Source organism: Prorops nasuta, unplaced genomic scaffold (assembly GCF_024137725.1).
Source record: "Prorops nasuta isolate Cenicafe-Biocafe unplaced genomic scaffold, Cenicafe_Pnas_1.2 PNAS00006, whole genome shotgun sequence".
Classification (NCBI taxonomy): Eukaryota; Metazoa; Arthropoda; class Insecta; order Hymenoptera; family Bethylidae; genus Prorops; species Prorops nasuta.
Genome location: NW_027116803.1, coordinates 8,356,644 through 8,418,450, shown reverse-complemented (window position 1 = coordinate 8,418,450; position 61,807 = coordinate 8,356,644). Strand labels below are relative to the sequence as shown.

At 30.8% G+C, this 61,807-nt stretch overlaps 6 protein-coding genes and 2 long non-coding RNA genes across 18 annotated transcripts; 4 read left to right on the top strand and 4 right to left on the bottom strand.

The window, feature by feature from the left end:
* Window positions 1-8,731: 8,731 nt before the first annotated feature.
* Window positions 8,732-9,479, bottom strand: LOC136774498 (uncharacterized). Its single transcript, XR_010822818.1, has 3 exons — window positions 9,419-9,479; window positions 9,191-9,232; window positions 8,732-8,997 (listed from the first exon to the last, which is right to left on the bottom strand). It is a non-coding gene; the product is annotated as an uncharacterized lncRNA (long non-coding RNA).
* A 9,932-nt stretch (window positions 9,480-19,411) lies between these two features.
* Window positions 19,412-21,466, top strand: LOC136774345 (uncharacterized). The gene is made up of 2 exons (XR_010822788.1): window positions 19,412-19,829; window positions 21,042-21,466. It is a non-coding gene; the product is annotated as an uncharacterized lncRNA (long non-coding RNA).
* Window positions 19,823-21,466, top strand: LOC136774342 (putative transferase CAF17 homolog, mitochondrial). 3 transcript variants are annotated; one of them, XM_066728575.1, is made up of 2 exons: window positions 19,823-20,026; window positions 20,129-21,466. In XM_066728575.1, the coding sequence occupies exons 1-2, from the start codon at window positions 19,864-19,866 to the stop codon at window positions 20,938-20,940; spliced, it is 975 nt and encodes a 324-aa protein (XP_066584672.1). In that variant the 5' UTR covers window positions 19,823-19,863; the 3' UTR covers window positions 20,941-21,466. The 3 variants fall into 3 exon arrangements, with proteins under 3 accessions (XP_066584672.1, XP_066584673.1, XP_066584671.1); XM_066728576.1 differs by having other exon boundaries at window positions 19,823-20,715; window positions 20,813-21,466; XM_066728574.1 differs by having other exon boundaries at window positions 19,823-21,466.
* Window positions 21,467-24,372: 2,906 nt separating this feature from the next.
* Window positions 24,373-29,819, top strand: LOC136774341 (uncharacterized). Of its 6 annotated transcripts, XM_066728572.1 has the most exons (13): window positions 24,373-24,523; window positions 24,849-24,984; window positions 25,092-25,474; window positions 25,956-26,068; window positions 26,128-27,769; window positions 27,836-27,966; window positions 28,586-28,675; window positions 28,731-28,841; window positions 28,900-28,997; window positions 29,168-29,335; window positions 29,399-29,437; window positions 29,514-29,614; window positions 29,678-29,819. In XM_066728572.1, exons 2-13 carry the CDS (start codon window positions 24,925-24,927, stop codon window positions 29,694-29,696), a joined length of 2,955 nt encoding a protein of 984 aa, XP_066584669.1. In that variant the 5' UTR covers window positions 24,373-24,523; window positions 24,849-24,924; the 3' UTR covers window positions 29,697-29,819. The 6 variants fall into 6 exon arrangements, 4 of the variants coding, with proteins under 4 accessions (XP_066584669.1, XP_066584668.1, XP_066584667.1 ...); XM_066728571.1 differs by having other exon boundaries at window positions 24,849-25,474; window positions 28,731-28,805; XM_066728570.1 differs by having other exon boundaries at window positions 24,849-25,474.
* On the bottom strand, window positions 29,752-31,487 carry LOC136774343 (uncharacterized). The gene is made up of 3 exons (XM_066728577.1): window positions 31,175-31,487; window positions 30,843-31,043; window positions 29,752-30,757 (listed from the first exon to the last, which is right to left on the bottom strand). The coding sequence occupies exons 1-3, from the start codon at window positions 31,234-31,236 to the stop codon at window positions 30,703-30,705; spliced, it is 318 nt and encodes a 105-aa protein (XP_066584674.1). The 5' UTR covers window positions 31,237-31,487; the 3' UTR covers window positions 29,752-30,702.
* A 7,732-nt stretch (window positions 31,488-39,219) lies between these two features.
* On the top strand, window positions 39,220-41,527 carry LOC136774653 (uncharacterized). The gene is made up of 2 exons (XM_066729069.1): window positions 39,220-39,325; window positions 40,986-41,527. The coding sequence occupies exons 1-2, from the start codon at window positions 39,220-39,222 to the stop codon at window positions 41,525-41,527; spliced, it is 648 nt and encodes a 215-aa protein (XP_066585166.1).
* Window positions 41,528-43,214: 1,687 nt separating this feature from the next.
* Window positions 43,215-44,647, bottom strand: LOC136774652 (uncharacterized). The gene is made up of 3 exons (XM_066729068.1): window positions 44,512-44,647; window positions 44,169-44,325; window positions 43,215-44,010 (listed from the first exon to the last, which is right to left on the bottom strand). The coding sequence occupies exons 1-3, from the start codon at window positions 44,645-44,647 to the stop codon at window positions 43,215-43,217; spliced, it is 1,089 nt and encodes a 362-aa protein (XP_066585165.1).
* Window positions 44,648-54,879: 10,232 nt separating this feature from the next.
* Window positions 54,880-57,934, bottom strand: CkIIbeta (casein kinase II subunit beta). Of its 4 annotated transcripts, none has more exons than XM_066728596.1 (6): window positions 57,876-57,934; window positions 57,653-57,777; window positions 56,909-56,984; window positions 56,683-56,785; window positions 56,228-56,609; window positions 54,880-56,136 (listed from the first exon to the last, which is right to left on the bottom strand). In XM_066728596.1, the coding sequence occupies exons 3-6, from the start codon at window positions 56,978-56,980 to the stop codon at window positions 56,028-56,030; spliced, it is 666 nt and encodes a 221-aa protein (XP_066584693.1). In that variant the 5' UTR covers window positions 56,981-56,984; window positions 57,653-57,777; window positions 57,876-57,934; the 3' UTR covers window positions 54,880-56,027. The 4 variants fall into 4 exon arrangements, with proteins under 4 accessions (XP_066584693.1, XP_066584694.1, XP_066584695.1 ...); XM_066728597.1 differs by having other exon boundaries at window positions 57,653-57,772; window positions 57,876-57,911; XM_066728598.1 differs by lacking the exons at window positions 57,653-57,777; window positions 57,876-57,934 and adding an exon at window positions 57,180-57,399.
* Between the last annotated feature and the right edge of the window lie 3,873 nt (window positions 57,935-61,807).

Sequence of the window (61,807 nt, the reverse complement as noted above, 5' to 3'; positions counted from 1 at the left end):
TCCTATAGTTATTAGAAGATATCATCCGATCAACTTTCCAACAACAATACTTATTTTATTATTCCTATTTGTTCATGAGACTTATCTGTCCTAAAACCTTAATTTATCCAGTCGCCTTGTGTATATCCTATCATTTTCAGATGATTGATATATCTTTTTCTCAATCCTGACAACATTATAATAAGAGTAAGGAAATAAGAGTATTCTATATTCAAAATGTATATTCAAACACGTTGCTGGAAAACTACTTGAAGCTAAACAATAAGATGAAATCAGTATTATACACAACTTTTAAGGGGATGCATTGAGCGACTCAAACACTCATTCAAGTTTATTTTCCAAACTATTAGGAATATGAACTTTTTTGTAGGGATTAAATTTACTCTTCTAACTGTACTGAAGCGTGCTACAAACTCTGTTTCTCAAAATTATAAAAAAAAATTTTCATAAAAATTATAAATACTTGTAATTATGTTGGTCATAATAATATTGAAAATTAGGCCTTGTAGCGCGATAAAGAAAAGTTCTATGTCTAATTTGAGACCAAGAAGAAACAAATATACCTAAAAATGTGGAAGATTTTTTTGAAAAACTAAATTAGCTATTGAAAGACAAGTTTTACACTGTTTTACCGACGGAGGAGTTTCACAGTGCGTTAGACAAGGACAGGCCTATTAGCTTCTCGCTTTAGAAAGAGTACCCAACTACCCACTGTCTCCCCACCATTCCCCGCTAAACAAACCAACTCTCCTACACACAGCAAAACGACTTGCTAACGTTGCTTATCGGTGTGATTCCGTAGCGCAATGCAAGAATAAATCATTATTTCTAGGTTTTAGGGTTAGGTTTTCGCAAAACCGACCTTAGTAGTGGTAGCTAGGCGGTTCCTGTGACACGTGGGTGAGGGGAGTGCGGGTATGCGCCGCGGGGGGAAGTGTCTCAAGAGCTGGGGTATATTGGTGGACGAGGGGGTGTGCGGGTGTGCGGGTACCCGGCCCTAGGTCCTATAAAATTTGGTAACCGGACATTTCGTCGAAAAAATTTGTAGCATGGAGTATACTTTCTACATATCGCATGAATATGACTAAAGTTTGCGCATCCCTACAGCTGGTAGAGGGTAAAGTGCCATAATATTTTCCTATAGCAAATTTAAGGAACTTTGGGTGAGTAGTTTATATTATGCAGCACATGCCTTCTACCGTCTCATCAACTATAAAATAATATGATATAGTAATGTTCATCCTTCCTTAAACATTTATGTACTGTATGAGGTTAATTTGGAGATTATGAAATCATATATTTTTTCTTTCAGTTACAAAATGTTGACTGTATAATAGTTTTGAAATGCAAACTATTCTTATTTTTTATTGAAATTAAATAAAACTTATTCAGAAAACATACAAACACATTTTGATTATGCATGTCTACACAATTTAGTGGATACATTGACGTGTTTAATATTATCCTTTACTAAGGAGCGAACTCATAAATAGGTAAAACTTGTATGCATGTTTAAACAAATATTTGTATTCCTTTTTTAGTGTTTCTTCGTCTTCAATAAAATAATTTTTTTTTCATAAATTACGTAATGCTTTACTATTATTTTTTATGATACCATATAATCGTTTACAAATTCCCCTTTTCATATTACACAATTTTAATGTTTTCTACACTAAAGCTGAAGATATTTTTGATGAAGAATAATAGTTATAGCCTTTCTAAACACTCGCCTTTGAGAACCTTATAATTTCAGCATCACTTATCTACACCCAGATTTTAACAGTCTAATCTCACTAGTGTTATAGCTGTTACTTATTGTATTTTAAAGTTGCTTTTTATATTCCTCTTTTTTATAATATGAAAAGTAATTAATACACTTTATTTTAATAAATATTTACACAGACGTGCCAAATCTCATTTTCCTCATTTTTAAAAATGGTCGGAGACGATTCTTGTAGATCTTATTGTGTTGTAAACGAACCTGATTTTGAAATTACTCCAGTACATCAGATTTTTTTTTAATTTTTAGCTTAAATAGTACAAAATGGCTTTTTTCGCCATTTCCATTATTTTACTTCAGAGAACGAATTTTGTTTAAATTCCACAATTAAACCATATAGTATTATTCGTTAGCTTTAAAATCCATTTTCAAAACTTATTATACTAGCAGGATGCGATGCAATAGTGGTAATTTACAAAAAGAAAATTTGTTCTCTAAAATAAAAATCATAAACTGAGGAAAACAGCCGTTTTTCAGCCATTTAACTGATATTTCAAAACACCTGATGTGATAGAGAAATTTCAAAGCCACATTCATATTCAGTAAAAAAAATGGAAGAATTGCCCCTCCCCCCCCCCCCCTCCTTCCCGTCCATTCTTGAAACTGAGAAAATTGAATTTTCCAGGTCTGTGTTATTGTTGAAGATATAAAGTCGTAGCAAACTATACATATTACAATAATAGCATAGATACCACACATGCTACCATAGGAGTTGTTGAATTGTTCTCATCTTTTCACACCGTTCAGAAAATACTTGTAAAATTTCCTTTATGGCTGCTGGTAAAAATTCCTCCATTTCCTTATCTCATTCTTGTATGACAATTCCAAATATTTTCTTCTTTTATATATAAGTTGAACTTCCTGTAATCATTAAACACGGTATGAGGATCTTAATTGCAGCTTCGAAACTCGACATATAATAATAATATGAAAAATACATTAGAATATTACAAATAATATCAAATCAACAGACCTATTAAAGACACTATCTCAACTAGACCTAAGACTGTATGATGAAATTTTTCTAATTAAATAGTCAAGAGTACTTTCGATATGTAAAGTATTAGTGTTAATCAAGCATATAAACACAATATATAACATGCTATTGTTAGACAATATGTCAAAAATTACTAAGTTGATCTTTCACTCTTTGTCGAAGGGTATGGAAATTATTCTGTGGGAGATTTCCATTCTATGTAAACTTTAGATCAATAAAAAATTGAAGATGGCTTACAATAAATAAATGATTAAATCTGTAAAATAAACAAAATACATCCACAAAGCATACAAAAGATTTATTCTTGAATATGCACTTATTATATACAAAAGATATACTTATCTAAAAGTATTTTTGTTATATTCTTTGTGCATATGCCATATGGCATCAATATGTATAGTGAATGACAGGCCATTTCTCTTTGGTTTTCTTACAGAGATGGTTATTATACTTTTAATTCTTTTATGCCTCAAACTTTCTATATTACTTATTATAATCTTTTAATTTCAGCTGTAAGTATCAATGCACACACATTTACATGAAAACATTTTTGGATTACTTGTGTTCGTAAGTTTCTTCTACTCGCACGCATGCGCACAAAATACATTATAATATAGTCTACTCATCGAAAGCTCCATCCCTAGAAAGTAACTATAAAATTTTATGGCACTTTACCCTCTACCCCTACAGCTCACCTAGCGGAGAAAGTTGGCGAAACTTCCCCTAGGCAGTTGACACTTGACAGATTGGTTATTATTTGTATTATTGGTTAATGTCAGATAAATAATATTTGAATAAGTTAATTTTGAATTTTTTATTATAAAAGCATAAGATGTTTCATGAAAAATGTATTGCAGTTTGTTGTTAAATGGACGCCGAATTTATATAGTTATTGTAAAGATGATTGAAAAAAAGGAGCATATAATTAGCTTTTATACACTACTTTGAATAAGGTTGGTCGTTGCCTCTATGATAAGTTTGCGAAGAAATATTTTTGGTTGCAGAGATAAGCAATATACGCATACACTTCATGTGATCCAAATGGTTTTACTGGTATCGACACTGACAATAATAAACTTGAATAAAATGTTTATTGTGTCGTTATTGAGAATTAAGCAGTCTGGATTGAGATTATTATTAATATTAATCAGTCAACATATTAGATAAGTATAATAATGATTTTTATCATTTAAAATGTAATATAGTTTGTGGTGCTTTGTGTGGTTTCTTTTTCAGATAAAACTTCAATAACATATTTATTGAGTAATTGCTGAGGATCAATTTGTCTGGATTCGGATGGATATTAATTAAGTAGCCATTGATGTATCGTGTAATCATAATTAACATTCATGAGTTATTATCATATTTTCTAGAATGCAGTGTTAACATGGTAAATATAAAAATTCATCAATATTGGAAGCTAATAGTTTAGTATCTTATAGAGATTCACATAGTATTTTGTAATGAATCTTTCAGTATACAATATCGAAAGGAAGAAACATATAGTTAAAGCTTGAACGAGGAATAAGCAGAATAAAAAATTGATATTGACACCAACACTGTAAATCAAATTGGAAAAATGGATAAATTTGAAGCAAAATGCCTTAGATTCAGAGCCTTGCAGGTGATTTTCCATAGAAATCTTGGAAATAATCGAATAATATTTCATGTGAAAGATGTCAAAATCCTACATATGTCTAATGCTGAGATGATTCTTCGAATACAGTACTCGCATAATAAATCTAAAGATTTTATGAATATTTATAATTGAAGTCTAATTCTCCAAGTTGCAGAGACTTTCATGGCAATCTATTATGAATTTACTCGCATAGAATACTTAAAAGATGATAAAACAAGGCTAGGCTTGAAAGAGAAACAGGGAGAATGAAAAGTTAACATTGGAGCCAGTTAACCCTAATCCATAATGATACTGCATTTAGTAGCTTGTGCATTCTTACTGTAACTATAAAATTTAGCTTATTTGTAATTATATTTCTCATGAAAACTGAAAACAATAATTTATTCAATAGGTTTCATTCAAAATTTATTTATTTGTACAGATTAATGTGTATAAAATAACTTTTACTTAATTGATGTAATGGAAAAGTTTCCAGTACTTGGTATACTATATAGAAGTTGACCTTCCAAACATTACAATTGATAAAAATTATAATGAAGAAATTATAAGTAAATTAATTTCATTGAAAAACAAATATTTGCAAACTCATGAAAAAATTACTTTTACGCTTGTTAATAATGTGCAATAGTAATTTTGTACTTCACCATTAAAATATAAGCTATATTTTAACGTATCATGTCTACACTTTTTTTTATTGGTAGAACTTTGCTTCATATTTCTATCCTATTTTGATTATAATTACTTGAAAACTAGTAAAATCTTTTTTTCGTCTGTCATAATATATAAGTTGATTAATCATAACTTGTTAAAACTGAGTGAGTCTACATTACACATGAAACTGATTTAAAAACTAAATATATTTAAAAATTCATGCGTATAGTCATTTTATGGCAGGGAAATTAAATCCACTTTCCATCTAAATAGGTCATTTAGTAAAAATTTAAGCCAATTAAATGCATGCGTAGCCTGTCAATTAATGCTGCTCTCAGAAATTATTAAATGCTGCTATAATTAAAGGAACCTAATCAAATGGCTGTGTGTGTGAAATGTTTTTCTTCTTTCCATAAAATTATACAATTTTTGTGTGCTTATATCCTTAGTGTGGAAATTCTAAATTAATCTTTCTTCTATTTTCAAGAAGGAAGAACAGTATTTTCTGTAATTAGTTGAGAAAAATGAAATTGATTAATAGATAATTTTAGTAATTATAATAGATTTATATAAGATGTGAAAATTAGAAACAACGATACCTGCTTTATGGTGGCAACGTCAGCTATATGTCAAATTTGAATCTACCCAGGTTGTGTTTGAATGTTTAATTTATTTATTATTAAAATAATAAATACCATAAATGAACACTTCGTAATGGAGCTCGTATTGCTACATGATTAGTATGTAGTACGCAGTACGCAGTTGTGGCCACGCTTGTCAATAATTTTCATCAATCTATAAAAAGCAAGAAAGATTTTACAAAGCATTTGTTACTTAAATTATTAATATAAAATACTCTATAAATTCAGCTTATCTGATAAGTTTGTAGATCCACTTTGAAGTATGTAATAAAGTTATGTCCACTCTTGTAAAAATTTGCCCTGCAAGTTGGCAGAAAAGTTCTTATTACTTTCCTTTGCGGGAATTCAACCTACATAAATAAAAACAGTAATTATTTCATACATTGTTTTTAGATAGGAGAATTTGAAAAAATGTTATCATGCAACGAATGTTCACTAAATGAAAGTTTCAGTTAGATGAGTTTTTAATTGGGTCTAGATTGCTAAAATGAGTTATTGTGCGTTTTTATATTTGAATACTTATATGGATAACGTCTATTAGAAACATATATTTAACTTTTATATTTCACGAAATTGTGGTAATGACATATATTTGATTTTAATCATTTAATGTCAATTCACGTCTTTTTGACAGTTTGAAATAAACATTTCACACACACGCTTAAAAACAGTTAGTAATAACCAGTTCTTCCTACAGATGGTGCTTGCAAATCTATAGAGTATAGCTGTTGCCAACTCTAGAAATGAATATCACAATTTTTTTTCGGAAAATTGTCGCCGTCCGTTAGTATACTGAAAAATAAAGTGTAAATAAAGAAATAAGGAGTAGTGACAGCTTTGATCTATCTGACAGCTGAAGTACTTATGGTATAAGTGAATGAATTAAATAAAAACGCTTTTCCTAAATTGATTTTTAAATTTTATAAAATGGTCAAATGTAGCCATTAATTAATTAGATTTGGTAATAAATACAAAAAATGCGTTTTATTATAACAAATGAGTTGAGGTAAAATAAACTCAATGTTTTTATATTAATCTGTTAACAAATGCACTTTTTTTATTTATTATTGAGTCCAATAAGTTAATGGTTATTAAAAAAAAAATTCCTTGTAATGAAAAAAAAAATGAAAATATTTTAAACTTCACCAAGACTCGAACCCGAGGCCACCGCATGACAAACGGCAACCTTACCGCCTGCGCTACAGCGCTCACTTGATGTACCAAGAGCAAAACAGCCTTTTAAAGACTGAATACAATTCTTTCATTAACTCGTCATAAACGATCAAGAATTGGCTATAATAATAAATACATTTATCTACACAGCATTATTGTACCAAATTTATTGTTTTTAATTTGAAGCATACATTTTGCATGAAGATATGATAATTTAAGGGTAACCATTCAGTACTCTAAATACATTAAACTATTCATATGCTCATCTATCATAAATTATGCCATTACACGTGTAACATATATTATAATATTATTTAATTAATTTATGACAATGGAGCATATGAACAGATTAATGTATTTAGAGTACTGAATGGTTACCCTTAAACTATTGTATCTGCATGCAAAATGTATGCTTCAAATTAAAAATATAATAAATTTAGTGCAATAATGCTGTGTATATAAATGTATTTATTATTACAGCCAATTCTTGATCGTTTATGACGAGTTAATGAAAGAATTGTATTCAGTCTTTAAAAGGCTGTTTTGCTCTTGGTATAGCAAGCGAGCGCTGTAGCGCAGGCAGTAAGGTTGCCGTTTGTCATGCTGTGGGCTCAGGTTCGAGTCTTGGTGAAGTTTAAAATTTTTTCATATTCTGGTTTCATTACAAGGAATTTTTTTTTTAATAACCATTAACTTATTGGACCCAATAATAAATAAAAAATGCATTTGTTAACAGATTAATATAAAAACATTGAGTTTATTTTACCTCAACTCATTTGTTATAATAAAACGCATTTTCTGTATTTATTACCAAATCTAATTAATTAATGGCTACATTTGACCATTTTATCAAAATTACAAATCAATTTAAGAAAAGCATTTTTATTTGCTTTGAGTTATTAGGTAAACGCAGCACCACTTCACACGGATGACACGTAAAAATGTCACGGTTAGCGGTAGTCGCTCTTCTTCTAAAGCCAATGTTGCCTGAAGTCCAAATCACACCTATGCTGACCAGGCATAGCTGTGTTTGTACCGTTTCCCTTCAAATTTTCTATACTGCTGCTGGCTAGCGCTTATCTTCATTTTTGTTGCTAAAAGCTTGATTTTGGCATCACTGCCTTGTAAAACTATTAGTTTGCTAATAATAGCAGAGGCTTAATTTTAAGAAATTACAACATATAGTAATTAATATAGATACAATTGTAAAAAGAAAAAAAAAATTTATTTTACATTTATTAACTTTAAATAAAATCCCACAAATTACTGTAAAATATCTTACATTTTATATTATATATCTAATCTGTCAGCTTCTTTATTTTAATATTCATTTCAATTATCACAGTTTGATCCTCAGCGATGACACAGTAACCATAATATGGTGAATCTATTCCTTTCATTTTAATGTTCAATCCACATAGCTCCATCCTCAGTAGTGACATAGTAAACACATTACTATAATTTAATCTGAAATAAAATCCCAGAAAGTACTATAAAATATCTTACATTTTATATTATATATCTAATTTGTCAGCTTCTTTATTTATTATTGTATTTACCCAGGTTTTTGACTCGTTTATTTTATTATCCGTCTCAACTAACATAGTCTGAATCTTAACGATGACACTATAACCACATTATGTTTAGTCCATTTCTTTATTTTAATTTTGAAAACCCGCATAGCTCCATCCTCAGCACAGTGACATAGGATGTTTACGTTCAGTGATCTGATCCGGGTTAGGGTTTACTACAGTCGCAGTAATACCTTTAGAAAAAAACCCTAGATTAACCCGGATTTGGTGAGGAGGCTTCCGCGTGTGGATCTGATCGGGTCTGGGTTAAAGGGGTTAAGGTAGGACGTATTCCGACGTGATTGAAGTGTCAAAAACGGACAAGTGACCAATAGCAATAGGTTTTACCAACAAGTTAAAGGATTTCCATTTATTTGAACACTGCTTGCCATTAACTAAATATCCTTTTTTACCTAATTCTGCAGCAATTACCTCCCATAATTTTTTTTGACCAATATTTTTATTTTGTATTATATTTTTATTTTTCCTTATATGTTCCAACAACAATTTTGTGCTTCCAATTGTCCAGGAATATTTATTCAGATCTGTCAAAAAAAAGAAAGTATTAATTAAAATATTTCCTTTTAATAAAGTCTAATGAAATTAAGATTTAATAATTAATGCAAATACACTTTTTTCACTCCAATGTTTTGGGTTGTGCAGGAATTTAAAGTATAATTAATAAAACTGAATACTTTACTATTTTAGTATTCTGTACTACATTTAAACTTTACATACCTACATATCTATTGTGAGCGTAGTATTGATCCATCTTTATTTCTGAAAAAATTTAGTAATTAATTGCAAATATACAGAAAATTTATTGCCATTTAAATACAATAAAAATAAGATTAAGGTTATCATTTTAAATATAATTTAATTCTTCTTAATTTTTTATTTTTACCTGATGAAATTAAAAAACTACGTGATAAAATGTTAATAATAAAAGTTTATAACTAAGTTTACCTTTATTTGCTTATTGAAATTTTACCAATGCTGTTTTGAATTTCGATCACGTCTGAGTACGTCCTACCTTAATCCCCTTTAACCCGGATCCGATTAGATCCACTCGCGGAAGCCTCCTCACTAGACTCGGATCCATCTAGAGTTTTTTCGAAAGTTGCAGCTCTGAAACTGGGTCTAACCCTAACCCGCATCAGATCACTGAACGTAAGCATCCATAGTAAAAACATACCTATAATGTAATCTGAAATAAAATCCCACAAAGTATCACAAAATATATATATCTTACATTTTATATTATAAAATTTATTGTTACACTTATCTAAAATGTTAAGTCCTTTATATATTTTTAAAAATTAATTTTATGTACATTTTACAAATTTCGTCACTTTATTTATTCACTTATACCATCAGTATATCAGCTGTCAGTAAGATTAAAACTGTCACTTTACTCTTTATTTCTTTACAATATTTTATAACTTGTGGTATGTATGTACTACGATACAATAATTCTAACATTTGTCTTGGCTCACGGACCACGCATTATGGGTGCGTTCACGCCCGCAATAGATATTTCTAATTACTAATTTCAAAATACATAGAGTGCGTTCACGGAGACGCTACCCTAACAGCACATTTAACTAAAAGTTGACTGAAAGTCGCCTTTTATTAGTCAACCTCAAGTCAACTTGTAATTGTCGACTGTAAGTCGACTCTTCTAGTAAAATTCTATGTCAACTATTAAAAGTTGACTTGAGATTGGCATTTACCAGTTGACTTCAAGTCAACTTGTAAATACCGCCTGCAAGTCAATTTTCGCTGTACAATATACTATACAGGGTGTAACGAAACGACCGCATTTTCTCGTAACTGGAGGTTCGGGGTGACAAACTGAGTGCACGTGTAAAATTTCGTTCGAATCGTTCAAGAGGTTTAAAAGTTATTTACATTTAAAAATCACCCTTTTTCGGTCCTTTTCGAACGACTTTTATTGCACAATGGAAAGTGAAAAATCAATTGATGAACACCCCAATTATAATGTAAAAGTTATCGATCGCACGCGATAATACTTTTGCTATTTATTCCATTAATCTGGCTATCAGATTAATTTTAAAAATAGCAAAATCCTTTTTTTCACATTTCCAATTCAATTCAGTACAATTATCATTGACTGAATTTATGGAAAGAGCGAGTAGACGCAATGAAAAGGAAAGTATCAAAAACTAAGATGTCGCGCGAACGCACTGATAATTTAATAGGAAACGCATGAGGGCATTCTCTTTCTACTAACGAAGCTAAAGAGAATGATTCAAAATCAATACATTGATGATAGAGAAAACTAAACTTACCCATTTAATGTTCTCCAAGTTCTTTTACATCGAAGTTTTCGAAAAAGCTTCAAACTGGCTCTTCGATGATTTCCAGAAAGCACACTATCACTGTTTTTGCATTTAAGCATTCGTGAATTTAAACAAATTAGGTATTAACCTACGTTTCTTCAAAACACTGGTTAATTTGACACTTTTGAACTGTTTGAAGTAGGCTGATTAAGAGTAGTCGAAACGAATTACTTATTATTTCTCCTCTCTGTGTCTCTCTCTTTCTCTTCAGCATACTTCAAACAGTTCAAAAGTGTCAAATTAACCAGTGTTTTGAAGAAACGTAGGTTAATACCTAATTTGTTTAAATTCACGAATGCTTAAATGCAAAAACAGTGATAGTGTGCTTTCTGGAAATCATCGAAGAGCCAGTTTGAAGCTTTTTCGAAAACTTCGATGTAAAAGAACTTGGAGAACATTAAATGGGTAAGTTTAGTTTTCTCTATCATCAATGTATTGATTTTGAATCATTCTCTTTAGCTTCGTTAGTAGAAAGAGAATGCCCTCATGCGTTTCCTATTAAATTATCAGTGCGTTCGCGCGACATCTTAGTTTTTGATACTTTCCTTTTCATTGCGTCTACTCGCTCTTTCCATAAATTCAGTCAATGATAATTGTACTGAATTGAATTGGAAATGTGAAAAAAAGGATTTTGCTATTTTTAAAATTAATCTGATAGCCAGATTAATGGAATAAATAGCAAAAGTATTATCGCGTGCGATCGATAACTTTTACATTCTAATTGGGGTGTTCATCAATTGTTTTTTCACTTTCCATTGTGCAATCAAAGTCGTTCGAAAAGGACCGAAAAAGGGTGATTTTTAAATGTAAATAACTTTTAAACCCCTTGAACGATTCGAACGAAATTTTACACGTGCACTCAGTTTGTCACCCCGAACCTCTAGTTACGAGGAAATGCGGTCGTTTCGTTACACCCTGTATATATATATGTTTCTGTTACCAAATTCAGTTAATAATTCTTGTGTTTATAATATATAATATATAATGAAAATAAATTTAAATTTATAATAATATAGTAATCAGTTTAAATTTAATATATTATAAAATTCACTGGCAGTACTATTAGTACTATAATATCTATAAGATGCTAGACAGAAAATGTATAAATTTCAGTATCTGTAGTACTGGCAGTGAATTTTGAAATACGGCACATGATAACCTAAAAATTCAACTGTCATAAGTAACCTTAGGGGCGACTAGTATAAGTCGACTTAAAGTCAGCTATCACAAATCGTCTTAAAGTCAACTTTCATAAGTCGGCTTACAGTCAGACATTGTTAACTTATAGTCGACTTAAAGTCAACTTATAGATGACTTTCAGTCAGCTTCATCAGCTAGTCAACTTTTCAAACGTCGGCATATAGTCAACTATAAGCCGACTTTTTGCTGTTAGGGTATCAACGCTACTGCGCACATATAATAGGCAATTTTCTCTGCGCAGTAGCACAAATAGCATCTCCGTGAACTATTGCGGCCCCTGCCCTCTACAGTCTCTAGTGTCTCTACCCTCTGACGTATTTCCGCCGACCAGTAGTATCAGCAGCGACTATAGCGTAGTACCTAAAATATAGTACTACGCTATAGGATATGTCGCTTTTTGGAGTCGGCGACATTTTCCCACCCGCTTATAGTAATTTTTATAATATACAGTTGGCAACTCTGAACTCATGAATCATAAAATATCAGATTAAAACTTAAGGCGTAATATTGGCCGGAAGTTTTGGTTTTTGACAGCTTTGAAAGGTACAATTGTGTATTTGATATGAAGTATGATTTCAAATATTTCAATGCACAAATATTATTTTTTGAGTGAAAGTGCTAAACACAATATAAATAAAAATGAAGATAATTAAGCACGCTAGCTATAATATGCAAAATGAAAATAATATTTCTGCTATATTTTATTTAATGTAAAGTAGTGGGGATTAACTGTCTTAAATATATAATAAAACTTTACTAATATTAACTGAAAATAAAAAGTAATGATTTCTTTTTTAGGTTGGAGAAAAGCAACTTAATGTGGAAATGGTTATAATGTGCAAGATAAGAAATACCACTGAAGCTATAGCATATATCAGATAAGTTACAAATTATTTGCCTTTATATTATCAACTTTTACACAAAGAAAATGAATAAGTGTTACTTTGTGAAAATTTTAATTCCTTCCGCAGGCTGTACAATTAACTCTCATTCATCCTGCAAATGTTATCGACAAGAGTAACTTGGATGTTGGACTTCAAAGTAATGTCCCCTCGACAATTTATTGGTATACATATGATAGGAGCAATAATGTTGGTTTACTTTGTGCTGCTAGAGGAATATACAAATAAAGCGACAAATAAAACCATTGCATATATGTAAACATTTCCAGGTAAAAATACAATTTTCAACTATTTAACTGTGGTTGATATCTAAACAGTAATATATTCCCTTTTTTATTTTAATAAGACGGTTGCCTTAGATGGTCTAAATATTTTTAATAAGACAAATTAATTTTAGGTGAAAATAGAGTAATAATTTCTTATTTAGATCATAAATGTTTTATTTCAATGTGGAAGCAGTTATAATATACATAATCAGAGATACCATCAGTTGTAGTATCGTATAGCAATTTTATAAGTGGAACAAAACATTATCATGGTTTTATTAGATTGATCCCAATTAACTTTCAATATAATGCTTAACTCGTCTATATTTCAATTAATTACAACACTAAAGTTCAAGCTTAGTTCGGTATATAAATTTGGTCCAAAATAATTGTAAATTGTTTCTATCCATATTATCAATTCTTACAATAAGAAAATGTAATAGGTCTGTGTGTTTGTGTGGGTATAGAAATTTTAATTTCTTTGTAGGTCTTAATTATTTCTTTTTGCTGGCAATGTTATTGATATATGTAGAATAACAGGACTTTCGAATTGTAACAAAAAGTTCTATTTGGTTATTGATTTACAAGAGCAATAAAAGATAGTTTCAATTACTAATCTATCAAAGATACATTCAAATTAATAATATTGCAAAGATAAGCAAGTAAGCAGTTAAATATCTATTTAACAATTAAACTAACATATTTATTTAATTATTTCTATTTATTATTTCAAAGATAAATACATCTTCATCCATCTTCCAATATCGATTCTTTAATAATATTAACTGATCTACAAAGTTATCGTATGAATCGTTATCTATTTCAATTTGTGGAATTAAGTTTTGTTTATATATAATGTTATCAATTTGTTTTAATTTAATATTTTGTAATTGAAGAATCATATTTTCCTTTTCTTTGTTTCTCAATTGCTGCACTTCTTCTAGGTTGTCAAATAAGTTTGTAATTTCCTCATAATTTTTTTCTTGCATTATTTTTTCAATTTGTTCAAAAAAATGGAGAATTTCAACATTTTTACGACACCTTTTTTTTCTCTGGATTTAAATGTGGTGTTTTTAAACATTTCAATAGTATTTAAATATTCAGTGACAAAACATTTCAAAGTATCTGCAATATAAAAATGGGAAAATTATTTAAAGTAAGTATTTTTTACATAAATATAAATCAGATTACAATATATTCTGAGATAGATTAACGTTAATATCAACCACAGTTAAATAGTTGAAAATTGTATTTTTACCTGGAAATGTTTACATATATGCAATGGTTTTATTTGTCGCTTTATTTGTATATTCCTCTAGCAGCACAAAGTAAACCAACATTATTGCTCCTATCATATGTATACCAATAAATTGTCGAGGGGACATTACTTTGAAGTCCAACATCCAGGTTACTCTTGTCGATAACATTTGCAGGATGAATGAGAGTTAATTGTACAGCCTGCGGAAGGAATTAAAATTTTCTCAAAGTAACACTTATTCATTTTCTTTGTGTAAAAGTTGATAATATAAAGGCAAATAATTTGTAACTTATCTGATATATGCTATAGCTTCAGTGGTATTTCTTATCTTGCACATTATAACCATTTCCACATTAAGTTGCTTTTCTCCAACCTAAAAAAGAAATCATTACTTTTTATTTTCAGTTAATATTAGTAAAGTTTTATTATATATTTAAGACAGTTAATCCCCACTACTTTAAATTAAATAAAATATAGCAGAAATATTATTTTCCTTTTGCATATTATAGCTAGCGTGCTTAATTATCTTCATTTTTATTTATATTGTGTTTAGCACTTTCATTCAAAAAATAATATTTGTGCATTGAAATCATACTTCACATCAAATACACAATACCTTTTAACGGGATCCCTCACGCATGCTTTACCGACAGTACAAGTCAATAAACAATTCGTTTAATAAAAGTCAAATGCGAAGCAAATTGCAAAAACGGGCTTCTTTATGACAAGGTGCCAATTCTAACGGATCAATCGAGCTTAAAAAAACTCAAATCGGATGAAGAATAACGCTGTACCACTGTCCCGCGTTATTGAAGTGGAACTAACCAAAACTAACCTCTCTTCGAGAACACGGCACAATGCTACAGCGTTATTTTTCAACTAATTTGAGTGTTTTTAAGTGCGTTTAACTCGTTAGGACTGGCACATTGTCCAACAAACGCCCGATTGTTCAATTTGCTTCGCATTTGAATTTTATTAAACTAATTGTTTATTCACTTTAACTGTCGATAAAGTAGGCGTGAGGGATCCCGTTAAAGCTGTCAAAAACCAAAACTTCCGGCCAATATTACGCCTTAAGTTTTAATCTGATATTTTATGATTCATGAGTTCAGAGTTGCCAACTGTATATTATAAAAATTACTATAAGCGGGTGGGAAAATGTCGCCGACTCGCTTTTTGTGGTATAGTTCGGTTCAATAATCTTGCACCAGGCGAGTGGAAGCAGAAATCAGGGGGGCGAGGGGATATCTAGGGAGTTTGTCCGTAGCTGTCAAATGGCGCGATTAACGGGATCCCTCAAGCCCTCTGTAGCCAACATTACGGAACGAAAAACGAGAGAGAATTGTCCAGCGCTATTTTTCGACCGATTTCAATGTTTTTTGGCTTGTTGGAATTGTTAGGACTCGCACCGTGTCATAAATAAAGCCGTATTTTCCAAAAAACGTAAAAAAAATAAAATTGTTTAAAAATTTGCATTAATAATATTTAAACGCAAAACAAATTGAAAAATCGAGCTTCTTTATGACGAGGTGCCAAACCTAACGATTCCAACGAGCCCAAAAACATTGAAATCGGTTGAGAAATAGAGCCGTACCATTGTCCCGCGTTTCTGAGGTGGACGAAAAGCAAAAATTTTTAGGAAGGAAGCTAGGCTTCCTCCCCTCTCGCGGCTCACGCTAACGTGTTCCCCCACTCCAGCATCGAAACTTACTGCAAAGCTTTCCTCATATTTACGCTATTCTCCTATCTGTAGCTATACATATATAAATACTGCTAAAATAATGTTGAGAACATTTCATCTTTCCGATATAATGAAATTGCTAAAAATGCAATTATTAATTTGTAATAAAATTGTAGAAAAGGAGATTTCGTAATGCTTGAAATATAGGGCATACGGCGAAACGCGGGACAATGGTAAAGTCGTATTTTTCAACATAATTTGATGAAACTAGTAATAATTAAATCCATTCTTCATGTAGATTGTCCTAAAGAGCTCGCATTTTCGGTAAAGCTTATAGTTTTTCAGCTATGAACGATTGAAGTTGCACGGCGCACAAATACATATTTCCTCTCCCGCTTAGATCAGCTGTTGCGCACGTCCATCCTCAATCGCTCATAACTGGAAAACTATAAGCTTTATCGAAAATGCGAGCTCTTTAGGACAATCTACATGAAGAATGGCTTTAGTTATGACTAGTCTCATGAAATTCTATTGAGAAATACGCATGTACCATTGTCCCGCGTTTCGCCGTATGCCTTATATTTCAAGCATTACGAAATCTCCTTTTCTACAATTTTATTTCAAAATGATAATTGCATTTTTAGCAATTTCATTATATCGGCGAAATGAAATGTTCTCAACATTATTTTAGCGGTATTTATATGTGTATAGCTACAGATAGGGGAATAGCGTAAATATGAGGAAAGCTTTGCAGTAAGTTTCGATGCTGGAGTGGGGGAACACGTTAGCGTGAGCCGCGAGAGGGGAGGAAGCCTAGCTTTCTTTCTAAAAATTTTTGGTTTTCGTCCACCTCAAAAACGCGGGACAATGGTACGACTCTATTTCTCAACCGATTTCAATGTTTTTGGGCTTGTTGGAATCGTTTGGTCTGGCACCTCGTCATAAAGAAGCCCGATTTTTCGATTTGTTTTGCGTTTAAATATTATTAATGCGATTTTTTAATCAATTTTATTTTTTTACGTTTTTTGGAAAATACGGCTTTATTTATGACACGGTGCGAGTCCTAACGACTCCAACAAGTCCAAAAACATTGAAATCGGTTGAAAAATAGCGCTGGACACTTCTCCTTCGTTTTTTGTTCCGTAATGTTGGCTACAGAGGGCTTGAGGGATCCCGTTAACCCTCAATTTTGGATCGTAAACAAAAATAATATTTTCGGAAAACGATTGCGGAAAAGAAGGAAGGATTTAATACATAACAGAGAAGACAAAATATATCAGATGAGTATAAATTAATAACAAAAAATGAAAATTATTATGAATTTATAAGGATATATACTTTGTGGTTATTTTATTTTTGTTACAGGCTAAATCCTACTCTTTATGAGTTTAAATCGCAGGAAAGAAATACTTAAAGACCAATGAATGAAAAAGGACTGCTTTATAAAGCATTTCTGTGAGTCCCAGTCATTTCTATAATTGTGACATAATATGTTGTAATAGTGAATGTGTAAGCGATTACTATGTATACAAAGAAATTTTATTATAAAATAATAATAATGTATGATAATGTTTTGATTCCTATTATTATAAATTAAAGCTAGTTCAAATAAAATTTATTATTTTAATTTCTTCCTTTACCATACACAAATTCTATACATACATTGTAATTACATATTCTTGTAGAATCTATCTTTAAGCTACCCTAACAAAATTGTAACTATTTTAAATCTACATGTCATAACTATTTGCTTCAATGATTTTTATTATTCAACGTGAGACAAATTGCGTAGAGGTTCTGCAAATTTCTTATGAGTCTGTCACATCCTTCGCCATATTACCTTGTATGACATTTATTTGCCTTGATTGTTCCTTCTTCTAGTTTTCAGCACATATACCAATAATTCTCTAGATATTTTCAAATATGCTCAGATATGTTTATTCTGCTGTCTAATTGTTTCTATAATAATTAGGATGATTGGTAAACTATTGGTGTATTAAATTTGGAAAATGGACACTGGACTGATTGTCCTTGAATATGTTTGGCACCTCATCCACATGATATCTTTTACTTCCATTTGAGAGGATATTGTCGACCAATACGTTTATGTATACTGCTGAGTTCATCTTGTTTTCATCTTCAAATTATATTTTCCAGCTACATATTTGGATATCCATTCCCAATATGCAATACTTATTTTATTATTCCTGTTTGTTCATGAAACTTATCTGTTATAAAACCTTAATTTATCCAGTCGCCATGTCTATATCCTATCATTTTCAGATGATTGACATATCTTTCTATCAATCCTGACAACATTCTAATAAGAGTAAGGAAATAAGTGTATTCTATATTCAAAATGTATATTCAAACACGTTGCTGGAAAACTACTTGAAGCTAAAAAATAAGATGAACTCAGTATTATACACATAACTTTTAAGGAACTTTATCTATCTAAGTATTATGAGAACATATCTCACAGAAGAGAGGCCTAATTTAAATAGCATCATTCAAATGCCCATTTTCCAAATTTAATAAGACAATGGTTTAACAATCATTCCTATATATATTTATGAAATTAATTATAAATAGCATAATCATCTTATCTGCGTGTATTTAAAAATGATTATAAACTTATTGTTATATGTTATAGACTAGAATAAAATAGTGCAAAGGAGGCATATAAATATCATTCAAGGTAATAAGTCGAAGGATGTGACAGACTCATAAGAAATTTGCAGAACCTCTATGCAATTTGTCTCACATTGAATAATAAAAATCATTAAAGTAAATAGTTATGACCTGCAGATTTAAAATAGTTGCAATTTAGTTAGAGTAGCTCAAAGATAGGTTCTACAAGAATATATAAATGTACGTATAGAATTTGAGTGTGGTTAAGTTAGAAATTAAAATAATACATTTTATTTGAACTAGCTTTAATTTATAATAATAGGAATCAAAACATTATCATACATTATTATTATTTTGTAATAAAATTTCTTTGTATACACAGCAATCGCTTACATATTCACTATTATAACATTATGTCACAATTATAGAAATTTCTGGGCCACACAGAAATGCTTTATAAATCAGTCCTTTTTCATTCATTGGTCTTTAAGTATTTCTTTCCTGCGATTTAAACTCATAAAGAATAGGGTTTAGCCTGTAACAGAAATAAAACAACCACAAAGTATATTTCCTTATAAATTCACAATAATTTTCATTTTTTGTTATTAATTTATACTCATCTGATATATTTTGTCTTCTCTGTTATGTATTAAATCCTTCCTTCTTTTCCGCAATCGTTTTCCGAAAATATTATTTTTGTTTACGATCCAAAATTGAGGGTTAATCGCGCCATTTGACAGCTACGGACAAACTCCCTAGATATCCCCTCGCCCCCCTGATTTCTGCTTCCCCTCACCTTTTGCAAGATTATTGAACCGAACACATGCAGTAATAGCTGTGTTTTATTTAGCTACACTTTTAACATTTTTCTACCCTTTCCGTATTTCTGTCTTTGTCCATTGTATAAGTTGATACCTTAAAAAGTGCACAAAGTGTAAAAAGTGTAGCAGCTTTTTGCTAAATAAAACACAGCTAATAACGGAACGCAGCTTTTGTGTGCTTGCCCTCCCTGTTCAATTGTTTCTGTTGCAAGAAAGCCCATTTCTGGCAACTCTGTGTCAACCCCCTGGTATCCGGTAAAACAAAGTTTGTTTTATTTTAAACTAAAAAATGGTATTTATTAACAGGCCTGTTCCTATAGCAAAAAAGAGTATACACATTTTGTGCTTCAATAGAAGTAGATGTCCTCAAATGAGTACGCTAAGGTTTTTTATGTATCAAAAATCGAAGCACCTTGAATGTCTTTTAAATAAAAGTGTATTACGGTTAAGAGGTAAGGAAAGTGCAGAATTCTTACAAGGTCTTACAACTAACGACATGTCGATTTTTAAAAATGGTGCTACAAACATTTATTCTTTATTTTTGAATACCAAAGGGAAACTATTGTTTGATACATTTATTTATAAAACTCCAGAGACAAATACATTTTACATAGAATGTGACTCAAATATATCTGAGCAGTTGCAGGAACACTTAAAAATTTATAAAGTTAGAAGAAAAATAGATATTGAGCAAATTGATAATAAAGTAAAAATATGGACACTTTATGATATGTTTGAGGATACTGTTAATCACATAAGTCCAAGTGAACAAGTTGAGACTATTTCCAATGGATTATTTTTTCCTTGCAATATGTTAAATAGTGAAGCTAGTAAACATATTGAAAATATAATATACACAGACCCAAGATTACCAGAATTAGGATTTAGAATTTTATGCAACTCTAAATTTCAAAAGAATGACATTCAAAAATTTTTAAATTGTAACATTTATAATTTAACAACTCCATATGACTATAATGTATTTCGTTATAAGCATGGTATTGGAGAAGGTATTAATGATTTTCCTCCTAAAGAAGCCTTTCCATTAGAAAGCAATTGTGATTATTTACATGGAATTAGCTTCCATAAAGGCTGTTACATTGGACAAGAACTTACTGCTCGCATATATCACACAGGAGTTGTAAGGAAAAGGATAATGCCTATAATTTTTAATGAAATACCAAAGAAACCTATTTTACACAATGAAAGTATAATTGATGAAACTGGTAAAATTGTAGGTAAATTTCGAGGAAGCAGTGATAGATATGGCATAGGATTAATGCGTATTTCTGAAACTTTAAATGCACAATCGCTTAGCATATTAGGAATGGTAATCAAAGTGATAAAGCCTTTTTGGTGGCCATAGGAATGTTAGGAGCAAAAAGGGGAAAAAATAAAATCAAGAAAATCATTAAATTCCTAATAAGCGTATAGTTGCTGTTTATTTTCATTTCCTTTTGTTTCTAGAATGGCTACTGTACCAAGTACATCGAAAACTAATGCTGACAATGTTAAAGATCTTAAGCGTAATGAAAATCTTGAAAAGAAGAAACATACTAGTGGAATGTTTAAATGTTTCTATTGTTGTCTAAAAGAATGCTATGTCTACAAGGGAATAAAGCCAACACTCGCAGGAAAAATTTACTTAGAGGAGTGTTATGCTATAGAAAATTCATTCAGTTCAATAAAGGAAAGAAAAATTTTAATAATAGGAGCTCATTGCAGTATATGTGGTAAAACAGTATGTTTAGACTGCAGCACTTTTTATGGAAAGAGATTTTGCAAATACTGCTTATCAAAAAATATTATTTTACCAGCTCCATTAAAACATAAATTAAAGATAGATATTTAGAATTGTAATTTTACTTTAAATAAATATTCTTAGTAAATTATACCAGAAAATATTTATTTAGTGCTATGACATATTGAAAGCAGAAATTTGAAAGATTCAGTAAAGTCGAATTGTAGAGGTGATCATGGAAATTTGTAACTTCAATATAATATAAAATTGTTTACATAAACAAATCAAACGCTTTCACCAATTAAAAATTCCAATAATTACTGTAGATAGAATTTACTGCTCTCAAAATATTTAAATTATAACTAATTAATTTTTATTCTTCAGGAATATAGTTTAAAAATGTCGAAGTATTAAAATATCACAATTTGCCCCGATCTCCCCCAATCACCCCTAATTTTTAAGCCTGCGACAGTGCGACACACACTGAAAATAAAAAGTGGTATTCTACTCGAATGTCGAGCAATAAATACTTGATGAGCCTAGTAGAGGCGCTCAAGTTGCTTTTACTTTCCAGACTCGAGTTGTTTTTACTATTAGGCTCGAGCGGTAGCATTTTAATTGGTCTCATTTGATGAGAATGGTACCGATTGCTCAATAATCTTGTGACTGGCGAGGGGCAGTGGGAATAAGAGAGGCAAGGGGTTATCTAGGGAATTCTAGTGGACACCGTCAAATTTGAAATCGGCTATCCCTTTGACGTCAAAAGAGCTGTCAAAACCTAAATTAACCTGTATTTTGAAGAAATACAAAAGAATAAATATATTTAAAAAACAATTAAGAGGAAAGAAAGAATGGATTTTAATAAATATATGAACAAAAAATATCAGATGAGTATTAGTTAATAGGAAATGTTGAATTAATTGTAAATTATTAAGAAAATATACTTTGTGGTTTTTTTATTTCTGTTACAGGTTAAATGCTGTTTCCGATGAGCTTACATTACAGAAAAGAAATATATATAGACCAATAAATAAAAAAGGACTAATTTATAAAGCATTTCTATGTGGACCAGTCATTTCAATAATTTTGATGTAATATTTAAATAGTTAATTGTGTAAGCGTTTGATGTATATACACAAAGAAATTTTATTATAAATTAATAATTATATATAATAATGTTTTGATTCCTATTACACAATAAATTAAAGCTATATAGTTCTATTAAAATATTCTTTGTCTTTACACCTTATCCAAATTCTGTACATACATAGTAATTACTGATTCTCGTAGAATCTATCTTTTAAACTAATTAAATTGCAACTATTTGAAATGTGCAAGTCATAACTATTTGCTTCAATGATATTTATTATTCAATGTAAGACAAATTGCATAGAGCCTCTGCAAATTTCTTACTGATCCGTCTCACATCCTTCCACATCTTGTGTGACATTTATTTGCCTTGTTTGTTCCTTCTTCTTCTAGTTTTCAACATATACCAATACTTCTTTAGATATTTTCAAATAAGCTCAAGTATGCTTATTCTGCTGTCTAATTGATTCTATCAATGTTAGGAAGATAGGTAAACTATTGGTCCATTAAATTTGAAGAATAGACACTTGACTTATTATACTTAAATATAATGTTTGGCACTTTATCTACATGATATCTTTTCTTTACATTTGACAGGATATTGTCCTCCAGTACATTCATGTATACTGCTGAGTTAATCTTGTTTTCAGCTTCAAATAATTTTCCCACTACATATTTGGATATCCATTCCCAATATACAATACTTATTTTATTCTCCTATTTGTTCATGAGACTTATCTGACCTAAAACCTTATTTAATCCAGTCGCCATGTGTATATCCTATCATTTTCAGATGATTGACATATCTTTCTATTAATCCTGACAACATTATAATAAGAGTAAGGAAATAAGAGTATTCTATATTCAAAATGTATATTCAAACACGTTGCTGGAAAACTACTTGTAGCTAAAAAATAAGATGAACTCAGTATTATACACATAACTTAAGAACTTTATCTATCCAAGTATTATGAGAACATATCTCACAAAAGAGAGGCCCAATTTAAATAGTATCACTCAAATGCCCATTTTCCAAATTTAATAAGACAATGATTTAACAATCATTCCAATATTTATAAAATTAATTACAAATCAGCATCTTATCTGCGTATTTAAAAATAATAATAAAATTATTGTTATATGTTATAGACTAGAAGAAAATAGTGCAAAGGAGGCATATAAATATCATAAAAAGTATTATGTGGAAGGATGTGACGGATCAGTAAGAAATTTGCAGAGGCACTATGCAATTTGTCTTACATTGAATAATAAATATCATTGAAGCAAATAGTTATGACTTGCACATTTCAAACAGTTGCAATTTAATTAGTTTAAAAGATAGATTCTACGAGAATCAGTAATTACTATGTATGTACAGAATTTGGATAAGGTGTAAAGACAAAGAATATTTTAATTGAACTATATAGCTTTAATTTATTGTGTAATAGGAATCAAAACATTATTATATATAATTATTAATTTATAATAAAATTTCTTTGTGTATATACACCAAACGCTTACACAATTCACTATTTAAATATTACATCAAAATTATTGAAATGACTGGTCCACATAGAAATGCTTTATAAATTAGTCCTTTTTTATTTATTGGTTTATATATATTTCTTTTCTGTAATTTAAGCTCATCGGAAACAGCATTTAACCTGTAACAGAAATAAAAAAACCACAAAGTATATTTTCTTAATAATTTACAATTAATTCAACATTTCCTATTAACTAATACTCATCTGATATTTTTTGTTCATATATTTATTAAAATCCAATTTTTTTTTCCTCTTATTTGCTTTTTAAAAATATTTATTCTTCTGTATTTCTTCAAAATACAGGTTAATTTAGGTTTTGACAGCTCTTTTGACGTCAAAGAGATAGCCGATTTCAATTTGACGGTGTCCACTAGAATTCCCTAGATAACCCCTTGCCTTTCCCAGTTCCCAGTGTTCCCACTGCTTGCAGTCAATAGCGGAACGGGGCCTTAGCATCATCCATCAAATTACGCGGGTACGGGAAGAAAAATTATCTGATTATTTAACTGCTTAAAAAAATTCCATGCGATAATTTATTAATATTTTAGTCATCATAAATGGATAACTTTTCGGAGGTAAATACCAAAAACTTTATTTTTGTATTTTCAAAAACTACCCGATCAGCTTAATCTTTTTTTTTTATTATTTAATAATAGAAAATTTAATTTAAAAGATTATTCTATAAACACAGGTGTTTTGATTTTACCAAACTGCTGCACTAATATACTTTAATTAAATATATTAAAATAAGGGAAATGATGTATTTAAAGCATATTTATCTTATTTTGACTAACTTTTCCAGTTCAGCAGTACAGCGAAAAAAACAGGCCCAATGTGTGCATGATTTTGTATGTTTCTATAGATGAATGTATTTAACCTTGAAATATTGTTATTTTATAGATAACCTTTGGGAAAGTTGAGATGGATGAAAGATATAAGAAACAGAAAAGGGCTTTAAAGCAGTCTCGTCTGAAGAATGACAAGAAAAATATTTTGTTGGGAAACCAAAGTCAGACTGTGCCTCAAGCTTGGCCAAGTATGTCTAGTATACATCCAGATACATATGATATAAACAGTATGAGATCTGCATGGGGAAGTAAAGTGGTATCAGCTAGTAATAATTTTGGATTTGTTTTATTAAAGGAAAATGGTCCTTTTATTAAAAGAAATCTTGTAACATCAAGTGTGAAAAGTTTTCATGTTAGAAAACATGATAATTCTATAATAATTCCACCTCCTAAAACAATTAATATTCCATGCAGTTCCAGAAAGGTTAAAACTGATACAAACAAAAGTTCTTCAATGTCTAGTTATAAATCATTTTTGGATTGTCATCAAAGTAATTTTGATAGTGAGAATTCTGACTCAAAGAATAAAACGTCCCTAAGGAAAAATGAGACTCTGAGCTGTAATTCTTCATACCAAGAGCAAATAAACAATGTTAGGAAAGATGAGCGTGTTTTCAAGAACTGGCGTATAATTCTAAACGACCAATTCCAATTAATTATTAAAGGAGAAATAAATAGGTAAATGTATTATTTGCAAACAGAGATGCCTTTAAACCACCCTAGTATGGATATATAAAAGAATACTTATCTTTGTAATTATAAAAAATATCAATTTTTTAGGTAGTTACTTTTACATACATTTTTTATTTATATTCAGAAATGTTTTATGCCTTGGATGTATCTTGAATGCCTCACTCCATATTAGGTTTTTCTATAATTATAGCACACAGAATTTATAGCACTTAGTATCGTTGTATTTAATCAAATTTTAAAACTGATATTTTTTTTATTGCTTTTTTAATTCAATAAAATTTACTGTTTATTATAAATTTTATTGTTTTTTTACAAATTATATTCACTCAATACTAAATTGAATCATACACGAAAATATAGAATGCTGTTAAAATCAAATTATATGGAACTTTCTATTAGCCAATTAGAGAAGAGCCCTGTGTATTTTTAGTTTCTAAAGTTTGTTATAATATTTTTCATGCTTCAGTGGGAGAATTGCAAGAAGTAAGCCAGTCTTGAGGAGATTGTCTGCATCCATTGTTGAGTCTATTAACAAACATATCTATCGTCTTGAAGGAGATATAGTAGATAAAAGAAGAGGTAAATAAATATCAGTTATCATTTTAATTTTCAAAAATGATTATATATTTTTTTAATAGAATTACCTGACTATGTGAGAGGCAAATTTGTTAATGGTTTTCCTGACGATTGGGAGAATGTTTATCAAATGTGGAGATCTTTTGTCTCTAATGGTTCTAAACCTACTTTCCGTTGGCCTAGTGCAATCACAGATAGCGATGACGATCTACAAAGCGAAATAACAGATATAACATTATCATATAAGCCTAAAAGGATTTTGGATCCATTAACTTATACAAATGAAAAAAGATCAGCCATTGCACTTCCTACCAATTCGTCTGAAGAAAATAAAGATATTTCCAGTACTGAAAAAATTATAGAAAACCAACAAAATTTATCTAAAAGTAATGAAGTTTTTGACGCTTTGTTGAAAAATCATAATTATAATTTACAAAAATCTTTCAGTAGTGAAAGAGAAGGGGAGGAGAATAGAGAGAGAAATAAACTTGAACTCCATTGTCAAGAATTTTTAAATTTACTTGTTCAAATACAAGAAACATTGCCAGAAAAACTGTTAGTTTTAGCTGATAATCTAAAAAATAATATTTTCTCCCAAGAATACATTCTGAAAATATTAGAGTTACTTGAACATCTTCATTTTATTATGTCATATACAGAAGACTTAATATTAGCTCAGAACATTCATGTAGCTAGAATGGATGATCAGAAAGAACAAGAGAAGTTAGTAGTAGACTCTGGCGTTGATTATGAAACGGAGAATAGCAGTGCTAAAAGTTACAATGAACCAAGAAATGAAACACCAAAAACTTCCATACTGAATGATATGAGTGAAAGCGAAATTTATTTAGGAGTTCCAAAAGTTTCAGCAGAACTTATCGAAAAGCATTTGGTCATGATACGAAATCGTCATCAGAAACGTCGGATTAAAAGATCAAAAAGATTGAAAGATGTGAAACAGCTAGCGAAGGAGAACCAAATATTAAATGACAAAAAAATCAATAAAAACAAATTAAGAAAATTTTCGAATAGTATAAACAATGATTCAAATTCTGCTTATAGTTTTACGGAAGACGATGTGCCTGAAGTAATACGGGGGAGAACTGATTTACAATCTCATGTAACTGCTGCAAAACCCATAAGCTATAGATCAGAGAAGGTTGATGTAGATTCCAAGTACATAGAAAATATTTTAAACAGCAGGAGTAATAATACCGATAATAATTCTCAAACAGATCCAAATGCTGTACAAATGACTAGGATGTATTCAGATGAAGAATGTACGATGAGTAGCAATAATTCTGCGAACAGTAGCAATAATTCTGCGAACAGTAGCAATAATTCTGCGAACAGTAGCAATAATTCTACGAACAGTAGCAATAATTCTACGAATTATTTTTCTGAAAATATATGTTTACGACATGATCGAAGAATGGTATTATCTGATATTATAACTAATCCAAATTCCGAGGAGACAAATAATCCTTCATCTTGTGGAAATCCAGATGACGATGCTAATTATAAGACGAGGTATAGATCATCCAAATCAAAATCTGTAGAAAAATCAATTAATACAAAGTATTTAGAAAATAATCTTGACAAACAGAAAAAGTCTAAAAGCTTAATAGACTGGTTACCTGCAGTGATAAATGTGTCTAGCGGCTCACTGAAGTTTGGTTTAATATTTAAAGGAAACCTATTAAAGTAAGTTATTTTTGAAATAAAACAAAATTGCTATAAACTAAAGCATTTATAAACTATTTTTTTTAGCAACTCGGGGCACATTGATTACTGGAACTTTTCTACAAAGATTGTAAAACAAAAACTATCAGCGAAAAAATTTATAACAGTCGATGACGATATTTATACATTAGTTGGTTCTATGAAGGATACGAAACATGGTAAATTGCTTTATTTAATGGGAATCCGTATACCGACATTACAGGACACAAACTATTTCGCATGTAACGTCCTAATTTGTTGACGGATTGTAATGTTATTTCATGTTTTTGAAAATGCCAGAAGATTATCTACTGAAGTACATTAAGCAATTTAACAAACACTTTTAAAAAAAATTGTGTAAACAAATATATTAATATTCATGAAACAAATAAATTACGAAATCCCCCAACGTACTTTACTAAATAGTGTTCTTGCGTTTCCAAAAAGTAAAAAAAAATGCAGCATCGTCATTACTGACGGATTTGCATTTTTTTTTACTTTTTGGAAACGCAAGAACACTATTTAGTAAAGTACGTTGGGGGATTTCGTAATTTATTTGTTTCATGAATGTTAATATATTTGTTTAAACAATTAAATTTTTTTTTTAATTTGCTCAATGTACTTCATTAAATAATCTTCTGGCATTTCCAAAAACATGTAATAACATTACTATTCGTCAACAAATGAGGACGCTGTATGCGAAATAGTTTATGCCCTGTAATGTCGGTATACGGGTTTCGTTAATATATTATTTTAATAAAACTGTTTTTGATTGTCTATACCTAATGAATTGTTTAGTTATTCCAAAAATGCTACTAGCAGAATGTAGAAATGGCTGTCCCACAAAAATAGAACATTTTTGTAAAATGTGGAAATTGCTGGAAAAAAGTAAGTAAAGAAGGCAATTTTTGTATTGGAGAATAAAAGTGATTAACTATTTCAGAGGTACAATTGTTAAAACCAGAAACTGATCATGACTCAACTGTCGATACTTTAGATGTTTCCGTTAGTTCTAGGGGTAGGAGAATTTTCCCTCCTTTAAGTTACTGGACTGGTAAATATTATATTTTTAGGAAAATGTAATTACTCCTAACATGTCTGTTAATTTTTAGGCGAACGAGTAATTTTAATAGACGGCATCTCTCATTATAGTCCAGGTATGTCGCCGAAGTTTGAAAATACATCACCTTCGCTAAGCCCTAAAGTAAAAGTGAGTTAATAATTATCTTTGTAATTATTTTGGCGTAAAAAATTACTAAAACTGTAGGAGAAGCCGGAAATGACTATTAAAATAGATACTAAAATTGTTGCCTTTATAAAGTTAATCTCATAGGATTATTATCGTTTTTGAAAGTAACTGTAACATTATTTGTTAATAAGGCCAAAAAGAAAGATGCTACTGTGAGTTCGAAGACGGTCAAAAGGGAAACAACGAATAGCTTCAATTCATCTAAGTGGTTAACTATGAATACTAAACGAAGAATTATAAATAGACTGCAGTTTCTTTCCACCGATTCAAGCGACAATGAAATTAGATGCAGTATTAAAGTAATTTATATTCATAAACTTAATTTGTTAATAAAATAATTAATCTATTATTTTATGTTTTAGAGACGAAAGTCGAATGAAAGTCAAAAAAATACAGAAACGGTATGTAATGAGTAGTGCTAAATTTGTTAAATAAATATATATAAAATTTTCATGTTTTTAAACTTACTTGTTTTAGGTGGATAAAGATAAGCAGACTTTACGAAGGAAACTTAATTTGAAGACCCAACAGAAATCCGAGTTAAAAACGACTAATCCAGAATCTAAATCTTCTGTCTTGTAAGAGTTTTTTTTTATTTAAAATGTAAGTTGTTCTTTACAATAACATACCAATTTATTTAGGTATTTAACGAAGCAATAATCAACAATAATGCAGAATTCACCTCGTGAATTGACCTACAAACTTTACAATGGTACTATGAATGGTGATATTTTTTCCGAAGATCAAATGTCTATTATTTAAAATTAACGTAAAACGTAAAAGGAGTATTAAAAAAAAATGGTGAAATGACAAATAGAATTCTGTTGTATCACTTTAAGAGATTTAATATTAAAAAGTGTTTAAAGGTACTGAGCCAATGAAGGCTCTTAGTTATTTAGAATAGTAAGAGTATAGTAAATTATAATTAATCGTTTATTTTATTTATATTACAAAAGAATATCAATTTAGTTCAGTGAATTCAGAGATCCAAAGTAGTTTTGTTTCAATGATTTTCCGTGTACTAGAAGCTTACTGTTTTAATTGAAAAAATAGTGCACAATATCTTCATGATAAAGAGTTTGGTTTAAAAAAAAAGCTCAATCACTTGTGTATAATATTATTTTACAAGAATAAAATATAAGTTTTACACTTTAATTTTAAACAAATTTTTGTAAATCACGATCTCGTGCAAGCTTATTAAAATAGCGTTACATTAGTTTGCTGTAGAATGAAAGGGACAAATAAAATCGCTGCTCTTTTTGAAGATCATAAATGATATATATATTTTTTCATGCAATCAAGAGCAAAATTCTAGAAATAACTAATGAAAAGGGAGCAAATATATATAACATTTGTGAGCAAAATTTCATTATTTTTAATGTTTATTTATTAACGGTATTATTCCACTTTTTTGTGTTCGTACTATATAAAATAACTTTGAGAAAATATGCTTCAATAAATAACAGTGTATTCGCGTTAAGCATACGTTCATCGGGGTAAATTTTTCACGATTCAAAAGAAAACCATTCTTCATCGTATGTAAGATTAAAATATTAACTAATTATTAATAAACTGATAATTGACAAATGAAGTTTCACAGGTAATAAGTTTTGTACCTCTGCGGCCTCTGCCTCGTCCTCTTATTAAAGTCGACCTTTTCAATTGTTCATAGATGTCTCCTGATTGAGATTCGATGAGTATCGTGTAAAGGGTTGAAAAAACTGTTTTTAATGGATTACAGTTAGCAATATGATGATATAATATAAGGAGAGTAAACCTAATATGCACATAGAGCTGAGTTGTTACCTCTCATCGTACAATGGAGTACCGTCCCCACTGAGAGACATACTCCGGGGATTAGAATTCGTATGCGGAATTCCCCATGGTGATTTGTAAGAAGAGGGAGTGCGACTGAACGTCTGTCGACTTCGCGGAGTGGACCTCCCTGACGAATCATCATAACTACGTGGTGTCTTTCTCGATTCCTCATATCTTGGCGTGCTACCTCTGAAAATTTTAAAGATTTAATGAGGTTTTAACCCTTTTGACATTAACTCTTTACAGTTACAGCATCACTAATTTAATTCAAATTAGATTCTTACCAGCTGGAGATATTTAAAAACATTTATTTAGCTTACGAGACTTTTGGAGCGGGTTCCTTCAATCTTGACCATGCTTCAGCTTCTTTTTTCCAATCCATAGAATCTCCTGAGGGAGTGGATACAGGTGGTGTAGGTCTGAGTTGGGGTAGACCTATGGTGAGTTGGAGTCATTGTGGGTGGCGCAAGGTGGATAAACGGTCCTTGATGTTGACTTGGCGTTTGTTGGCTCACCATGATGAGGTGTGTGATGTGGCGTTTGATAAGGTGTCATGAACGGGGTTTGTTCAGATGGTGTGTAAAGGGTATTAGCAGAGATGAAACGGGAGATTGCTCATGCGAGGTCCCGAGGCAATCCCTACCGGTAGGCGGCGCTGGTGTTGGCAAACGCGTGTCTCAGGTCCATCTAACCCCTAACGCCATCTATCGGAAGAGACCACGAAGCACGAGCGTTAAGCTTAGAATAGGGTAAAACATATATGCATTGTTGCCAGAAAGCGGAATAAAGAGAGAGCGGAGATATTTTCTCGGACCTCTCTGTCTTTCTCGCTGTTAGCTTCTAGCAGAAGAGTCGAGGCAAAATCTTTCCGTTTCGCTTTGCCGAAAATCTACCAATATTCGATGTCATTTATATTTGCAGGCCAATGCCTTTATACATGATTTTTTCAGCATATTTATTTATCAGCATTGACTTATTTAAATCAATAATAAATTAAGGAAATGCGTATTTGATATATAATAATTATTTTAACTATAATTTCATCGTTATATTTCGCTTATTTCCGTAAAATCTGAATTTCTTTAGTTTATTATTGATTATTGTAAGTCAATGGCCATTAAAAAAAATTTAATCTTAAAAAAAAAAAGAAAAGTACCGTTCAGGAATCGAACCCGGACCCACAAATCGCCACGCTATTACCTTACCGCCTAGACCACGAGGCTTCTTCAGTGCACCGTAAACAGATAGTCTTTTTAAGGGCTTGAAATCTTCTTTTAAACCATATAAATAAACGAGCAACCGACAGCTTTATTCTTTATTATTCTGTCATAATGGTACACAAATTAAGGAATAATTATATTTTGAATAGTTTTCAAAAGCTTTTCCAATAGCCAAGAACGAAGATAAATAATCAACGCTCGCAGTTTCCGTTCTTGGTTATTGGAAAAGATTTTGAAAATCTACATTATATAATTATTCTTTAATTTGTGTACCATTATGATAGAATAATAATGAATAAAGATGTCGGTTCTTCGTTTATTTATATGGTTTAAAAGAAGATTTCAAGCCCTTAAAAAGACTATCTGTTTACGGTGCACTGAAGAAGCCTCGTGGTCTAGGCAGTAAGGTAATAGCGTGGCGATTTGTGGGTCCGGGTTCGATTCCTGAACGGTACTTTTCTTTTTTTTTTTAAGATTAAATTTTTTTTAATGGCCATTGACTTACAATAATCAATAATAAACTAAAGAAATTCAGATTTTACGGAAATAAGCGAAATATAACGATGAAATTATAGTTAAAATAATTATTATATATCAAATACGCATTTCCTTAATTTATTATTGATTTAAATAAGTCAATGCTGATAAATAAATATGCTGAAAAAATCATGTATAAAGGCATTGGCCTGCAAATATAAATGACATCGAATATTGGTAGATTTTCGGCAAAGCGAAACGGAAAGATTTTGCCTCGACTCTTCTGCTAGAAGCTAACAGCGAGAAAGACAGAGAGGTCCGAGAAAATATCTCCGCTCTCTCTTTATTCCGCTTTCTGGCAACAATGCATATATGTTTTACCCTATTCTAAGCTTAACGCTCGTGCTTCGTGGTCTCTTCCGATAGATGGCGTTACGGGTTAGATGGACCTGAGACACGCGTTTGCCAACACCAGCGCCGCCTACCGGTAGGGATTGCCTCGGGACCTCGCATGAGCAATCTCCCGTTTCATCTCTGGTATTAGCAGAGGGGTGCCTGGTGACACTGCCGTGTTAACAGAGTTGCCAAGTGTAGTACTTTCGGTACTACCGTATAGTACCTGCTCATCAGCGTTGCCAAGAATGCCAAGTCCGCCATGTTGGATGATACTACGCTGTATAGTTTGTTGGCGAGAATTGAAAATATATAGTAAGTGTGATTCACAGGATGCTTACGTTCAGTGATCTGATGCGGGTTAGGGTTAGACCCAGTTTCAGAGCTGCAACTTTCGAAAAAACTCTAGATGGATCCGAGTCTAGTGAGGAGGCTTCCGCGAGTGGATCTGATCGGATCCGGGTTAAAGGGGATTAAGGTAGGACGTACTCAGACGTGATCGAAATTCAAAACAGCATTGGTAAAATTTCAATAAGCAAATAAAGGTAAACTTAGTTATAAACTTTTATTATTAACATTTTATCACGTAGTTTTTTAATTTCATCAGGTAAAAATAAAAAATTAAGAAGAATTAAATTATATTTAAAATGATAACCTTAATCTTATTTTTATTGTATTTAAATGGCAATAAATTTTCTGTATATTTGCAATTAATTACTAAATTTTTTCAGAAATAAAGATGGATCAATACTACGCTCACAATAGATATGTAGGTATGTAAAGTTTAAATGTAGTACAGAATACTAAAATAGTAAAGTATTCAGTTTTATTAATTATACTTTAAATTCCTGCACAACCCAAAACATTGGAGTGAAAAAAGTGTATTTGCATTAATTATTAAATCTTAATTTCATTAGACTTTATTAAAAGGAAATATTTTAATTAATACTTTCTTTTTTTTGACAGATCTGAATAAATATTACTGGACAATTGGAAGCACAAAATTGTTGTTGGAACATGTAAGGAAAAATAAAAATATAATACAAAATAAAAATATTGGTCAAAAAAAATTATGGGAGGTAATTGCTGCAGAATTAGGTAAAAAAGGATATTTAGTTAATGGCAAGCAGTGTTCAAATAAATGGAAATCCTTTAACTTGTTGGTAAAACCTATTGCTATTGGTCACTTGTCCGTTTTTGACACTTCAATCACGTCGGAATACGTCCTACCTTAACCCCTTTAACCCAGACCCGATCAGATCCACACGCGGAAGCCTCCTCACCAAATCCGGGTTAATCTAGGGTTTTTTTCGAAAGTTGTATTACTGCGACTGTAGTAAACCCTAACCCGGATCAGATCACTGAACGTAAACATCCACAGAGAAGAAACGAAGTATAGTGTTTTAGGTATAATAAGCTCTCAGTGCTTTAGGACGTGTTTTGGGCCGTGTTCCGTTATTGACTGTGAGTAGTGTGAGTACTGAAAATCTATAGTTTGAACGGAGCATTGTAGGCAGCTCTGCCTGCAAGGTCTCCGGTTGCTTGTGTGTCTCGATATTTTTTATCCGATTCTGCCATAAAATTGCCGGACTATATTTTTTACCTCAGAATAAAAATATAGGCAAAGATGAGTTCAGCAAGACAAATCTTGTCTTGATCGGACGTCTAGAATCTGAGAAATCCATTAGTTAAGCTACAAATTGTTTAACCAACAAATACTTAAAAAATTCATATCTCGCGAACGGAGTATCGTAGAGAGCTCTGCGAAGGCTTATTTTTCTTGTCTCGACGTATCCCATCCGATTATGCGATAAAATTGCATGACCATATTTTTTGGTGCAGGATGAAAATATGCACCAAGACGAGCCCAACGAGACTAGTCTTGTCCCAATCCGACTTCTAGAACCTGAGAAATCCATTAGTTAAGCTATCAATTGTTTAACCAACAAATACTTAAAAAATTCATATCTCGCGAACGGAGTATCGTAGAGAGCTCTGCGAAGGCTTATTTTTCTTGTCTCGACGTATCCCATCCGATTATGCGATAAAATTGCATGACCATAGTTTTTGGTGCAGGATGAAAATATGCACCAAGATGAGTCCAACGAGACCACTCTCGTCTTTATCGGATTTCTAGAAGGCGAGGAACTTGTTAATTAAGCTACAATTGCTTAACTAAAAAGTATTTAAAAAACTTATATCTGGGCCATTTTGGAGAGGTCTGGGGTGTCTCTTTTCAGCCTAACTCGCCTAAGAAAATGTATATGCTTCTGGACTCTTTGGTTTCTGAGATCCTTAGAAATTTACAAACATATTAGAAATCCTGTATTTAGTAGACCTAAACTGTGTATTACGTATATTACATTTAGTGAGATGTAAACACGAATGAATGCTCTCTATGTATAAAATGTTTAGCTTGAACCTAAACATTGCAAACTCGTTAAAGTGTCTCATCCATATACACGTTTTTGGCCCTAATTCATCTTCCCTATAGTTGTATAGATATATTTAAGTTTAAAGTTGTACACAATAGTAGTTATGAGTACGTCCTAGTATCTACCTATACTGACTAATAGTGTTTGTTATTTACGCGTATATATGCGTATTTGCGTATATATGGATATATAAATGTAGAAGTTTTTACTAAATGACAGTTATGGGTACGTCCTCGTATCTACCCATATTATACATATATATATATTTTCGTATATAATCATATATAATATATACTATGTATAAGTATAGGCAGATATAGGGACGGTACCTATAACTACCGTTTAGTAAAAATTTTAATTTGTGGGGTCCGTCCTCATATATACCTTCAGACTTATTGAAGTTATGGGGACCGTCCTTACTTGTACCAGATGTACCGCTAAATACCATTTTACACAAGATTTGGTCCCCTTATCTAGCCGATTAGACATATATATATATATATATATCAAACAAATCATCTGGAAGTCATATATTTAAATTTAAGAAGGATATTGTAATAATAATGTAGGGTATATGTATAATAATTTTATTAATTTCGTTTGTTAACAAATTAATGCTATTTTCGTATCTTTCTACGCTAAAATAAAAATATTTGCTTAAATTATAAAATTATCTAATGTAGATCTGTTTTACCCTATTCGAAGCTCTGCTGTGTTGTTTCGCATCAGTTTAGATAGATGGCGCGAGGGCATAATCATCTGGAAGCTAAACGATGGGATCGAAGCGCCGCCTACCGGTAAGGATTGCTTCGGGACACGGCATGAGCATTGAGCAATCTCCCGTTCTCTGCTGTCTGCTAACACCAATCTCCTATGTCCCGCCGTTAGAGAATCACCCTGTATATAGTTATTTTTAAATATAAAAATTGGAAAAATATTAAATTTTATTTCCTACGATTTTTACTGTAAGCCTTAAAATATAAAGAAAATTTATTATAAGTACTTTTTTGTAATTTCTAAATATTAATTTAAGAAATATTTGTGACATTTATTATATTTACTTTCTCGGTAAACTTCTCTTCTACCGACGCCTATCAAAGGTCGTCGTTAAGTTAACGATAGAATTCGGTAGCGACCGAGAGAGAGAGAGACATTTTTAACGACAATTATCGAAAACTTTGTGTTACAGAATCGCTCTTAGCGATATCTCTCGGTAACTCGATTCAATTACCGAAAGTTGTCGGTAACTAGTTACTGAATCCATATAGACGGAAGTTACAGAATATCGCTCTTTTCGTTACTGCAATGTACTACGCTATAGGTTGTGCAGTATTTCGGATCCTACGCTATAAGATGTGTAGTATAGTGCCTGGATAATATGTAGTTGATGGTATTGCATTCCCATTAAGGTACGATTTCACTTGTCGCTCGTCGCTAGCGACAAATGGTCACGTAGTACAAAGTATACTACACTTTCTGCTTATTCTGTCGCTAGCGACACTGAAATAAAGTTGGATTTATCCAACTTTTCAGCGACATCGCTAGTACACAGAGGGAAATTGAATCGTGTGTGGTTCGGCTAGTTTCACTCTGTAATTTAACATGGAAAATGATATACTACACTATAGTTAAAAGCACACACGATTCAATTTCCCACTGTGTATCGCCCGTATCGCCTGTATCGCTGCTCGTATGTATTCAACGGAACGGAACAGGTGGATCGTGTGAATTTTAAATTTGAAAAATGGATGGAAATTCAAATTGAAAATACATTTGTCATATTTATAGCAAGCCGATACATATGAAGCTAAAAAATAATATAATGAATAATTATTGTAATTAATATATAAGAAACGTTGAATATAATTAACCCAAAAAACAGGCTTTGCTTGTAAAATAATACGGCATATATACAGAGTGAAGCTGTTATACCGCCCTAGAATATAGATGCAAAAAGACGAGTATCTCTTTAATTATAAAAGATATTCAATTTGTGCATAGGACCTTCTCGAATTCTCTTATTATTTGCTTTCGCAAAGGTCATATATAAAAATTGAATATCTCTTATATAGTTAAAAAGATATGCATCTTTTTCTACTAATGTTTTGGGGCGGTTTAAGTTCCTTACCCTTTATAGATTTCTTACTAAAAACAGAATCTTAAATTGTAACATTTTTATTACAAAATAAATTCAATTAAGTTTTATTATGAGTAACATGTAACAACAATTAATTTTACTAATAAAATTATCAAACTAGGGATAATCATAACTTTACTAATGTAAATTATTATTTTCTGATATATGAACTATATAATTTTCATCCTCTCATGCTATATAGGAAAATGAAGGAATTATTTTCATAACAAGGATTTAAGAAAACATTCATTTCAAATATATATGAAACCTTTATTAATTCCTCATTCAATATATGTGCATACCTCATAACTTTTGATTATTATTATAATATTCACAATTTTTTTATACATATGCAAATTAAATTCAAATGTCATATACCAAAACACGACACCACAGTCACTACACCTAAGAAACCATTATGCGATTGCTGCTAGCGATTACCCGTTTCCTTCGTTCCTACATTCAGGACCCGCCTCAGAATATGTCGCTGCTAGCGACGAGCGACAAGCGACAAGTGAAAACATAGGAGAGATAAACTGCATAAGTTGAGTTCGGAATTAAACTCTTTTCACTGGGTCGGTGACAGTTTTCCTAAAAATTTTGTACACTCTGTTGCAAACAGTTGGCAGTACTGATTGAACTATAGATAAACGTACTATACCTATTAATTATAGTTTACAATCTGGCATCGCTGTTAAAATACATAAAACAGGTTAACTTTAAAAAATAATATAAACGTCATGAATAGTTATGTAGAAAGGTTAATTTAACTTGTAATTTCATATTAAGAAGAGCTGGCAAGGAAAATAATTTTAGATAAGTTATCTTTTTTTTTATAGATACAATTTTTAAGATGAGTTAGAATATATTGCTTTGTGTAATATAGTCTATTATTACAGGTTACTTTGAGGATTTCAAGTATAATTTTTATCATTAATTATTAAATGTATGTACATACACCATCATCGAAGAAGTAGAAGATGGAAGAAACCAAGGAGTAAGGACGTTTCCGTAAATGAATCGGATTTTCAATCCTGATTAAACACTGCAGAAGTGCAACTAACTTAGGGAAAAAATATATAAATTCCCTAGATTTCAATCGGATTATGGCTTTCCGTAGAATGCAATCGGATTGAGATTGGTCTGACTATGAGAATGATCAAGAAATCTGTATCATCAAATTTACAAATTATAGGATTAATTGCTAAAAGTTTCGAACTTAAACTTTTTCTATCTCACATCTCAGTTTTTCATAAATTAATTGTGACTATTCAAATTGAGAGAAAGTAGCTTTTTTTAGATATACTTTTTCATTTGTTAAAAGTACCTTTACGTTTTTACTTTAATTCTTATATTCAGTGTTTCTTTTTATGCAATTTCTGTATTAGCTATTCGCTATGTGCACACCTACACATTGGTAGTCAGGTAAGAATGTGTAGTGATGCATATGCATAATAGGTCTGTTCTCGTTGCCTACATTTTTCACACTTTGTGCACTTTTTAGGGTGTCAACTTATACAATGGACAAAGACAGAAATACGGAAAGTGTAGAAAGTGTTAAAAGTGTAGGCCAACGAGAACAGACCTAATATCAGCGCTGACTGTCGGTAAATTTTGTCACTTTTGTCGGACTATTTTTGTTTATGTATATTGCTGCACATTCTTACCTGATTGCCAACGTGTAGGTGTGCACATAGCGAATAATGGATGAAGAAGAAGTAACTGAAGATGCTATTAACAGAGATGAAACGGGAGATTGCTCATGCGAGGTCCCGAGGCAATCCCTACCGGTAGGCGGCGCTGGTGTTGGCAAACGCGTGTCTCAGGTCCATCTAACCCCTAACGCCATCTATCGGAAGAGACCACGAAGCACGAGCGTTAAGCTTAGAATAGGGTAAAACATATATGCATTGTTGCCAGAAAGCGGAATAAAGAGAGAGCGGAGATATTTTCTCGGACCTCTCTGTCTTTCTCGCTGTTAGCTTCTAGCAGAAGAGTCGAGGCAAAATCTTTCCGTTTCGCTTTGCCGAAAATCTACCAATATTCGATGTCATTTATATTTGCAGGCCAATGCCTTTATACATGATTTTTTCAGCATATTTATTTATCAGCATTGATTTATTTAAATCAATAATAAATTAAGGAAATGCGTATTTGATATATAATAATTATTTTAACTATAATTTCATCGTTATATTTCGCTTATTTCCGTAAAATCTGAATTTCTTTAGTTTATTATTGATTATTGTAAGTCAATGGCCATTAAAAAAAATTTAATCTTAAAAAAAAAAAGAAAAGTACCGTTCAGGAATCGAACCCGGACCCACAAATCGCCACGCTATTACCTTACCGCCTAGACCACGAGGCTTCTTCAGTGCACCGTAAACAGATAGTCTTTTTAAGGGCTTGAAATCTTCTTTTAAACCATATAAATAAACGAGCAACCGACAGCTTTATTCATTATTATTCTGTCATAATGGTACACAAATTAAGGAATAATTATATTTTGAATAGTTTTCAAAAGCTTTTCCAATAGCCAAGAACGAAGATAAATAATCAACGCTCGCAGTTTCCGTTCTTGGTTATTGGAAAAGCTTTTGAAAATCTACATTATATAATTATTCTTTAATTTGTGTACCATTATGATAGAATAATAATGAATAAAGATGTCGGTTCTTCGTTTATTTATATGGTTCAATAGAAGATTTCAAGCCCTTAAAAAGACTATCTGTTTACGGTGCACTGAAGAAGCCTCGTGGTCTAGGCGGTAAGGTAATAGCGTGGCGATTTGTGGGTCCGGGTTCGATTCCTGAACGGTACTTTTCTTTTTTTTTTTAAGATTAAATTTTTTTTAATGGCCATTGACTTACAATAATCAATAATAAACTAAAGAAATTCAGATTTTACGGAAATAAGCGAAATATAACGATGAAATTATAGTTAAAATAATTATTATATATCAAATACGCATTTCCTTAATTTATTATTGATTTAAATAAATCAATGCTGATAAATAAATATGCTGAAAAAATCATGTATAAAGGCATTGGCCTGCAAATATAAATGACATCGAATATTGGTAGATTTTCGGCAAAGCGAAACGGAAAGATTTTGCCTCGACTCTTCTGCTAGAAGCTAACAGCGAGAAAGACAGAGAGGTCCGAGAAAATATCTCCGCTCTCTCTTTATTCCGCTTTCTGGCAACAATGCATATATGTTTTACCCTATTCTAAGCTTAACGCTCGTGCTTCGTGGTCTCTTCCGATAGATGGCGTTAGGGGTTAGATGGACCTGAGACACGCGTTTGCCAACACCAGCGCCGCCTACCGGTAGGGATTGCCTCGGGACCTCGCATGAGCAATCTCCCGTTTCATCTCTGCTATTAATGAAGGAATAGGTATATATTCAAATATTGAATCTGTTTAAAATGGACATGTAAATTAATGTAAATCGTTAATTTTCTTTATAGATTCCTGTAAATTTAACTGGAATTATGATCAAACAAAGTTATTGATAGATGAAGTTCAAAAGAAGTGGAAGCAACTTAATAAGAAAAATTGTTTTTCGAAAAAGATATGGAGAGAAATTTCTGATAATTTTAAGAAACAAGGGTATTCAGTATCAGATGAACAGTGCTCTATCAAATGGAAGAATCTAAAACAAAAATTTAAAAGTATTAAAGCTCACAATAGCCAAACAGGAGCCAATAGAAAAGATTGGGTATATTTAGATTATTTAGAAGATATTTTGAATCCAATGCCTGAAGTAACACCTATTTCATTAGCATCCAGCAGCAAAGGCTTCAGATTGTCAAGTACAGGTTGTAACGAAGACAATGAAATTGAAAATGCTTGTTGCTCAGTACCTTTAAACAGATATATAAAGAAACGTGAAAGAAATGAGAAAATAACTTTAAAAGATATTTTTATACAAAAAGAAGAACATCATCGTGAGAATATGCGAATGAAAGAAAAATTTTACAAATTATTAAAAGGTAATACAAAGTTATAGTGGACTGACTACACTTTTTATTTTGATTATCACATATAATCTTATGTTCGTTATTTATGCTTATCTCTCATAAAAAGTTATAACGTGTTACATGCTTCGAATTGAAAAGTTTTATTTGTATATTAAAATTTTTAGTTATAAGAAAGCATGATGTGTCGACTGTTTCAGATTTTTATTTAATTTTAGAAACTAATGTTTTTCAACTGTTTGATCCTATAATAATTTAAAACTTTTAAAATAAATATTTTATTTAATTCTCTGTGATATTAGGTAGTTCAATAAACTAATTACTTGAGAATATCATTTATAAATATTATTTTTACCTAAAGGCAGAACATAGAAGATTCTGTATTATTTTAATGTAGCAAAATTACTATTTTATATATAATTTAAGTATTAAACATACTGACTGAACGAGATTAGTTAAAAAACAATTATATATATGTTTATATAACGAAGAATAGAAGCTAGAAATCTAAAACAACCGTAGAAACTTAACTATCTAAGCTATTTTTTAATTTGATAAGGTTTTCGAAATATTTTTTGTATAAATATTTTATGAACTTAGAAATAATAGTTTATTGATTTTACTGACTTTCTGGAAAATTCTGAATATATATAGATCGTACATTTCATACTTTAAGATATGCATTATATGCTATTTAAAAATATTTTCCTACATTTTGTCCTTTTTAATCGTAAATGGAAAAATATATTTTATATTTATTATACCTTAAAAAAACATAAAATTCTAGTTCTATTGCAAAAAATTTCTGTATCCATTTTCAAAATTGAATTAAAAACTGTTATTACTTCAAGTTTAAGGAAAATTAAGGATCGGTATCAGATGGAAAGTCGACAAGCCTTTAAATCCAACATTATCGACTACAATGTAAGAGTGCAAATTTTGATTGGTAGATTTTCAGATTTTTGTTTATTAAGTTAAATATAAAACTTGCTTGCTTTCCATTACACTGGCCCTAAGAATCTACAGGGTCTTTTCCTAACAGCGGAGCATAGGAGATTCGTGTTAGTTGACTATAGTACTCGGAATGATGGAATCTGAGAGCGCTGATTGGTCAATATTACGTAGTACCAACAGATAATAGGCCGTTACCAATAGTTGGATACAAAAAATGAAATTCATTCGCTATATTGGTGTGGAGAATGTTTACATGCTAATCCTAGCAGAAAGAGGTGTAAAATGGAGAAATGTCAAATGGTAAGGTTACTAAAGTAAAAATTGAAAATAATGAATGAAAATTACGAATATTCTTCATTTTCATTAAAAGTATTCAATTTTTACTTTAGTAACGACAACATTTGACATTTTTCCATTTTACACCTCTTTCTGCTACTACGATCAGCATGTAAACATTCTCCACACCAATATGGCGGATGAATCTCATTTTTTGTACCCAACTATCGGTAACGGCCTATTATATGTTGGTACTACGTAATATTGACCAATCAGCGCTCTCAGATTCCATCATTCCGAGTGCTATAGTCAACTAACACGAATCTCCTATGCTCCGCTGTTAGGAAAAGACCCTGTATATATATTAAATACAATTTGATCATTTTAAAAGATAAACATTTTTTAATTTAAATACTAATATATTTTACAAAACAATTACATTTAATGTAAATTTCATATTCTTTTGCCTACTTTAAATACGACCATCAATCAGTTTATTAAATTAGCTATAATATTACGTTTTTCCTCACTATTTGTAAATATATTTTCATCATAATCATTAAAATCATCGTCATTATTATTTTCTCCATTAATGTATTGTTCGTTGTCACTAATCTCATCTTCGTTATCTATACAAATGTTGTGTAATACACAGCAAGCTAATATAATAAGAGGTACCATATCCACATTAAACATGTAGATATAATTTAATTTTCTAAACCTACATTTTAGTAGTCCAAAAGCTAGCTCTATTATTATCCTTGTGGAACTTAATTTTTTATTATAATTAATTTGCAGTTCACTTAAGTGGCCATTATCTTTATACGGTGTAAGTAGAACTCGTGATAATGGATATGCCGAATCACCAAGCAAATGTAGATATCCCGGACAATATTGTTCCCTGTTATTATCTATCAGATGTTTTAAATCACTCAGTTGCCAAACCCGAGCGTCATGGACGCTACCACAATATCCAGCAAAAATGTCTATAAATTTCATGTTGTAATCACAAACTCCTTGTAAAATTACAGAGTAAAAGCCTTTACGATTTATGTAACTGTTGGGATTTTCTGTAGGAGCACTTATTGAGATGTGACATCCATCAATAACACCCACAACTCCGGGGAAATTGCTAATTTCTTCAAATTTGGTTGCATTCCGCATTAATTGACCATTTGTAGGCCATTTGATATACTCATTAATATGATTTTCTAGAACATGTGATACGTTAAACACGCACTTCCAAACTATATCTTTGCTCATATTAAACCTGTCTGCAACTGATCTGTAAGTAATAAATATAAAGATTCTATATATGTATTTTGTCCATTATATATACAAAAACATAATATTTCTATGATTAATATTATTGAGACTAATATTCACTATTTATATTTCACTAAATTAAAAATAGACACTTGTATAATATCAGCTTACGCTTACCTATAAACTTCCTGGTTTCCTAATATCCACAGTGTTACGGCTAACTGTTTACAAGGTTGTATTTTAGGATTACCATTTCTCCGCAGTAAAAAAGGACCAATTTTATGTAACAAGGTTTCAAAGGTAGATTTGGAAAGACGAAAGTGTGATTTAAAATCTAAAAATATGATTGTTGCATTAACATAAATGTATATTATTATTCAAATTGCAACAACTACGGATGAAGGAAAATTTTTAGAATAATTTGAAAACGAAGAAACTACTCAATTCTATAAATGTATTAATGTTTCATGCTTTATTGTTCAGTAACCAATAAAATTATATAGCAAAACAAATAAATTACCTGATAAGGAATAATTACATAAAACTCTTTCATAATACTGATCAATTCTGATATGACGCTCTCTTCTTAAATGAATGAAATCATCAGACATATCATCTTCACCAAATAAAATATTAAAAATTATTGACAGATCCATTGTAAATATACTATTGGTTATTAAATATCAACTGAAATTTAATTTTAATTAACAGCAGTTGAATATAAAGATAAATTGATAGGAAAATATTTACAAGTATTTAAATGTAAGGAAAATTAAGAAAGTCAGAATATGTAAAGACTTAAAATGTAATAGATTGCTCAGGCCTCAGGCAATTCCTCTATAATTGAAGTAGTTTGATCTGGTTTGATCATTCTGATTTCTGATAGACCAATCTCAATCCGATCGCATTCTACGGAAAGCTATAATCCGATTGAGATCTAGGGAATTTATATTTTTTTCCCTAAGTCAGTTGCACTTCTGCAGTGTTTAATCAGGATTGAAAATCCGATTCATTTACGGAAACGTCCCAAATATCTACTTTGTCCAAGAAGCAAAATAAAGTTCAAGCAGTTTTATGATATACATTCTAGAGCAATGAAAATTAATGTTGCGTACAAGACGAAGATGCTGAATTTAGTTAACAAAGGGATAGTGTTTTCAAAGAATGTACAATTATATTCAAGCTTCTTGTTGGAAAGTCGTATACTTTTGGAAGAATAACGTAGAGGAAATATTAAAAGAAGCAAACGATTGAGTCAAGCAAATTCGCAAATAGTTATAGAAAGGTGAATTATAGAAGAACTTAAGAAGAAAAATAGTTTTAGATAAGTTATATTTTTTATAAAATTACTTTTATTAAGATGAGCTAGAACATATTACTTTGTGTAACATAATCTATCATTACAGATTAATTTGTGGACTTAAAATATAAATCATGTGTGTACGCATCATCAACGAAGACTTAGAAAATAGAAGGACAAAAATTCCTAAATGAGTAGAGCATGTAAGAAATACACAGCGATACACAAAAATACATACATTTGTTGGTTGCTAAAATATGAAGCAGCAAGTGTTTAAAAAGAAATATGCCAGCAAAATTAAATTAAGCAGCAACACGTAACTCCAACTTTAAGAAATATGAAAGGCAACAATGGTTTTTTAATACACAGAACTTATATTTCTGAATTATATTGTCTAATGCCATTTATCAACAAATTGTAAATTTTTATCAGTTTAGAACAAATTAATGTGTAGATATAAGTTGTTATAAACTTGATTTTGATTAAAATTCCTGGTTTATTCATTTTTAAATCCACATAATATAGCTTACATGCTGAGTTAAATAATTACTCTTTTTTTAGTTACTGAAGATGAATAATGGTAAACCTTTACCCTGTTTCAATTGTTTTTAAGTTTCTGTTCAAGACTGAATTTATTAATTACACAATGTCAATTGAAAAAAAAAAAAGATTTGGATCTTTAATTCCTACAGATATCATATTAAAAGAAAATATAAGTATCGAATGTTAGTATATATTCTACTTTTAATCTAAATTATGTAACTTTTGTGCTTTTATTTTTATAGCTATAATTGTAATTGATATTTTGGAAGGCGTTTCAGAGGCTATAATGTCAGGTACATATTTAATGATAAAGACCTTGATTTTTTTGCAAACTTATAAAACAATATCTTTTTTCATTGCTTAGTTGCTTTTTGATGAAAATAAAAACAAATATTACAAAAAGTGTATAACAGTGTAGAAAGTTTACAAATAAGAATAGGCGCAAACTAATTGATATAGTTTACCTAATATCTTACTGATTTGAAAATAATATTGGCATTCTATATATATAATATTTATTTAAAATTATAAGTTTTTTAACAGTTTCATTAAGAGATACATTTTTTCTTGTAATAGATATCTGAGCTGTGTGGATAGCAAGAAAAATTGCAAAGGACGAGGCATATATAAGCATGATGAATTTTTTCTTATGCATGATCATGACCATTCCCCAAATTTAAATGACATTAATAAATTAAATTTTGTTAAAAATGTTAGAGATTTAAGTGGTGCGATAGATGCTAGACCTAAAGAAATATATACAAGTTTGGTTACGTAAGTTTTAAAAAGCCATTAATTAAAGTTAATTCGATTTAATATTTGTAATGATCTTTAAAAGTTCGCATTGGATATTACTTTATATAGAAGACATCCGGAATATGGTAGTATAAAATTTAATAATTGCAAAAGAACAATAATAAGATATATTAATAAGAATAAAAATCGAAGCAATATAATATTGAAAAATAATACATTAGTAGAATTAGGAGAAGTTTTAAAACAAAATGAAAATTTATTGAAATATAATTTTGGGAATGAAACATACAAACTAACAGTAGAAATGGTCCCCTATTTAGATGCTATTAACATTATATTGTTTGATCAAAATTTCTTTCATAATTTGTCTGCAAACGTAGACAAAATTTTTGTAGATGCTACCTTTCAAAGCGTTCCCAATTTAAAGGAAAGAAAGAAAATGCAATTATTAACAATTTTAGTTAAACTTAATAATGGAAATACTAAAGTAAGTTAAATACTTTTTCTCAAAATTTTCGTCTTTTAACAAGAAAATAAATAAAAGTAAATTTATTTAAATAATGTTAATTTCTCTAGGCTATTCCATGTATATGGATATTAATGACTAACAAAACTGAAAATAATTATAAAGCAATATTTAATTTTATAGCAACAAAGTTTCCACTATTAAAACCTAAATTATCAATGTCTGATTATGAAGTAGCTTTGAGTAATGCTTTAGAAAAATCATTTGAGACATTAAGAGCAGCTCATTGTTATTTTCATTATGCACAAGTAAATTATTTGATCTATATATGTACATATATTCCTTGAAATTTGGTTTTTACTCAATTTTATATATAATACTAAATTAGAAATAACTTTTTATAGGCATTAATCAAAAAAGCAGAAAATTTAAAACTAGTAAATAAAAATATGAATGAAATTAATTGTCCCGAACGATTTATTGTTTTAAAAAAAGTGATACTTTTAGCCATTTTGCCTCACAATTATATAGTAAGAACATTTAATTTACTAAGAACAGAAACAAATAAAGAATTTGGTGAAAAGTTTGAAAAATATTTTCCATACTATGAAAAATATTGGCTCCAGAAAGTAACACCTAAACAATTTTCTGTTTTTCAATTGAATGACAGGACAAATAATGTCTGTGAGTCTTACCATAGAAATTTAAACAAAACATTGGGTAAAGCACCTCATCCAAATGTATTTCTAAGTAAGGAAATCATATTGAAATTATCCTTGTCCTATTTAACTTTCTTTATATTTAATCTTTAATTCAAACATTATCTTTCAATAATAGGTGTTGTAAAATCATTAGCTAAGTGCTCCAGATTAGATTTTGATCAAAATCATACTTTCAAACAAGAAAAGAAACGAACAAGAGAATTTAATATTGAGGTAAATAACTTAACAACAAATATATTAAAAATAGTTGAAGATACAACAGTTGACCTAAAAGAAAAATATATATTAGAGTTATTTAATAATTTTACGGAAATTAAAAAGCTAACAATTTTAGTAGAAGAAAACATGATTAAAAAATTAGAAAATATCAAAACATCTAAACAGGAAATAAATCTTAATGAACATGAGCTCACCATTATAATAGAGAACGAAAATTATCATGAAATATTGACAAAATTTATTCATTTGCAAAATAAATACCTCAATGAAAATGATGAAATTAATTTTATTATAATTAACAAAACATTAGAAAATAAAATGTAGTATTAGAAAAAGTAATTATATTGCTTCATTTGAAATAAATAATTAATCAAACAGTAAAACTTGAGTTACGTGTTGCTGCTTAATTTAATTTTGCTGGCATATTTCTTTTTAAACACTTGCTGCTTCATATTTTAGCAACCAACAAATGTATGTATTTTTGTGTATCGCTGTGTATTTCTTACATGCTCTACTCATTTAGGAATTTTTGTCCTTCTATTTTCTAAGTCTTCGTTGATGATGCGTACACACATGATTTATAGTTTAAGTCCACAGATTAATCTGTAATGATAGATTATGTTACACAAAGTAATATGTACTAGCTCATCTTAATAAAAGTAATTTTATAAAAAATATAACTTATCTAAAACTATTTTTCTTCTTAAGTTCTTCTATAATTCACCTTTCTATAACTATTTGCAAATTTGCTTGACTCAATCGTTTGCTTCTTTTAATATTTCCTCTACTTTATTCTTCCAAAAGTATACGACTTTCCAACAAGAAGCTTGAATATAATTGTACATTCTTTGAAAACACTATCCCTTTGTTAACTAAATTCAGCATCTTCGTCTTGTACGCAACATTAATTTTCATTGCCCTAGAATGTATATCATAAAACTGCTTGAACTTTATTTTGCTTCTTGGACAAAGTAGATATTTGGTTTCTTCCATCTTCTACTTCTTCGATGATGGTGTATGTACATACATTTAACGGGATCCCTCAAGCCCTCTGTAGCCAACATTACGGAATGAAAAACGAGGGAGAATTGTCCAGCGCTATTTTTCAACCGATTTCAATGTTTTTGGGCTTATTGGAATCGTTAGGACTCGCCTTTCGTCATAAATAAAGCCGTATTTTCTAAAAAATGTAAAAAAATAAAATTGTTTAAAAATTCGCATTAATAATATTTAAACGCAAAATAAATCGAAAAATCGGGCTTCTTTATGACGAGGTGCCAGACCTAACGATTCCAACAAGCCCAAAAAGATTGAAATCGGTTGAGAAATAGAGCCGTACCATTGTCCCGCGTTTCTGAGGTGGGCGAAAACCAAAAATTTGTAGGAAGGCAGCTAGGCTTCCGCCCCTCTCGTGGCTCACGCTAACGTGTTCCCCCACTCCAGCATCGAAACTTACTGCGAAGCTTTCCTCATATTTACGCTATTCCCCTATCTGTAGCTATACACATATAAATACCGTTAAAATAATGTTGAGAACATTTCATTTCGCCGATATAATGAAATTGCTAAAAATGCAATTATCATTTTGAAATAAAATTGTAGAAAAGGAGATTTCGTAATGCTTGAAATATAGGGCATACGGCGAAACGCGGGACAATGGTACAGTCGTATTTTTCAAAAGAATTTGATGAGACTAATAATAATTAAAGCCATTCTTCATGTAGATTGTCCTAAAGAGCTCGCATTTTCGATAAAGCCTATAGTTTTTCAGCTATGAACGATTGAAGTTGCACGGCGCACAAATACATATTTCTTCTCTCGCGTAGATCAGCTGTTGTGCACGTCCATCTTCAATCGTTCATAATTAGAAAACTATAAGCTTTATCGAAAATGTGAGCTCTTTAGGACAATCTACATGAAGCATGGTTTTAGTTATGACTAGTCTCATCAAATTCTATTGAGAAATACGCCTGTACCATTGTCCAGCGTTTTAACGTAATTTCTGGTCTTCAAGCGTCCTGACTCGTTCATGCTGCAATTTATTTCGAGCAAAGTAAAAATGCATCAACAAGTTGGGTGGCATCATTGAATAGAGCGTGAAAAGGGGAGACGCTTTTATATTTTCATAATTTTGCAACGCTTCTTTTGGTCATTACAACGTGAACTGTAAAAAGATGCATACTCGAAGTAAATAAAATTAGCTTCCCCTCTCCCCTCTGCAGCTTGTTGCCTCGTCCAGCGTATGTACACCAGCATAGTAGGCCTACTTACATACGGGTGCGACTGTGTTAGTGACTCGTGAGTGTACTGTAAACAAACACACATTGCGTTTACCATGTATGTATGTGCGTCTTATTTTCAATCGCGAAATTGCCCTTCTAAATTTATTGCATTGCACCTTCTACGACAAGCTTTATAAGATTAAGAAATACTCATAGCAGCATGTACATTATCGAGAACTTCTAATGTAATTTTTCAATGTGCAATCGTACTTTTATTTGTTCCGAAATAAATTGCAGAATGAACGAGTCAGGACGATTGAAGAGGTGAAATTACGGCAAAACGCGGGACAATGGTACGGCTCTATTTCTCAACCGATTTCAATCTTTTTGGGCTTGTTGGAATCGTTAGGTCTGGCACCTCGTCATAAAGAAGCCCGATTTTTCGATTTGTTTTGCGTTTAAATATTATTAATGCGAATTTTTAAACAATTTTATTTTTTTACGTTTTTTAGAAAATACGGCTTTATTTATGACGAAAGGCGAGTCCTAACGATTCCAATAAGCCCAAAAACATTGAAATCGGTTGAAAAATAGCGCTGGACAATTCTCCCTCGTTTTTCGTTCCGTAATGTTGGCTACAGAGGGCTTGAGGGATCCCGTTAATAATTAATGATAAAAATTATACTTGAAATCGTCAAAGTAACCTATAATAATAGACGGTAGAGGGTAAAGTGCCATAATATTTTCCTATAGCAAATTTAAGGAACTTTGGGTGAGTAGTTTATATTATGCAGCACATGCCCTCTACCGTCTCATCAACTATAAAATAATATGATATAGTAATGTTCATCCTTCCTTAAACATTTATGTACTGTATGAGGTTAATTTGGAGATTATGAAATCATATATTTTTTCTTTCAGTTACAAAATGTTGACTGTATAATAGTTTTGAAATGCAAACTATTCTTATTTTTTATTGAAATTAAATAAAACTTATTCAGAAAACATACAAACACATTTTGATTATGCATGTCTACACAATTTAGTGGATACATTGACGTGTTTAATATTATCCTTTACTAAGGAGCGAACTCATAAATAGGTAAAACTTGTATGCATGTTTAAACAAATATTTGTATTCCTTTTTTAGTGTTTCTTCGTCTTCAATAAAATAATTTTTTTTTCATAAATTACGTAATGCTTTACTATTATTTTTTATGATACCATATAATCGTTTACAAATTCCCCTTTTCATATTACACAATTTTAATATTTTCTACACTAAAGCTGAAGATATTTTTGATGAAGAATAATAGTTATAGCCTTTCTAAACACTCGCCTTTGAGAACCTTATAATTTCAGCATCACTTATCTACACCCAGATTTTAACAGTCTAATCTCACTAGTGTTATAGCTGTTACTTATTGTATTTTAAAGTTGCTTTTTATATTCCTCTTTTTTATAATATGAAAAGTAATTAATACACTTTATTTTAATAAATATTTACACAGACGTGCCAAATCTCATTTTCCTCATTTTTAAAAATGGTCGGAGACGATTCTTGTAGATCTTATTGTGTTGTAAACGAACCTGATTTTGAAATTACTCCAGTACATCAGATTTTTTTTTAATTTTTAGCTTAAATAGTACAAAATGGCTTTTTTCGCCATTTCCATTATTTTACTTCAGAGAACGAATTTTGTTTAAATTCCACAATTAAACCATATAGTATTATTCGTTAGCTTTAAAATCCATTTTCAAAACTTATTATACTAGCAGGATGCGATGCAATAGTGGTAATTTACAAAAAGAAAATTTGTTCTCTAAAATAAAAATCATAAACTGAGGAAAACAGCCGTTTTTCAGCCATTTAACTGATATTTCAAAACACCTGATGTGATAGAGAAATTTCAAAGCCATATTCATATTCAGTAAAAAAAATGGAAGAATTGCCCCTCCCCCCCCCCCCCCTCCTTCCCGTCCATTCTTGAAACTGAGAAAATTGAATTTTCCAGGTCTGTGTTATTGTTGAAGATATAAAGTCGTAGCAAACTATACATATTACAATAATAGCATAGATACCACACATGCTACCATAGGAGTTGTTGAATTGTTCTCATCTTTTCACACCGTTCAGAAAATACTTGTAAAATTTCCTTTATGGCTGCTGGTAAAAATTCCTCCATTTCCTTATCTCATTCTTGTATGACAATTCCAAATATTTTCTTCTTTTATATATAAGTTGAACTTCCTGTAATCATTAAACACGGTATGAGGATCTTAATTGCAGCTTCGAAACTCGACATATAATAATAATATGAAAAATACATTAGAATATTACAAATAATATCAAATCAACAGACCTATTAAAGACACTATCTCAACTAGACCTAAGACTGTATGATGAAATTTTTCTAATTAAATAGTCAAGAGTACTTTCGATATGTAAAGTATTAGTGTTAATCAAGCATATAAACACAATATATAACATGCTATTGTTAGACAATATGTCAAAAATTACTAAGTTGATCTTTCACTCTTTGTCGAAGGGTATGGAAATTATTCTGTGGGAGATTTCCATTCTATGTAAACTTTAGATCAATAAAAAATTGAAGATGGCTTACAATAAATAAATGATTAAATCTGTAAAATAAACAAAATACATCCACAAAGCATACAAAAGATTTATTCTTGAATATGCACTTATTATATACAAAAGATATACTTATCTAAAAGTATTTTTGTTATATTCTTTGTGCATATGCCATATGGCATCAATATGTATAGTGAATGACAGGCCATTTCTCTTTGGTTTTCTTACAGAGATGGTTATTATACTTTTAATTCTTTTATGCCTCAAACTTTCTATATTACTTATTATAATCTTTTAATTTCAGCTGTAAGTATCAATGCACACACATTTACATGAAAACATTTTTGGATTACTTGTGTTCGTAAGTTTCTTCTACTCGCACGCATGCGCACAAAATACATTATAATATAGTCTACTCATCGAAAGCTCCATCCCTAGAAAGTAACTATAAAATTTTATGGCACTTTACCCTCTACCTAATAGACTATATTACACAAAGCAATATATTCTAACTCATCTTAAAAATTGTATCTATAAAAAAAAGATAACTTATCTAAAATTATTTTCCTTGCCAGCTCTTCTTAATATGAAATTACAAGTTAAATTAACCTTTCTACATAACTATTCATGACGTTTATATTATTTTTTAAAGTTAACCTGTTTTATGTATTTTAACAGCGATGCCAGATTGTAAACTATAATTAATAGGTATAGTACGTTTATCTATAGTTCAATCAGTACTGCCAACTGTTTGCAACAGAGTGTACAAAATTTTTAGGAAAACTGTCACCGACCCAGTGAAAAGAGTTTAATTCCGAACTCAACTTATGCAGTTTATCTCTCCTATGTTTTCACTTGTCGCTTGTCGCTCGTCGCTAGCAGCGACATATTCTGAGGCGGGTCCTGAATGTAGGAACGAAGGAAACGGGTAATCGCTAGCAGCAATCGCATAATGGTTTCTTAGGTGTAGTGACTGTGGTGTCGTGTTTTGGTATATGACATTTGAATTTAATTTGCATATGTATAAAAAAATTGTGAATATTATAATAATAATCAAAAGTTATGAGGTATGCACATATATTGAATGAGGAATTAATAAAGGTTTCATATATATTTGAAATGAATGTTTTCTTAAATCCTTGTTATGAAAATAATTCCTTCATTTTCCTATATAGCATGAGAGGATGAAAATTATATAGTTCATATATCAGAAAATAATAATTTACATTAGTAAAGTTATGATTATCCCTAGTTTGATAATTTTATTAGTAAAATTAATTGTTGTTACATGTTACTCATAATAAAACTTAATTGAATTTATTTTGTAATAAAAATGTTACAATTTAAGATTCTGTTTTTAGTAAGAAATCTGTACAGGGTGAGGAACTTAAACCGCCCCAAAACATTAGTAGAAAAAGATGCATATCTTTTTAACTATAAGAGATATTCAATTTTTTATATGACCTTTGCGAAAGCAAATAACAAGAGGATTCGAGAAGGTCCTATGCACAAATTGAATATCTTTTATAATTAAAGAGATACTCGTCTTTCCGCATCTATATTCTAGGGCGGTATAACAGCTTCACTCTGTATATATGCCGTATTATTTTACAAGCAAAGCCTGTTTTTTGTGTTAATTATATTCAACGTTTTTTATATATTAATTACAATAATTATTCATTATATTATTTTAGCTTCATATGTATCGGCTTGCTATAATTGTGACAAATGTATTTTCAATTTGAATTTCCATCCATTGACCATTTTTCAAATTTAAAATTCACACGATCCGCCTGTTCCGTTCCGTTGAATACATATACAGAGCAGCGATACAGGCGATACGGGCGATACTAGCGATGTCGCTGAAAAGTTGGATAAATCCAACTTTATTTCAGTGTCGCTAGCGACAGAATATATAAGGAGAAAGTGTATACTTTGTCCCACGTGACCATTTGTCGCTAGCGACGAGCGACAAGTGAAATCGTACCTTTATTCTCGCATAATTTGTGGACAATTGTGTTTTGTAACAAAGTCCAGGCAAAGAAGAAAAAAAAAAGAGTGTCCAACTTCGAAATCGCAATAACTATTCATTCATTTTATTAACACTGGGTGCAACAGGCTGCAGCATTATTGAATAAGCATTAAAATATAAAGACAACATTTTAAATCAATACATGGTATAATAGAGATCAAAATAAAAGCCAGTAGTTTGATTTTTCTAGATTTTACAATTAACGAGCTACAAAAAATTAAGAATAAATTTTAAAGATACCATTAATGTTGTTAAAGAACGAAGCTCGCATCCACTTGTTTATGCTATCAATGACATTAAGAAACAACTGCTTTCTACCAATTTATTACAATTAATGTGTGGTATAAATAATATTGTTATTACAGATAAGGCTTAAAAGTAATAAATTGTTATTTATTTAGTTACTTTGTGTAATTTTAAACGTTTCTATCGAAAACTGTGATAGAAAATATAATAAAATTATATACCTGACATTGTAAATTTAATTTGTTTCACTTTGAATATTATGTTTCATACATTGTATCAAGTTAATCGTATAAATGGTTTCTTTCTGCCACAGTCCACGATTGTGTTTATTTTACAGTGAAATTTAATTACGTTTAATTAATCATTTTATAGACCATTTTAACTTGAAAAATCATGTTGCTACCTGTGCTCCTATATCAATAAATCACTTTCATATGAAAGCTTTAGCATGTAGGAACAAATTGGCAGCTATTAGTATGATAGTCTTGGATCCATACAGACACAATTGCTCTGTTTTCTCACTTTTTCTTTCTCTTTATGTCGCGTTTTTATTTTTAACGTTAGCATACACCCTAATTGGTTATTTTTCTTTTCAAGGAGCAAATATTGATCATAGACATATAAAGATATATTTCCATTTAAATAAAATTATTATTAAAACTGAATTTAAAATGGGTAAAGCGTTTTTCTTTGTCTTAAAATTAATGTATCACTTTTTTATCTTTTAGCATTTCTTAATAGCAAAGCTTTAAAAGCATAATAATTTTTAACAATTGATGAATCTGATATTAGAATTTTCAATTATCCTCTTAGTACCTTTTAAAAAATTTGGATAAGTTATAAAAAAAAATTAATACTTTATTCAATTCTGAAGGAAAAAAATAGGAGTTTATCATACTTAATGAAAAAATTATAATCTAAACTATTTCAGATTACTTTAACGTTTTCCATTATTGTAATTAACTGCACGCATTGGTGCTTTGAACGTTGATGCAGATTGTTGCTGGATCTGGTATGCTAGTGGATGTATTTTAAATCCATATAGTCTGTAAACCAATTAATTTTATAACAAATATATAATTAATTAAAAATCTACAGGAAAGCAAGTTGAAATAAATAGAAACAAATGATACAAACCTAGGTACAAACTGGTTTGCTGCACGTTTTGGTCGGTATTCAGGATGAACCATGAAAAGCATATGTGGGAATCCTGTACCAAAATATGCTCCATCTGTGTGATGGTGCCTCGAACTTTTTGGTGTATAAACATCCATGCATTTGGGACAATAACTTTTAACCATTGCTTCTCCAGGAACATCGCTAAGGCCTAGTGGTAACATTGGTTGGGCCTCACAATAGACTCGTGGACAATGTCCAAAATCACCGGATTGGTATTTCTCTATCATTTGTGCAATACCTCGATTGGTAAGTATATAACGAGCATGTATAAGGCCATATAACATTTCTGCTGCTTGCTCGATCAAGTCTGAGTGATTTGGATTATCCTCCAGTTCATCATCTAATTAATGAATGAAAATAATGTTTAGTAACTAGTTGCAATTACATACTATAAACTAACATTTACAGTCTACCAGGTTCAAGATCTAGGATCATATCTAGTGCTTGACGATAGTGGGGCACTTGTTCATTTAGTCCTGTCAAATTGAACTTATCTTGAATGTAGTCTTCATCTACCTATAAACGAGAAAAAGATCTTAAATTTGTATTTTAAACTCTTGATAAGACTAATAATAATTTAAGCAAAATATTCTATGTTTATCGATTAGCAAAATGATGTGTCTGTACTCATTTACTCACCTCACAGAAGAATTCATTACCCCTAAGACCACAGAACCATGAAATCCAAGATACCTCCTCAGAACTGCTCATTTTCCTGTGAAAGCAAAAACATAGGTTTACTCTTTGACCTTTTACACTTTGATGCCAATAATATATAATTTCTTACATTAAGGGATATGCTTAATGCAAATATACATGAAAAAAATTAAAACCTTTTACATCTAATTTTGGTAAATATATCAGAAAATAAAGTTTAATGCAACAAACTAACACGATTAATAATACGTACAATTATCATTGGCTAACATTGTTGAATAGAGTAGCAAGTGCGTAATATATTAATGTCTTTGAACTATTTACTATAAAAACACCAGTTAGAAAAGTTTCTACTGAATGGAACATTATAGCAAAACAATAGTATAAATAAAAAAGAAACAGAACTGCAAAGACGAGGGAGCAATAGTGTGAGATAGAAGAGGGTAGGGTAAATATGGTATAGCAGGGCAGTATTAGTCAGCATAGTAATATGACAAATACAATTCGATGCCATTTGGTTTATAAGGAAACTTTATTGAGCAAGATGCCCGACATTACGGATTGGCCGGCCCATCACCTACATTTTCGTGACTAATATTGCATCGTCAACTAACTTTTAAACAGAATATAGAACCTGGTACGATCAGAACATACATTACTTGATATAAATCCGTTAATGATCAACCGAATTAATAAAAAGCCAAAAATAAACACTTTACAGCTTACCTTTTGGTGCTTTGATTAGCCACGCTTGCTCGTCCGAATGTTGTAGGTAGCGCTGTCGTTGTTCCTTAAATTCGTCTCTTGCTTCGCCACCTTGTGATGATCTCTCTTTATGCACTATACCTATTCTTGATTATGAGAAAACGAAGTTCATTTAATAAATAATTTTGCTATTTTTGCATTTAAACTCTTCTATTATTCTACCAAAATATCGCAACTATCATACCTCTATAAAAGAGCTAGTTGCTCGCTTTCCGTATTTTAACCTACTTTGTAATACAGTTGAGCCCAATAATCTGGCGTCAGGCGAGGGGAAGCCGGAGATAAAGGGGCAAGGGGTATCTAGGGAATTTACGGGTTATATACAATTCTAGTTCCCTAACTTTACATTTGTCCACTTTTGAAATGTCAATTAAATGTAAACAAAATTTACAGTTTTTAAATCTAAGTTACGGAAAAGTTTAAGAAAAGATTATAATGAAGAACAGGAAAAGAGAGGATATCAGATGAGTTTGATTAATTATTATAAATATGTGAAAATATATTTGTAGATTGTTAAGAAGATATGCTTTGTGGTTATTTGATTTTAATTACAGGTTAAATTATGCGTTTTATCTCAACTTGGATGAGGAAGGATTAATTTATCAAAACTTCTAATGGGATTTTGACATCTAAATACATTTTATTATGATAAAGAAGGTTAGATTGGTTATTACATCCATTCATGTTAATTGGAAACATAATTTGAAGATTAATTGATAAAAATGAAAGGTAAGTTAACTTTAATGTTGTTAAAAATGAAATTAACTCTGTGGTTGTATTAATGTATAAGTTTTATTTTTTGGTTTCTCACCATGACATATAATACATAATTATTATATATGTATTTAACTTTAAAATTACAGTAAAAATTTATAATTACATTTAATATTGCAGGGCATAACCATTTGCGGCAATCACCTCTTCCAAACGGCGTGGAAAAGATTGGACAAGATTTTGGCAAATCTGTGGTTCGTTTCTTAACTCTTCCCATACTCTTCTTACGTGACACCTTAGCTCATGTTTGGTCCTCTCTTGTTCTGGTCTCCAGCGTTTCACCATTATACCCCAGACATTTTCTATTAAATTGAGATCTGGGGATCTCGATGGCCAAATCATCCTTTCAATTTCAGGATGCTCTGCAAACCATTCACGTGTCATTTTGGATGTGTGCACACTGGAGTTATCCTGGACAAATTGGATCATTGGTAAGTCTTGGACCGGATACATCCTTCTGACACTAGGCAGCATATGATTTTCTAGGATGCTTGTATACACTGCTGAATTCATCTTAGTGTCAATTTCAATTAAATCACCCACACCGTCTCCTGAAATCCAACCCCAATAAGCAATAGTTATCCTATTATTTCTGTTCATAGGTAGGACATATTTATCATTAAATCTGGTTCCATCCGGTCGCCAAACATGTATCCTCCCATCTTCAGAAGATTGAAACACCTTCTCATCAGTCCAGATAACTTTACGCCAGAATTCATCTCCTTTGCTCAAGTGCTCCAAGGCAAATCCAACTCTGTCCTCTCTGTGCTGAGCTGATAATTTTATTTTGTGCACAGCATGGTGGCAATGGATTCCAGCTTCGTGCAACCTTCTGCGTACAGTCATCTTTGATATGTTCAGGTCTAATTTTCTTAATATGCTTGACGTAGGCTGGAAAGGATCTTCGTTCATTGTATCTACAATTTTTCTATTCTCCTCTTGCGATGTTAATCTGGGTCTTTTGTTATTTTTCCTTCTATCTTCCAATCCTGAATATCCCTCTTCTCTATATCTTTTAATCCATTTATTAATCGTAGACTTATGCAGCTGCAGCTGATCAGATATATCCACTGAGCTCATTCCTGCTTTCCAAAAACCAATGACTTCTCCTTTTCTTTATTGAAGTTTCACTATTAATTGACATCTTTTGAAGTTTTAATTTTTAGAGAAACGATTATTGAACTGTGTAACACCTTTTGAGAGAAAACAAAACACAACAATAAAAGAAACGAAAATCGACTTGATTGTTATTTGTTTTATCGTTTCGTTTCTTTTATTGTTGTGTTTTGTTTTCTCTCAAAAGGTGTTACACAGTTCAATAATCGTTTCTCTAAAAATTAAAACTTCAAAAGATGTCAATTAATAGTGAAACTTCAATAAAGAAAGGAGAAGTCATTGGTTTTTGGAAAGCAGGAATGAGCTCAGTGGATATATCTGATCAGCTGCAGCTGCATAAGTCTACGATTAATAAATGGATTAAAAGATATAGAGAAGAGGGATATTCAGGATTGGAAGATAGAAGGAAAAATAACAAAAGACCCAGATTAACATCGCAAGAGGAGAATAGAAAAATTGTAGATACAATGAACGAAGATCCTTTCCAGCCTACGTCAAGCATATTAAGAAAATTAGACCTGAACATATCAAAGATGACTGTACGCAGAAGGTTGCACGAAGCTGGAATCCATTGCCACCATGCTGTGCACAAAATAAAATTATCAGCTCAGCACAGAGAGGACAGAGTTGGATTTGCCTTGGAGCACTTGAGCAAAGGAGATGAATTCTGGCGTAAAGTTATCTGGACTGATGAGAAGGTGTTTCAATCTTCTGAAGATGGGAGGATACATGTTTGGCGACCGGATGGAACCAGATTTAATGATAAATATGTCCTACCTATGAACAGAAATAATAGGATAACTATTGCTTATTGGGGTTGGATTTCAGGAGACGGTGTGGGTGATTTAATTGAAATTGACACTAAGATGAATTCAGCAGTGTATACAAGCATCCTAGAAAATCATATGCTGCCTAGTGTCAGAAGGATGTATCCGGTCCAAGACTTACCAATGATCCAATTTGTCCAGGATAACTCCAGTGTGCACACATCCAAAATGACACGTGAATGGTTTGCAGAGCATCCTGAAATTGAAAGGATGATTTGGCCATCGAGATCCCCAGATCTCAATTTAATAGAAAATGTCTGGGGTATAATGGTGAAACGCTGGAGACCAGAACAAGAGAGGACCAAACATGAGCTAAGGTGTCACGTAAGAAGAGTATGGGAAGAGTTAAGAAACGAACCACAGATTTGCCAAAATCTTGTCCAATCTTTTCCACGCCGTTTGGAAGAGGTGATTGCCGCAAATGGTTATGCCCTGCAATATTAAATGTAATTATAAATTTTTACTGTAATTTTAAAGTTAAATACATATATAATAATTATGTATTATATGTCATGGTGAGAAACCAAAAAATAAAACTTATACATTAATACAACCACAGAGTTAATTTCATTTTTAACAACATTAAAGTTAACTTACCTTTCATTTTTATCAATTAATCTTCAAATTATGTTTCCAATTAACATGAATGGATGTAATAACCAATCTAACCTTCTTTATCATAATAAAATGTATTTAGATGTCAAAATCCCATTAGAAGTTTTGATAAATTAATCCTTCCTCATCCAAGTTGAGATAAAACGCATAATTTAACCTGTAATTAAAATCAAATAACCACAAAGCATATCTTCTTAACAATCTACAAATATATTTTCACATATTTATAATAATTAATCAAACTCATCTGATATCCTCTCTTTTCCTGTTCTTCATTATAATCTTTTCTTAAACTTTTCCGTAACTTAGATTTAAAAACTGTAAATTTTGTTTACATTTAATTGACATTTCAAAAGTGGACAAATGTAAAGTTAGGGAACTAGAATTGTATATAACCCGTAAATTCCCTAGATACCCCTTGCCCCTTTATCTCCGGCTTCCCCTCGCCTGACGCCAGATTATTGGGCTCAACTGTACCAACAATACAGTTTAGGAAATTGTTTAATGTGTATAGTTTGGTTTCACCCATGGATGGAGCCCATGGAGGTAGGATTACGAACACTACCAGAAGTATGTACACTATTGCTCAATAATCTTGCGTCAGGCGAGGGGCAGTGGGGATAAGAGGGTCAAGGGGTTATCTAGGGAATTCTAGTGGACACCGTCAAATTTTAGATCGGCTATCCCTTTGACGTCAAAAGAGCTGTCAAAACCTAAATTAACCTGTATTTTGAAGAAATACAGAAAGATAAATATTTTTAAAAAACGAATAAGAAGAAAGAAA

Excerpts from the sequence above, each read along its gene's own strand:
- LOC136774653 (XM_066729069.1), top strand. The coding sequence starts at position 39,220 with ATGGATGAAGAAGAAGTAACTGAAGATGCTATTAACAGAGATGAAACG. Across the intron at positions 39,326-40,985 it reads GGTAGGCGGCGCTGGTGTTG|ATTCCTGTAAATTTAACTGG; the intron begins GCAAACGCGTGT and ends TTTTCTTTATAG.
- LOC136774343 (XM_066728577.1), bottom strand. The coding sequence starts at position 31,236 with ATGGATTGGAAAAAAGAAGCTGAAGCATGGTCAAGATTGAAGGAACCC. Across the intron at positions 31,044-31,174 it reads GAACCCGCTCCAAAAGTCTC|AGGTAGCACGCCAAGATATG; the intron begins GTAAGCTAAATA and ends TAAAATTTTCAG. Across the intron at positions 30,758-30,842 it reads ACTCCATTGTACGATGAGAG|TTTTTTCAACCCTTTACACG; the intron begins GTAACAACTCAG and ends CATTAAAAACAG.
- LOC136774341 (XM_066728570.1), top strand. Across the intron at positions 26,069-26,127 it reads TATAGTAGATAAAAGAAGAG|AATTACCTGACTATGTGAGA; the intron begins GTAAATAAATAT and ends TTTTTTTAATAG. Across the intron at positions 28,842-28,899 it reads TCCTTTAAGTTACTGGACTG|GCGAACGAGTAATTTTAATA; the intron begins GTAAATATTATA and ends GTTAATTTTTAG.
- CkIIbeta (XM_066728594.1), bottom strand. Across the intron at positions 56,786-56,908 it reads GTAATGAATTCTTCTGTGAG|GTAGATGAAGACTACATTCA; the intron begins GTGAGTAAATGA and ends TCTCGTTTATAG. Across the intron at positions 56,610-56,682 it reads GATCCTAGATCTTGAACCTG|ATGATGAACTGGAGGATAAT; the intron begins GTAGACTGTAAA and ends TTCATTAATTAG.
- LOC136774652 (XM_066729068.1), bottom strand. The coding sequence starts at position 44,647 with ATGGATCTGTCAATAATTTTTAATATTTTATTTGGTGAAGATGATATG. Across the intron at positions 44,326-44,511 it reads ATGTAATTATTCCTTATCAG|ATTTTAAATCACACTTTCGT; the intron begins GTAATTTATTTG and ends TCATATTTTTAG. Across the intron at positions 44,011-44,168 it reads GGAAACCAGGAAGTTTATAG|ATCAGTTGCAGACAGGTTTA; the intron begins GTAAGCGTAAGC and ends TATTACTTACAG.
- LOC136774342 (XM_066728574.1), top strand. The coding sequence starts at position 19,864 with ATGGTATTTATTAACAGGCCTGTTCCTATAGCAAAAAAGAGTATACAC.